The 71,833-nt window shown below is 46.0% G+C and overlaps 2 protein-coding genes across 2 annotated transcripts; both read left to right on the top strand.

Annotated features, from left to right (window-relative positions):
* The first annotated feature begins 3,712 nt into the window (after nt 1-3,712).
* LOC146356139 (uncharacterized) lies at nt 3,713-7,006 on the top strand. Its single transcript, XM_084831802.1, has 2 exons — nt 3,713-4,419; nt 5,072-7,006. The coding sequence occupies exon 2, from the start codon at nt 5,338-5,340 to the stop codon at nt 6,400-6,402; it is 1,065 nt and encodes a 354-aa protein (XP_084687928.1). The 5' UTR covers nt 3,713-4,419; nt 5,072-5,337; the 3' UTR covers nt 6,403-7,006.
* A 28,269-nt stretch (nt 7,007-35,275) lies between these two features.
* LOC146356138 (uncharacterized) lies at nt 35,276-70,856 on the top strand. The gene is made up of 3 exons (XM_084831291.1): nt 35,276-36,625; nt 55,500-56,414; nt 69,837-70,856. The coding sequence occupies exons 1-3, from the start codon at nt 35,291-35,293 to the stop codon at nt 70,854-70,856; spliced, it is 3,270 nt and encodes a 1,089-aa protein (XP_084687417.1). The 5' UTR covers nt 35,276-35,290.
* The last annotated feature ends 977 nt before the right edge of the window (nt 70,857-71,833 follow it).

The following is a 71,833-nucleotide window of genomic DNA, read 5'->3' as shown; positions in this document are numbered from 1 at the left end:
TCCACAAAGCTAGGAAATTGGAAGCCAAGGCTGATGCATTAACAAGTGTGTCCCATAATGCTGCTGTGCAATGTCACAAATTGTGCTTGCTTAAAACACATATACTTTCCCTGATCTTTCAGATCCAAATCCAGATGGGAAGGATGGTGTGTCTGGGACCAGCAATGATGCCCTCTGTTGTCCTGATCCTGTAATGCTTTATGAAGCATCTGAAACTTATTATATTACTTATTATATTATATTAGTGGAAAACTCCTGTAAGGGCTTTTCTACATGAGGCTTTTAACCTGCACTTTTACTGGGGCTTCGGCTTTCAGATTCTTTGCAGGATTAAGCTCAGTTGCTTTACATCAGTTCTTTTCTGGGGTTTTTCTTTCCCTGCCTTTCTATTGGCTTCATTACACAACCACTAGATGGCACTGTGGTGTAGCAGAATTGTGCAAATACGCAGGAGTCTTGTTCCACCATTTCTAAGTCATACCACACTTTCCTCAATCTAAAAAAAGCCAGGGAAATGGTCGCAAAGAGCAGGAGAGGCCCAGGAGGAGGTTGATGTCATGTAAAGGAACCACAAACTATCATGAGTGAGCAGTCACAAGTGCACAGTAAAAGCCTTGTGTAGAAAGACTCTACGTTGAACCATGTCTGTTTGTCACTTGTAAGTTGTCACCCAGTGATTTTCAGGGTTTAGTGGACATGTGAGCCTGGGTGAAGCATACAAGAAAGGACTCAAAAGCAAGCCCACTCAATTCAGTGTTGCCTACTTCACAACAAATTTACTTAGAAGTCAGTAATCACATGCCGGCAGCGTCAACTCACATTTCTTATGCTTTCGGGCATATATGTAAATGCTTTCAAAGTGGATGTCTCAATGGATAGAAAATCCTCAACTATTCAGATCAGGTTTCCTCCTGACCCAAAGTTCCTTCTTGCTGTGAACTACAATTCCCAGCAGCCCTTGCAAATGAAAGAGAAATTGCCAACAGCTGGCCTCTCTGAATGAGCAAACACAGGTAGGAGGGAGAGGTGAGGACTGGGAGGAAGAATGAAAGTGATAAATCCTTTCTAGAATGGAACTTGTACCCAGAAAGAACTCAAGGAATCACAGAATCTGAATGCCCACAGGAAAGCTCCAAATTTGGGTCCTCTCACGCCCTGCTTTGTTGCCCCTGAAACTCACTAACTGCTCTTTCGTGTGCACAATCCCCCACCTGGAAGACCTGCTGATTTGCTCTTCGTCGTTGCTCTGTCCTTGGGGCTGGGGCATGGAGCTTCCTTGGCTTTGGGCGTGATCTGGTTGAGGTCATGGAAGGAAAGAGAAGCAGAGACAGGGAACACTCTGGCCAGAAGGGAGCGAGGAATATGGCCTCAAAGGTTAGCAGGGCGCAGAACTGAAATGATCAAGGGGGCTGGAGCAATTCCCCAAGAGGGGAAAGGTTACAACAGCCGGGATTGCTTAGCTTGGAAAAAAGGCGGGTGAGGGGAGACATGATGGAGATGTACAAAATTATGCATGATGTGGAGAAAGTGGAGAGGGAGACATTTTTCTCTTTCATAATACTACAGCCCAGGGCCATCCCATGAAACTAATTGGTGGGAGATTCAGGACAGATAAAAGGAAGGACGTCTTCACACAGCGCAGAGTTCAGCTATGGAATTCACTACCACAAGACATAGTGATGGCCACCAACTTGGATGGCTTTAGAAGGGGGTTAGACAAAGAGGAGAAGGCCATCAATGGCTACAAGTCCTGATGGCTCTATGCTGCCTCCAGTACCAGAGTCAGTGAACCTATGTACACCAGGTGCTGGGGAGCATGGGTGGGAAGGTGCTGCTGCACTCCTGTAATGCTTGTGGCCTTGTGAACAAAACATTTATATCCATGATGGGACTGAAAGGAGCATCCACAGGGCTCTCAGGTGTTCTCCCATCCAGGTACTGCCGAGATCAGGGATGGGGAACAGATGTTGTTGAAACTGCAACTCCCATCCTCCTGCCCCATTGGCTATGCTGGCCGGGGCTGACGGGGATTGCAGTCATACCACCTAGATGGCCACATGTTCCCCTCCGCTGGTGTAGATGGAGACCTTTGGCTTTTCTCTTAAGTCTGTCTCCCCCCAGTGCACCTTAGCAGATTGAAGACGGAGCGTGCATGAAATTACTCAGACGTAAGCTTCAGCAAATTCAACAGGATTAGCATCCAGAGATGAAGAGCTTTATTTTGCAAGGAACATGATTTTGGGCATAGCTTACCTGTGCTTTGCATGTATTCCACAGCTGACAGCTTCGTGCTTTTCACTCCTCTTATTTTTACTTCCATCTCTCCCCCACCGTTGGCTCTACATACTTATCTAGGTCCTTTTTGCTCCTTTTGTAGTGCAGTGCAAATGTTGTGAGGCAACTGATGGAGGACCAAAATCGCACAGGCCTGAGCTCAGGGGGTGCGTCAGAAGGGAGCGGGGAAGCTTCTCGTGACCCCCAGGTGAGGCTCTCCATAACGATGTTGTCCCCGCGGGGCCCAGGGGGCTTGGACAGGGTTTTGATTCCTGTCCATCCGTTGGCCAAGAAGGGGACCTGCGGCTTCTGGTGGGCTGTATAAGGTGATTACTCCCATGTTGTGATTCTGGGCTTCATTGAGTGGGTCTGTAAATCAGGGCTGGGGAAACTCCAGCCTGTGGGGGTCTTGTCACGTTCCTCCGTCCTCCCCCTTCGCAATCAACACTCTCCAAGATACCAAGCTTCAGGCTGCTACTTTATTAGTTAATGACCAGATCCGTTACAAATGCAAATTCTAGGAACTCTCAGGCTACAAAGGAAACAGCTACTCAACTCCACACAATTAGGAATACCGATAGAGGGGCCGAAATGGAAGTTAGAGAAGTTGCGGGCAGTTTGAACGAGAACGTCCAGGCCAGACTAGCTTAGGGGGGATGCCCCTCCCTTACAGGGGCTCCCTCCTACGTAGGCTTTCACACATAGCCAACCAGGTGGAGCGTCTGAGCTCCGCCTCTGACTTTCCCTGCTTCGCTCTGCGACGGACCCTGGCATCCCTCAAGTCACACTCCCCACTCTCCTCCTCCCCCAAGACCTGGGCAATCACGGAGGAGGAAAAGGGGGGCCCTCCAGGCCGAGCCATCTGTGCGCCAAGGTCTTGAGAAGAAGGCCTTGCCATATCTGAGCTCACTAGGGAGGGAGCCTCTCCCCGTTCTGGCTGTCCCCATTCTGAGTCTGAGCTGCTAACCATCTCCACATGCTCCGATTTATTCCTGACAGGTCTCTCCTCCCAGGCTGTGCTCCTTCACCTCAGCCCCACCCCTCATTTTTTTTTGGGGGGGGGGTTAAGGAAGGATATGCTTTTCTAAATGTATCCCTGAGGTCGGAAATGCTCTGAAGCTCTTTCCTGGGCTATGTAAAAGGGCTCCTTTCGCCCTTTCACGACAGGCTTCCCCCTCGCTGCTCAGCCGATCATCAGGAAGCAGCTGAGCGGTGGGGAAGAGGAGGCGTGGCTGCAGACTCCCACTGCCAATGGGAGAGGAGCTCACTCCCTTCCTCCGCCGGCTGCTTATTGTGTTTCCATGCTGGGCACTGAGAAAGGGCAGCCCCTTTTTCAGCAGAGAGGAAGGAAGCGTGACACTGATAGGTGGATGCGTGTGATTGGGCTGCTTATACATCTGTGTGAGTTGGCCCCGCCCACTTACCTCTTTGGCCCCACCCACTGGTGGCACACGTTCACCAGGAGGGTAACCACACAAGGAAATGCGTCCTTCGGGCTGGAGAAGCTTCCCCACCTCTTCTGTTGGTCATTTCTTCATGGTCTGGAGAGCTTGGTAAAGCCATCTTCTTCGTTTTGAGCCAATGTAATATTGAAGGCAGGCCTGACAATGCTAAAGCATCAAGCGGAGGCCATAGCTCGGTGGCAGAGCCCTTGCTTTCCATGCGGAAGGTCCCAGGTTCGATCCCCGGCTTCTCCAGGAAGGGCAGGGAAAGAATCCAGCCTGAAACCCCAAAGAGCCACTGCCAGTCAATATTTTCAGTACTGGGTAGGTGGGCCCATGGTCTGACTCAATACAAGGCAGCCTCCGATGTTCTTAAGGCCCAAGTAGTTGTCTAGAGGATAGTGACGTGGAATGTGGCACCCTGGAGAGCCAGTGCTATTCAGGTTTGACAATTTTGTGCAAGATGGACCAACCGTCTAACTCAGTACAGGGAGCTTCCAGTGTTCCTACGTTCCACCCCCCCGCCCGACTGTCACTCTGCCCTCAAAGAGTTCCCGTCTGCTGCTGCAGGTGGATTTGGAGGCAGCGGCTGTGAATTCCTGCGAGACAGAACAGGCTACGTCTGACATCGAGCGGAGGCTCAGACAGCTGTCCACAGATGATGAGCTGGAGCATGATGATCATGGGGAAGGAAGCCTCTTGGGTAAGACAGACATGCCTGTTTATATCTGAGTTCGGGGTGCTCTCAGGGGCCTTTCTGGGCTGTGGCTCTGTTTTTCTCCCTTCAGGAAGCCCTGCAGCGCATCAGGATCTTTAGAGTACACATTCCATAAGAAAATAGGGAGTAGGGGAGAACTGCTGGAATGATCATAGTCATTTTCTAGCTAATTCTCTCTGTAGTGGGTAGGAGGAAATAATTTAGAAGAAAACAACACCAACACACACCTCATTTTCGGATGAGTGATTTGGGACTTTGAGTTCCTTCACATGGCGCTTTTATCCTGCAATTGAGATTGCTCGCTCACGGACATTTGCGGGTCCTTTTCATGATGTCGTTAACCTCCAGGGCACATCCAGAGGTATTTCCTGGTTATTCCGTCTCAAATAGATCCAGAACTAATGAACCATTTTTTAAAAATTCGGAACATTACACGATTAAAACAGCCATTAGATGGTGCTGTTTCATTGAGTTCTATGGAACCTTGAAAATTAAAAGCTTCCCCTCGCAGCACTCACGTGGTTGCTGTCTGGGAGCCCACGACCAATGCGGAAAGGCTCCAGAACGGGAGGACTGCGGGGGTTTTCTTTAGTGCAAAGGCACTTTATTTCACCTTTGGATTCTCTCCTTATTCCAGCAGGTGATGGGCAGGAGAGTGGGAATGCAGGCAGACGGTCAGAAGGAGCAGTGCAAGGAGAAGGGAAAGGGAATTTGAGGAATCGAGAGGGATCAAGGAGGCGAGAGGGAATCCACACAAGGAAGAAACCAGTTAAGAACTCAGTGCGTGGAAAGAGCTTCAGCTGTACAGGCCGTATACCGGAGACAAACCCTACACTTCAGAGAGGGAGAACCTTTTCTGTCCCACTGTCCACACTTGCACCTGTGAGCTATTTCAGGGGCCCCATGCCAGTAGCAGGTTGGGACGCAGCTCCAAATGGGTGGGACGTCCTCATTCCCTCGGTCACATCCAGCCCATTCCTCCAGCCCATTCATTTGCACACACAGCCCATCCACACACAACGTTCCTTCCCATTTAGAACCCATTCATACACCCCGTCCATTCACACCAACTCCCCATTGATGCAGATGACTCATTCATCCATGCCTTTCATTCCCTCAACCACTCCGTTCATACACCCTACTCACACGCTCCCTCCATTCATTCCTACATACCACCCTTTTGTGCGCCCCATTCATACACATGGCCAGATCACTCCACTTTCCCTCACCGCAGAGCGAGTGGGGCTGCCCCCTTCTCTGGCCCCAGAGATGCATGCAAGCCATCTGGCCATAGAGGAAGAGACTGGGTCTTTGGGCCAGAGCAGAGCACCCTTCTCTATGGGGCCGAGCTTTGCGGGAGGTGGAGGGGCCTCCATCGAGAACTCGGCAGGCTGGATGGGGAGACTACACAGGCTGTGTCCAGCCAGCGGCATGGTGGTTCCCCAGCCCTGCTACATCTGCTCGGTGTGTGGAAAGAAGTTCAGCCAGAGCTCAGACCTTACTGCACATCAAAGCATTCACAATGAGGTGACACCTTATCAGTGCTCTGTGTGTCAAAAGATCTTCCGTGACAATTCAACACTAGAAAAACACCAGAGAGTTCACACTGGTGAGCAACCATATGAACCCTATGAATGCTTATTGTGTGGACAGATTCTCAGTTCTAAATCCAACCTTATTTCACATCTAAGAATTCACACTGGAGAAAAACCATATAAATGCTTAGTGTGTGAAAAGAGCTTCAGGCAGAAGTCACACCTTTCTGAACATCAAGTGACGCACACAGGGGAGAAAGCATATAAATGCTCCGAGTGTGGAAAGGGCTTCACACGCAAAATAAACCTTATAAGACATCAAGGAACCCATGCAGGGGACAGAGTACACAAATGCTTAGAGTGTGGCAGTAGTTTTGAAGATCTATCAAGCCTTTTTGATCATGAGACGATTCACACTCGGAAGACACCATGATAGAGCTGCTTGGAACATGGTAAGGACTTCAGAAGAGCACACAGGTTATCTCACATTAAAAACAACAATGGGGCGGGGGGGAAAATCCCATCTGCTTCTCCCACTACAGTTAGGAGAGCAACTGCAGCCCACCTTCAATGGTTCCTTCTTTGTGAGCCTTGGAATGTTCTAGAAGCAGGGACTTTTTAGTGGCTGCCCTGTCTGGAACTCTGTGTTTTAGGTTTTGCAGATTCAGTGCTGGTTTTAATTGCTTTTATCACTTGAATAGTTTAAATGGGTTGAATGATTAACTTTTATCATTTTTATGAAAAGCTGAAGAAAATCCAGATAAATATTTTCCCCAATGCCAGAGCAAATGTTGCTACCCTCCTTTTTTTAAGGTCAGGGCATTCCTACAGCAGAGAAGCTGTGTGTTCAAACGATAGTGCTGGCTTTTATTCTAATCTGGGACAACTATATGCCACGGAAATTGAACTGATGCCACAGGAAGAGATCTTCTAAGGATGTAAACTCTGACAGTAACTGTTGCTGTTTTAGGGATGGATGTTACATTTGCTAATGGATTGTCCTGTTTACTAATAAAGTTGTATGTATATTTTTTTTCCCTCTGTGTAAAGTTTTTAATTATTTGCCATACAAATGTTCACACTGTAGCAAGAGTTTTGGTGATAAATCGATCTTTGCTGAACACATAAATATGCACAACAGAGAAACCACAATTTCTTCAAGCACAGAAAGTGCTTCACTCATAGCATATCTCATATCAAAGATCCAGACAAGGGCAAACATCCCATCTGAACATCCTAATGTATTTAGGTAATCAGATGGGGGCCTCTTTCAAATGACTTAATGCCTGAGCCTTGGAGGGTAATTGCAGGAAGCAGGGCCTTTTTAGTGGCTGCCCTATGTGGAACTCCCTACCCCAGTTTCTGTGGCCTTAACTGCGTGGTTTAGTCAGATGGTTTTAATGGTTGGAATCAATTATTTCTACTGTATCATCGTTATATAAAAATTGCCTTCAGGAAAAGCAGGATAAATGAGACTGTTTCTGCTGAGAGAGTAATTAGAGCCATTAAACACACACACACACACACACACACACACACACACACACTTTGGGGGCATTCTCATAGCATGGTAGGTGTATAGATGCTCAGATTGTAATGAGTGATTTTCTGATAATCAGACTGGATTATATATTGCAGATACAGTACTGGTGACTGTACAGGGTCTTGAATACCATACTGGTGACTGTACCGTACAGGTCCTTGAAATACACAGAGAAGACAGACTGAGAGAAACCTTTGAACAGTTTCTGTGACTTTTACATCTTTTCAGTGAAACTGGATCAGCAACTGTCGCTGCTTTTCAGTGACAGGTTTTATTTGGTAAGGTATTGCTAATAAAATATTATCTCCATTTTTAATAATCTCTTATATTTGACCCCAGCAACAATCGACACAGCTTATTTATTATGTTTTAGCCCACCTCTAAGGGTGGAACTCTCTGAAGGCAGGAATCCTTCAAGTTAACAAGCACAGACAACGGATGCAACCAAAATCAGTAAGAACATATCCAATAAAAATCCAAGATGATGTGGTGGTCAGAGTGCTGGACTGGGGAGACCTGGGTTCAAGTTCCCACTCAGCCATGAGGCTCATTTGAGTGACATTGGGCCACTAACTGACTCTCGACCTAACCTACCTCACAGGGTTGTTGTGAGGATCAACTGGAGAGGAGGAGGATTATGCGGGCCACCTTGGTTTCCTCGCAAGAGGGGGGAAAAGGGTGGGAAAGAAATGTAATAATAAATTCAATGGCTGAAAAAAGGGCAAATGCTCTTTTGGGCTACATTAATAGAAGTATAGCTTCCAAATCATGTGAAGTACTAGTTCCCCTCTGCTCAGCACTGGTTAGGTCTCATCTGGAGTACTATGTCCAGTTCTGGGCACCACACTTTAAGAAGGATGCATTGCAGACAAGCTGGAGACAGTTCAGAGGAGGGCAACGAAGATGATCAGGGGACTGGAAACAAAGCCCTGTGAAGAGAGACTGAAAGAACTGGGCATGTTTAGCCTTGAGAAGGGAAGACTGAGGGGAGATATGATAGCACTCTTCAAGTACTTGAAAAGCTGTCACAGAGAGGAAGGCCAGGATCTCTCCTCGATCATTCCAGAGTGCAGGATGCGGAATAATGGGCTCAAGTGACAGGAAGCCAGATTCCAGCTGAACATCAGGAAAAACGTCCTGTTAGAGCAATACGACAATGGAGCCAATGACCCAGGGAGGTGACGGGCTCTCCCACACTGGAGGCGTTCAAGACGAGGCTGGACAGCTATCTGTCAGGGATGCTCTGACCTGGATTCCTGCATTGAGCAGGGGGTTGGACCCGATGGCCTTGTAGGCCCCTTCCAACCCTAATATTCTATGATTCTATTAAATACATAAGTAAAAACAAAGATTAGTGATAAAAAACAAAAACAGCTTACACATGGAGGCTGAAATTTGAAACACACTGTCTAGCTAGGAAGCCCCAATCGTGGGTTTGTTTGTTGTATATGAGTTACCTTGTAACAGGGGTCCTCTGGGTGGTATACAACTTTTGCTACTGTGTCCCAGTTCGGGATATACAGATTGTGTAAAATCCATCTGTGTTTCACTGATTGTCAGGCACCTTTCTTTCCATCGTCTGTCCATCCATGGAATCAGATTTTGTTGTTTCCAAATTTGTGCAAATGTGCATTCCCCCAAATGTGCATTTTCACACTTTAGCCTATTGGGGAAATGCGCAGTTCTGGCTGGGCTTTTTAATTTTGCATATTTTTCCATGACAAAATTTGCGCAAAATTCAGGAAAGTTAGAAAACCAGTCTGCAAGTCCGCAGAATTTGCCCGACAGGGGAAAAGCCGGTCCGCCAAAAAAATTCACAAGTCAGAGTCATGAAAATCCAAACTCATTTGGTTCCATTGCAGATTTCTCCAACATCCCTAATCCCAGTGTTTATTTGTGTCACGTTCCTCCGTCCTCTTTGCAATCAAGACACTCCAGGAAACAGAGTTCCAGGCTAATACTGCTTTATTGGTTAACGACTAGCTTCATTACAAATGCAAATTCTAGGAAACTCTTGGACTGCAATGAACCAGCTAATTTACACATCTACAAATATCAATAGAGGAGACGAAGTGGAAGTTAGAGAAGTTGCCAGCAGTCTGGGCAAGAACTTCATGGCCAGCCTAGCTTCACAGGGATGCCCCTCCCTTAGGGTGGCTCCCTCCCATGTTGGCTTCCACGAGTGGCCAACCTGGCGGAGCATCTGAGCCCTGCCCCTAACGTTTCCCGCTTCGCTTTGCGATGGACCCTAGTGTCCCTGAAGTCATGCCCCTTGCCCTCCTCTTCCTCTCCCTCTGAAACTTGAGTTCTAACGGTGGAGGAATTGGGGAGCCATTCAGGCTGGGCCATCGGTGTGTCAAGGTCTTGGGAAGAAAGTCTCGCTGTATTTGGGCTCACTAGGGAGGGTGCCTCCCTCTGTTCTGGCTGTTCCCCATTCTGATTCTGAATCTGAGCTGCCAGACATCTCCATATGCTCAGATTCATTCCTGACAATTTGTACAACTGGGTAAAGAAGCTTACTTTATTGTAGGGATGGCAGAGAATTCTGCCACGGACCCCAATGAGGCTGGATTCCAAAGAATCCGGCTTCCAGAGTCCATGCTGGAACGGGGCACTCAACTCCTCCTCCCTCTGGAATCCATCCAGGCTGGTTCCTCCATGCAGTGATCTGGTGAAGCTGGGTGCCGGGTCCGCATCGCTGGCGATACAGCCGGCCGCCATTGCCGTGCCATATCGCTGGACTAACTCCGGACGCAAATGGCATCCACTACGCCATTTGTGGCCGTAAAGCTGTTAGGTTAACCTAAATGCAGCCAAATTATATTTACGTAGATATTTGTGTAGCCTATCGCCTGAAAAAACAGGTATGCAAATGGCGTAGTGGATGTCATTTGCGGCCGTAAAGCTGTTAGATTAACCTAAATGCAGCCATTTACGGCTGCATTTAGGTTAATCTAACAGCTTTACGGCCGCAAATAGCATAGTGGATGCCATTTGCGTCTGGAGTTAGCCCAGCGATACGGCATGGCAATGGCGGCCGGCCATATCGCCAATTCTGTTGGTCCAGCAGCCGGCTCTGCAGGATTGCTGCGGAGTGGAGTCAGCCTAGATGGATTCCGGGGGGAGGGACGGATCGCCTCCCTCCAAGGGCAGATTCCCACCCGGACCAGCAGGTAGGGAATCCGCCCATCCCTACTTCATTGTGTTTTTGTCATTAATTCTATTCATCTTGCATTCCCAGGGGGCCCTTTTTCCTGGGACCGTAGCAGCAACAAGATGTTGTTGTTTATTCAGTCAGTCGCTTCTGACTCTTCGAGACTTCATGGACCAGCCCAAGCCAGAGCTTCCTGTCAGCTGTTGCCACTCCCAGCTCCCCCAAGGTCGAGTCCGTCACCTCCAGAATATCATCCATCCACCTTGCCCTTAGTCAGCCCCTCTTCCTTTTGCCTTCCACTTTCCCTAGCATCAGCATCTTCTCCAGGGTATCCTGTCTTCTCATTATGTGGCCAAAGTACTTCAGTTTTGCCTTTAATATCCTTCCCTCAAGTGAGCAGTCTGGCTTGATTTCCTGGAGTATGGAGTGGTTTGATCTTCTTGCAGTCCAAGGCACTCTCAGAATTTTCCTCCAGCACCACACTTCAAAAGCATCTATCTTCCTCCGCTCAGCCTTCCTTATGGTCCAGCTCTCGCAGCCGTAGGTTACTATGGGGAATACCATTGCTTGAACTATGCGGACCTTTGTTGTCAGTGTGATGTCTCTGCTCTTCACTATTTTATCAAGATTTGTCATTGCTGTCCTCCCGAGAAGTAAACGTCTTCTGATTTCCTGGCTGCAGTCAGCATCTGCAGTAATTTTTGTGCCTAGAAAGACAAAGTCTGTCACTGCCTCCACGTTTTCTCTCTCTATTTGCCAGTTATCAATCAAGCTGGTTGCCATAATCTTGGTTTTTTTGAGGTTTAACTGCAACCCAGCTTTTGCACTTTCTTCTTTCACCTTCGTCATAAGGTTCCTCAGCTCCTCCTCGCTTTCAGCCATCAAAGTGGTTTCATCTGCATATCTGAGAATGTTTCTTCCAGTGATTTTAACTCCAGCCTTGGCTTCATCAAGCCCAGCACATCCCACAATGTGTTCTGCGTACAGGTTGAATAGGTAGGGTGAGAGTATACAACCCTGCCGTACTCCTTTCCCAATCTTAAACCAGTCCGTTGTTCCGTGGTCTGTTCTTACGGTTGCTACTTGGTCGTTATACAGATTCCTCAGGAGGCAGACAAGATGACTTGGTATCCCCATACCACCAAGAACTTGCCACAAGATAGAAGGGAGCATTTATCCCTTTCCCTACCCATTCCTTCTCTGCCCCGCATTTCCACCCTCCAGAATTGCCTTCTCCACTAAAAAAATGAATATTTGGCTATTGTTCAAAACACTGGTGTCTGTGTCTTCTGCTTCCGCTGCAGTCCGTGCAAACCTGTCCTCATTACACTGTAACTTCCATGTTCTGATTATGTTTAGTAGTTTTCTCTGAGTGGGTTATTGTAACTTGCCAATATTTTGAGGATTTCCTTCTGTGCTTAATAAATTCCCCCTGCTTTTGAAGATCCCTCTTGCTCTTTCTCTTTCTATCATTCAGTTCCTCCTGCCAAGGGTAAAACATCCCTTAATGGATGCATCTCCAGAACATGCACAGGTTTGTCTAGAGAAGCACCTTTGGAAGCAGAAAGTTTTGCTGTCCCCTGACAAATGTTATAACCTCCCACCACCATGGAAAGATGTTTTGAGGTGAGCGACACCTCATGCATGGCGTGGGGAAAGTGGGTAGGGAGATGTTTGTCTCCCTCTCTCATAGTACTAGAATCCAAAGGGGTCACCCCATGAAGCTGACTGGGGGGAGACTCGGGACTGATAACAGGAAGGACTTCTTCACACCATGCATTGTCAAACTATGGAATTTGCTTCTGCAAGTTGTGGTGATGGCAATCAAACTGGATGGATTTAAAATGGGATTGGACAAATTCACAGGCTATGGCTACTAGTCCTCATGGCCATATGTTACCTCCGGTATCAGAGGCAGGATGCCTATGTACACCAGTTGCTGGGGCACATGGGCAGGAGGGGACTGTTGCGCTCCTGTCCCGCTTGTGGGTTTCCTGTGGGCAGCTGGTTGGCCACTGTGTCATACCTCCTGCTAGGGTTGTCTGTTGCAGGGAAATCTGACCCTTTGGGGGCTGATGGATCCCTGCGATAGACCTGGCTCGGCTTGTGTGAACCGAACCCCGGTAGAGTTCCTGACACCCGAGAACTTTACTGAGATTTTTTTGGCTGCAAATGGCGGCAGGTGGCGGCGGCAGGAGTCCCGCGGCTACCACCCGCTGCCATTGGCGCCACCTCCTCTGTGCACAAAATCACGCTCTCCTTGCCAAGGAGAATGCGATGGGTTTGCGCATGGTGGCAGCAGGAGTCCCTGCTGCTGGCACTGCTGCCTCCGTGCCAACCTGCCCGGTCACTGAGGTCATCAGAGGGCATGTCCCTGGTGTTTCCATATGGACCTGTGGCCTGGCTGGAGTCCACCAGGAAAAGAGCCTTTAGCATGGTGGCCCCCTTCCTGTGGAACTCCCTGTCTCTGGAGGTCAGGCAGGCGTCAACGTTGTGTTGCTTTCAGCACCTCCTGAAGACATTATTATTTCGAGAGGCCTTCCCCGAGTGACCAGCCGCGGTTTATTAAGTTCAGAACCCGTTCTTTTAAAATGTTTTAATTGTGTTAATTACGGGGTTTTATTCTTTTATCTTTGTTGTTTGCCACTCCGAAATCTTTGATGTGGCGCATTCTAGAAATACTGTAAATAAATAAGTAAGTAAGTAAAAAATGCAGAAGGGGGGAGAAGAAGCTATTTGTGCATATTAGCACAAATAGCATATTAGCACAAATAGCATATTAGCATATTAGCACAAATAGCATATTAGCACCCTGTTTTTTGCAAATGGCACTTTCTCTTACGGCCATTTGTGCAAAATGGGGCCACTAACATGGGGACTCCTGCTGCCACCACCAGTGAATTCGGCCCCCTGGAATCCGTGGCGGAACGCAACAACCCGCCCCAAGGGATGTACGAAAGTCACTTACTGTTTTGCTGATCTGCTTCGCGGGGGGGGGGGGGAGAGGCGCTCCAGCCCTCCACCCGGAATCCTTGATGGGGGGGAGGCGTTCCATCCCTGCCCCCGGAGTCCTGCCCGGCCGGCTCCGCTCCGCGGGGATTCCGCAGAGCTGCCAGCTGGCTCCGCCTGCAGCCGGACATCTGGCCGCTGGGCAGCAGGGATGCAAATGGCGGCTGCTGTAGCCACCTCTGTTTGCATCCCTGTATTTAACCGTGATAGGCTACGTAAATATTTACGTAGCCTATCATGACAAAGTAAAAAAAAAAAAAAGCGTACGCAAATGGCGGCTGCTACGGCGGCCGCCATTTGTGTTCCTGATTTTTTGCTGTTTTAGTCTACGTAAATATTTACGTAGACTATTATGGCGAAAAAAAAGGGGAACGCAAATAGCGTAGTGGGCGCTATTTGCGTTCTTTTTTGATTCACCGTTTTAGCCCACGTAAATATTTACGTGGGCTAAAACAGCGAATGAAAAAGGAACGCAAATAGCGCTCACTATGCTATTTGTGTTCCCCTTTTTTTCGCCGTAATAGTCTACGTAAATATTTATGTAGACTAAAATGGCGAAAAATAAGGAACGCAAATGGTGGCGGCCATAGCCGCCGTCATTTGCGTACGCTTTTTTTTTTTTTTAAGCCAGACGTGATAGGCTACGTAAGTATTTAGGTAGCCTAGCACGTCTGGGTTAAAAAAAAGAAGACCAGACTTCAAATGGCGGCTACAGCAGCCGGTCAGAAGACCAGCCGCCACCACCACTGAAGCCGCCGCCATCCGGAACATCCGCCCCAGGTAAGTTTCGTCCCGGGAGGGATCCGCAGGGGGGCGGGGGGGTGGCAGGCCGTTCCGCCACGGATTTCGGGGTGCCGAATGCCAGTGCATTCAGCCTCACTGAAATCCGTGGCGGAATTCTCCGCCATCCCTACCCACCCCATCACCCCACGAAAGCCCTGCGAAACGGAGCCTACCTGGTGGTGGCTCTGGTGGCAGCAGCGGCAGCTCCAGCCACTGCCGGGCTGCGGCCGCTACGCTGGCCGACATTTGCATCCCTGGCAAGCCGTGATAGGCTACGTAAGTCTCTACGTAGCCTATCATGGCTCAGGGCAGGGACGCAAATGGCGTAGCTGCTGCCATTTGCGTCCATGTCTTTAGCCATGATAAGCTACGTATATATTTATGTAGCCTATCACAGCAAAAGACAGGGGCGCAAATGGCGTAGCGGCCACCATTTGTGCCCGTCTTTTGCCGTGATAGGCTACATAAATATATACATAGCCTACCACGGCAATAGGTTTTTTTTGTGAACCGCCCAGAGAGCTTCAGCTATTGGGCAGTATAGAAATGAAATAAATAAATAAATAAATAAATAAATAGATAGGAAGGAAGGAAGGAAGGAAGGACGGAAGGAACGCAAATGGCGGCCACCGTAGCTGCCATCATTTGTGTCCGCGTCTTTAGCTGTGATAGGCTACATATATATTTACGTAGCCTATCACGGCTAAAGACACGGATGCAAATGGTGGCGGCTACAGCGGCTGCCATTTGCGTGCCTGTGCAGCCCAGCGGCCGGATGTCCGGCTGCGGGCGGCCCTGGTCGGCGGCTCTGCGGAGTTGCGGCGGAGAGGAGCCGGCTGGGGAGGATTCCGGGGGGGAGGGACGGAGCGCCTCCCCCCCGCGGACTGCCCAGCGCGGAGCCAGGTATGAGTTTCGTACATCCCTAGTGTACGAAGCTGAGGAGGCCACACAGGCCGCCAGAGAGATGATTGTACAATGAAAAACAGGACACTGGTGCTCAGTCCTCGGCCACCTCCTAAGTAAGGGAAGCCCAAGAAACCCAAACCCAGCCCTTGAGAATTTCTCCAAAATATCTTCAGTATTGAATTTATTTTCGAAAGCAGTTTCTCTTCTGTCAAATTGAATGAGAATGGTTGAAAAACATGTGGGAGAGATTTTTGGCGCTGTGCTGCACGCAAACACTCTCCTCCTTTCTCCTCATTCCAAACACCTGAAAAGCCCCTCTTTTAGGATCCCGCGAAAAGCCTCCTTTTCTGGGTCATGACTGTGCCCTTTCTCTTTGCCCCCCTCTCTCTTGCACAGTCGTCCCCCATCCTTTCAAACATGCAGTCATGTGATCCCCCTCCCATTGCTCCCATCAGGCTCCCTTGGCCCCCCTGGCTTCCTGCTGCTCTCTCGAGCCCCCTTCCTACTGGCTTCCTGCTGGATTCTCTGCCCCACCTTACCTGCCCCACCTGCGCTCCTCAGCTCCCTATTGCTCCTGGGACATGAAGATGGCAGGAGCGGAAGGCCCTTGCTTTGGGCAGTAGCCAATATCAATCTTAGGTAGAGTAGACCCATTGACATGAATGGGGCAAACAAGTCCCACTCATTTCAGTGAGAAATGACCAACACCTGGCCCCATTTAACCGAGCAAAGGCATTAAGGAGAGATGTGAGGACTGGAAGAAACAAGGACAATTATAAATCCCTCTTTTATCCAGCAAAAGAGCTCGAGCAACAGCACAGTCTGAGTATCCAGAAGGGAGCTTCAAGTTTGGGCTTTCCCCCCCTAGTTTGTTCCCCCTGGAATTTAACTCCCTGGCCACTCTTTTGCAGGTGTCCTCCCTCCCTCACCTGGGCTGGTTGCTGCTTTGATCCTGGTTGTGGCTCCTTCTTTGGGTCTGGGCTGCAGACCTTCCTTGGCTTTGGGGGAGATCTTGGTAAGTTCAGAGAAGCTTGCACCTCTCCAAGGGAAAAAGAAGCGGAGACAGGGAACTCCCTGGCTGGAAGATCACTAGCAAGGAAGGCTCCTAGAGCATGAGCCTCCATTCCCATGGCAGAGCGAGAGGTGAAAGGAGCTTATTTCTTTCTGTGCTTGAAGGCATAGGTGTGTGACTCGCAGCAGCTTCTAAAGGAAGGGAAAACTAACTGTTCTTCTAAATGGCTTACTTACCTCTGTGTAAGCACGCAAGGTCCTGATTTGGCTCGATACCATGGTTACTCAGGAGGGGGGATTTCAGTTTTTCTCCATGTATTTTTGTGTCAGAATCCCACAACCCCCAATTGGGGTGGGGGTGGGGGGGCTTGTTAAAAAAAATAAAGGACCCTTCTCCAATTGAATTAGGGCCGTGCATGCTTCCACAGAGGTAAGTCACTGTAAAGAACATCTAGCCTGGCCCGAAGGCAGAGCTTTACCTTGTAACTTGAAAAGGGAAAGGAAAAGCCAAGCTTGATTTTGTACTAGGGGATGCCATCTTTAACTGATAAATCACTAAGACTATTTAAAAACCTTTTGAACAGTGGCTCAGCTAGGGCTGAGACCCAGGGCTCTGAAGACCAAGGGGTCCCTGAGTGACCACCCAGAGAGAAGCAGGTGATCAGGGCAGGGGCAAATAGGCCCGGAGACAGCAGCTGGGTCAGCATGGGCAAGCCAGGGCCCACTGGGGCAGACACTGGCCACTGCACCATTCTTCATTCTTACTTTAAACAACATTTGGGGCTCTTTCTCTCCTTTGAGGAAGCTGTGGGACTTCTCAGAACCTCCACAGTGTGACAAAACCATGAATACGGAAGTTTTGGAGAAATACCCATGAGCTAATCCTATAATTAATTTTTGTCTTGGACTTTGGATCTTCTTGTTTGTTTAAAAGGTTGTTCCCAACAAGTATATTTTTCTGTTCGATGTTGGTCAAAGATAGGATTCTCAGGAATCTTGTGTAGATATTTGGCCTCTCTCAATTCTCCCAGTTGACTGGCAGAAGCAGTTTTTTCCACAGAACTCCACCCTCATATGGTCTTTGAGGAGAAAATATCCTTCTTGAGTTGTTTCCCTTCTCTGTTTTTCATCTTCCATATTTCTTCACTCCAGGGAATAAGTTCCTTGGGATTCTCTTGTTTCTCCAGCAGACCAAGAGTAGATGAACAGAGAGGATGGGGAGGAATATAAGGCAGACGAACAGGAACTGCTGGGACCACATGAGTCTTCAGTGTTGGATGCACAAGAGAACTGTTCCCCATATAGCAGGCAGGAAACTGCCTCAGCAAGTTTGGAAAGAGCAGAATGTCAGCAAGAAACCCACCCAACAAAGGAAGTGGAGGACTCCGTTCTTTGTGGGGAAGTACGCAAGGCCCCCAGTGATCCCCCAGTCAGACCTATACACTGGAGGAAGAAGATTTTATCCCACATGGGGCTGCAACATCATTTTCTGAGGATTAATCCCCAAGAGATTTTAGGTAAAGCTACCCAATGTGACTTCTATTGACTTTTAAAAATACATAATACAGCATCTAAAATTGACTCCAGCTCCCATTATAATATATAATATAATATACCATAATACAATATAATTAATATAATATAATATAATATAATATAATATAGACTACCAAGTTGATCTCTGCTGCTGCAGTTCTCTTACTTCTCCAGCAGACCAAGAGTGGATGATCGGTGAAGACGGGGAGAGATATATGGCAGAAGAACAAGAACCGGCAGGAGCACAGGAGGCTTCAGTGTTCGAAACACAAGAGAACCTTTCCCCATATAGCAGGCAGGAACCTGCCTCAGCAAGTCTGGAAAGAGCAGGATGTCAGCAGGAAACCCACCCGACAGAGGAAGCGGAAGACCCTTTTCTTTGTGGGGAAGTTCACAAGGCCTCCGGTGAACCCCCAGTCAGACCCATACACTGGAAGAAGAGGATATTATACCACCCGACATTGGAAGATCATTCTCTGAGGCGCCAACCCCAACAGTTACAAGGTAAAGCTTTCCAACGTTTCTTCTATTGTCTTTTAAAAAATATATATTACAGCATCTAAACTTGTGCTTAGCTATTACTATTATTATGATTTTAGTTGTACCCAGCCTTTCTACCAAAAAACAAAATGGCACTCAAGTGGCTTCCAATCAGAAATAAAACTGGGTTAAAACAATAATAAAACAAATGCATTAAAACACCATTAAGAACGCAACAACGACAGAATAAAAACACCATCCATCCCAGCAGACCTGCTTACATGCCAAAGGTCTGCTTGAATGAAAAGGCCTTTGCCTGCTGGAGGAAGGAGAGCAGAGAGGGAGCGAAACTCACCTCCATTGGCGGGGAGTTCCACAGCCTGGGAGCGGCCACCAAGAAGGCCCTCTCTCATGTGGCCAACAAATGCACCTTTGAAGGAGAGATGGGAGGGCAACCACTTTTGGTCCAGATAAGGGGGTGGGCCCCCACTCTGAAGTTCCTCCTTCTCCCATGATCTCATTGAATCCCACCCACTTTTTCCTTCTCTGTGCAGAGAGAGGCACTTAGCTTGATGTCTCTCTCTCCATGGAGAAATGGTCTCTGCCAGCCCTTCTAGGAGCCTGTTGTTACAAGTCCCAACTGAGCTGGGAGCTACCTTCCCATGTCACTCATGTCCCAACTGGGACACGAGCACTGCAGGAAGGGTCTATGCCCAGGCTTTCAGGACGTGGTTGTAGAAGAACTGGCTGAGTCCTGGCGAGAGGAATCTCTATATTATCTCTGACTGGGAGGGTGAGCGGCAGGCAGGGAACCCCTTTCTAATCTCTGGCTGGAAAGTGGGATGACGCAAGGCTTCCTCCCCCAAGCCACCAGCCCATGGATTGGGAGGGGGCAGCTCATGTGGAGGGTGACTGACTCCCTTCTATAAAGAGTGGCTGGTTAATCTCTATTGCTGGGATTTTCTCATTTCCCCAGGAGACGAAGAATGGGTTATCAGAGGTGATGGGGAGAAAAATGGGCCAGAAGAACCAGAAACAGTGGGACCACATAAATCGTCAGCATCAATGGAGAACCTTTCCCCATATAGAGGGCAGGAAACTGCGTCAGCAAGTTTGGAAAAGGCAAAGCATCAGAAGGAGGAAACAGATGCCCATGTTCCTTGTTGGGAAAGTCCCAAGGCACCCAGTGAACCCCCAATCAGAACTCTGCATTGGAAGAAGAAGCTTTTATCCCGCATGGAGCTGCAACATCATTCTCTGAAGTTTAATCCCCAAGAGCTGTTAGGTAAAGGTACCCAATTTGACCTCGATAGACTTAAAAAAAAAAAATACATAGTACAGCATCTGAAATGGTCTCTTCTGCAGTTGGTCCCCAGTTCAATTTTCAACATCCAGGTAGTGCTGGAAAAAAATCCGTGCCTGAAACCCTGGAGCTGCTGCCAGCAGTATTGACAGTACTGGGCTAGATGGACAGATGGCTGATCAAAAGCCTCCATTAAGCCCTGTGGGTTTTGGACAATCGGAGAGGATGTAATTTGTACTCTCTAGAGAAGTTCCAGGGAGTACGGCTGCCTTAATTGCACCAGGAATTTCTAGTTAATTTGCTGTGACATTGGGGCCAAACAACTGCATATAGAGAAAGAGACAATTATTATTGAAATGTGGAACCACAGATAAGAAAGGAAGGTGAGTCAGAGTGCACCACTCATTCCCTAGGAGTTCTTGTTCAGGGAAGAGGTGTGGCCAGGAACACACTGTGAGGAGAAAACCAGTTTAGATGAAGGCAGTGGTTTTGAGAACAACACACACCATTGGGGAGTGAATGGCGTGAAGCTTTGTTTCATCACCTGGGTCTTATCTGGTGTGATGTATTCTGGCATCCCCTTAATATGACCTTGATTTTGCTCTTGTGAAGCCAAATTTAAGTGGCGTCTAAGTTCCCCCACTGTCCCACTGGGACTAAACCCACTCTTAAATAGCCGAGGAAAACACTACCTACAGACTTAAGAGAGCAGTAGAACTCTACAGTAACTTTGGGGGACAGAGATCTGATTGGGGTGCTGAGTGAGCCACCGCTCTGCTAGCTCCCAATTCTCTGCCAACTCAATCCGTTAGAGGATAAACATATACCTTTGAGGTACGTTTGTTTGACAAGCGCAATGCAATAACATGGGGTGAGATATAATAATTAGGAATCAGCCAAGATCGCATCACAACAGATTACTTTAACCAGCAAGGTAGGTTTCTTCATCAGAATACACTGAAAAACAATTGCAGTAAATTACATAAACAAATCGAGTGACCTAGTTTGCACATAATGCTAAGCCATAGTATGGGGTTGTTGAATTCTAGGTTGTTGTGATATGTGAATTCAGCTGCACTAACAAACAAACCCATAGTTCATTCTTGGGCTGTGAATTCTCGGTTGTTTAGAGCATGGTTTGTCATTATGTGTGAATCCAGAACTGTGGGTTCTTCATGGGTTGTTTTGCCAGGCTACAAAGGCAGTGGGTAAGTCTGGTAAAAACAACCCAACAGTTCTACATACCACTACTATAGAACCACAAGGGCATTTGGGATCCAGGGAGGAAGTGGGAAAAGGGAAACAAACAACCCAGGAATTGAGAAAAGAAACCATGGTCTGTTCAATTGTCTGCTAGACAAAGATAGGTAGTGCAACAAACCATGGTTAAATAAACCATGAGTTAGTGATATGTGCAAACCAGGCAAATGTTGTATCTAAATTCTAAGGTTAATTTTCTCTTAACTTGTTGATTTTCTGTGATGTGGTATAGAAGATTCACTGAATCAGGAATTCATGTTGCTTTATTGTCCTGGCACATGGAGAGGAAAAGATTTCAGGGAGTATAGTTGGCTAGCTCCAGCTGGAAATTTGAGATGGAGTCTGGAAAAATGCATGCTTAAAATACAAGGTTTTCTGCTTATAGGGTCTTTCCTGTGAAATTGAAAAAATTACTTCAGGATTTTAGGTAGGTAGTTTTAAAACAAAGGTCAGCTGTGAATGCAACATGTTGCCCCCTCAGGAAAGCAGGCAGGCAGGCAGGCAGGCAAGATTAAATTTACAAACGGATAGCATTTTCCTACAATTTATCCTCCAACTTCTCAACTCAAGGGCTGGGCTCGCACAACACAATAACAAGGTTAAGCATGGGTTGAGTGTGGGTTGTCGTTGAACTGTGGATTGTTGTTGTTGAAACGTTGTTGTGTTTTCTGAACCCGGCTGTGCTAACAAACCATAGTCTATTGGGGGTTGGACTCGATGGCTGGGGGTTGGACTCAATGGCCTTGTAGGCACCTTCCAACCCTACTATTCTATGATTGATTCTATTAACCACAAAAAAACATGAAGAGGACACATGGTTGCTGTTGGGATGTGATCTGTGGGTTGTTTGTGTTTAAAGAACGATGGTTTGTTAGCACAGCCAGGTTCAGAAAGCAAAACAGTCCATGGTTCAACACAACAACCCTCGAGCAGAGACAGCTGTCAACAGGAAATCAGTGGGAAGGTGACAATACGGAGTGAAGCCTGTTGGGTAATAGGAAAACCAAGGCGAATGCAACATATTGACCCCTCAGGAAGGCAGGCAGGCAGGCAGGATCAAACTTACAAATTGATATGCATTTTCCCTCAATTTATTCTCTAACTTCTCAACTCACTGTTACTTCTCTTTTGTCGTTTTCATAGCATCAGATGATGTACAGATGACCGAATATGAGGGGAAACAACATAGGACATCACCAAGAAGTGCAAGTGATGAAGAGGAATTCTCCAGTTGGCATGGAATAAGCAGGCAGGTGGGAAACTGTACACAGGAGAGGAAGGATGAATCCATTCCATCTTGGTGCGAGGTCTTCCTTGAGCAAGAACAACGGACAGGAAAGAGACACAGAAGGTGCCTTGATGCTTATTTGGGAATCTACACAGTGGAGGAACCCAGTCAAAGCTCAGAGTCTGTGAAAAATGACTATTTGAGCAAACTCCCTATTAAATGTCCAGTGCTCGACACAAAGGTGAAGATGCATACATGACTGAAGCTCATTCCACCCTCTAATCAGAGGTCACTCCTTACAAGACGTGAACGAATTCACTCTGGGGAGAAATGCTATAAATGCAAATAATGTGGAATGAGGTTCAATCCGAACTTCCAGCTTACAAGTTACAACACATCAATGAATTTCCTCAGGGGATTACACTCTATAAGTATAAAGAGCTTCAGTCCGAGCTCATCCTTTACCAGACATGAAATAATTCACACAGGGAACAAACCCTATAAGTGTAAAGAATGCGGAAATAACTTCAATCAAAGATCAAACCTTATGAAGCATGAAAGAATTCATACAGGAGAGAAACCATATAAATGCTCTGTGTGCAGAAAACAATTCAGTCAGAGTTCACATCTTATTAGACATCAGACAATTCATACACGGGAGACTCTCGAAATGCTTAGCGAGTGAGAAAAGTTCACTTGCATAGCAAACCTTACACTACATAACAGTGATGTCCATAAACAGGGAGACCTTGCAGAATGCAGATGCACTCACTGTACTGTTAATTTTGATGATGAATCCAGCCTTCATGAACATGAAAATACATACCGTAGAGAAACCCCATAACTGCCTGCAATGTGGCAAAAATTTCAGTATCTGTACACTACATTAAAGGATCCAAATGCTTTCCCACTCGATTCTCACAATATTAGTAGGATATCAACTAGGGCCCTGATTAAGGTGGGCTTTTGCATCTTGGAAGGTAATTTCACAAAGCAGGGCCTCACTGGCTGTATTTGTATGTTTTAGCGGGATGGTTTTAACACCTTAATTGTACTTGATCGTTTTAAGAAAATTGTGTAAAAAGATATGCCGTATGAATGTGTAGAGATAAGTTCAGAACTTAGTAGAGATCAAAGAATACACGTAGAGGAGACTCCCTATAAACACGTATTATGTGGAAAAGTATTTACTTGTCTAGCAAACCTTATGGTACATCAAAAGGTCCATACATGGGAAAGTTCATACAAATACTCACACTGTAGCGATGGTTTTGATGATGAATCAACCGTCCATGAACTTGAGAATGCACACCGGAAGGAAATCCCATATGTGGACTGTGGTAAGATTCAGTCTCTGCACACATGTTATTTCTCATCAAAGGATCCGCATAGAGGCCATATTCCTCCAAATATAAAGAGGTGATCAGCTGGGATGATCATGGGTCTTATTTTTAATCTTGGAAAGTATTTGGATAAAGCAGGGGATATGTGGAATTCTCTGCCTCAGGCCCAATAGGTCATTGGTTGTATTAGATATTTTAGTGGGATTTTATTTTAATGGTTTAAGAGTGCAATCCTATGTATGCCATTCATTGATACTAATGGTATGTTTTACGTGGATGATTTTAATAGTTTAATTGTACTTTAGCGATTTATGAAAATTGTCTTTGGGAGAAACTGGAGAAATAGAACTCTTCCAGTCTGCCAGAGAAAAGACAAGCATCCTGTTTTTGACACGGAGGCATTTCCACAGCAGTAGCCATGCAAGAAATGATCAGATTGTAGTGAGGGGTCTTCTGAGAATCTGGCCAGGTTATAAAGATAATGTCGGGGAACTTGAACCCACCTGGAGGGGAGATGATGAAGCAAAAGGTTTGAAAGAAGGGACATGTTTCTCCATTATGGCGTTGAAATGGAAAACTGGTGCAGTGGCGGTTACAGCTTTTTAGATGGCTGATGTAACTTTCAATGTGTTTGATTACTAATAAAATTGTGTGTATTTTCTTTTTTATAGTCCTTTCTTATTTGCTCCGTTAAACAAGAATGGTCACAGGCTGGAAATTTAGGCTGCATTTTCCCACAGAGTTAGTAGGCCCTTAGCTGCACTGAATACTGTGGGACATTCTGGGGAAAGATCAATAGGGCTGCATTGTAATCGCATTAAAGTGGAGTGTCATTTAGAAGCACCTTCCCAGCTTGGAATGAGTGATGTCATGGACCTGCAATGCCCTGTTCTGTGAGTGGAAGGGGAAACAGGCAAAATAATGTCCCCGCACTCCTTTTAGCTCTTTTCTTCCTGTGGCCTTTTCTGCTGCCACCACCAGGTGGATGGCTTTTCTTTTATTTATTTGACATTTATATACCACTCCACATCTAGACAGATTCCAGAGCAGTAAATAATAAAAGATACAAAGATAAGATAAAATAATATTCCATGTTAATTTTTTAAAAAACAATTTGATACATTGAGCAGGGGGTTGGACTCGATGGTCATCTGGGCCCCTTCCAACCCCACTATTCTATGATTCTATGAAAAAGCACAGCTGCCCAATCAAGGAAGGCTTCCTGAAATAAAGATATTTTCAGGAGGCACCGGAAACAACACAGTGCTGGCGCCCACCTGACCTCCAGGGGCAGGGAGTTCCATAGAAAGGGGGCCACCACACTGAAGGCTCTTCTCTGGGTGGACTCCAATCAGGCCAGAGGTCCATGCAGAACACCAGGAGCATGCTCTCTGATGACCTCAGTGACTGGGCAGGTTGGTAAGGGAGAAGGCACTCTGTCTGGTATCCTGGTCCCAAGTTGTTTAGGGCTTTGTATGCTAGTTCTAAAACCTTCAACCTGGCCCGGTAGCGAGTGGGCAGCCAGTGCAGTTCCTTCAGCAAAGGAGTCACATGCTGGAAAGGGGCAGCTCCTGACAACAGCTGAGCTGCTGCGTTCTGCACTAGCTCCAGCTCCCGGAGCAGCCTCAAGGGCAGCCCCACAGAGAGCACAGTGCAGTAATCCAGTCTTGAGGTTACTAATGCCTGTACCATCGTGGTCAAGCTATCCCTGTCCAGGAGAAGCCGTAGCTGGCGAACCAGCCGAAGCTGGTAAAAGGCACTCCGAGCTGCCGTGGTCACTTGGGCCTCCAGCAGCTAGGAGTACCTCCAGACTAGGAACCTGATTGTTCAAGGGGAGTGCAACTCCATCCAGAACAGACAATGAGCCCATCTCCCGGACTCGGGAACCCCTCACCCACAGGGCTTCCGCCTTGCCAGGATTCAGCTTCAGTTTATCGGCCCTCATCCAGCCTGTCACTGAGTTTGGGCACTGATCCAGGACTTGCACAGCCTCCCCTGATTCAGATGTCACAGGGAGAGAGAGCTGTGTGTGTGAGTGGCATACTGATAGCTCCTGCTTCCAAATCCCCTATTGACCCCCCCCCCCGCAGCTTCATATAGATGTTGAACAACATTGGGGACCATGCGGAACCCCATAGCTCAATTGCCAAGGGGCCAAGGAATGGTCACTCAATGTAACTCTCTGAAATTGGCCCCGCAGGTAAGACTGGAACCACTCAAAAACACGAACCACGATGGCTTAGCGTGGCATCTGTATTCTGTACAGGCCCCACGTGAAGTGAACTGACACCTCTAGTCACCTCACAGAATACCACAGCATATCCCTCTTCCCTAAAAAGAGCATTTTGGAGCTTGAGTGAACATGGAAAACCCTTTATACAAAATGTGAAACCGAAGAGGGCTTTGTTAATGGAACCTACTGAATTTGGCCAGTGCACACAGGCGCAAATTTTGTTTGATTCACTTTGCGTAAGACTTATCAAAGGTCACACCTTTCTTCATAAAGGGGATGGAGAGAATGTAAGCTTAAAGGTGCAATCCTATGCATGTTTAGACAAAAAAAAGGACTACAGCTCCTAGCATGCCCCACCCATAGGATTGTACCCAACAAGAATTTGAATGTGGGATAAACTGAAGGTGACAGATAGTTCATCTCTAGCTCTGAATGAGAATGTATTTCTCAGGGCCCTGGATTTATTCCACAGAGCCCTAAGTGTCTGTGGTGTCAAGGTAAATGTTTTTTTTCCCCCCTCAGCTCAGTTGCCATGCAGGGGGAAAGAGTTTTATTCAGAATTCAGAGCTTACTAGACACAAAAGTATTCATAGACTATAAGAGTAATTCATTCCTTTAAGTGTAATGAATATTAAAAGAGTTTCAGCACCAAATCAAACTTTAAAGTACATCAAAGGGTGCATACAGGGGCCATGCCCTATGTGCCAAGATTCCCTTAGCCCCCACTTCACTTCAATGCCCAAACACAGACGAGAGGCTTCGGCTACAGCTTTTAATCCATTACTTCACAGGGTCATACAGATGCAAATTCTCAGAGAAACTCTCCGTCTACAAAGAAATGCCTTCAGGGGATCCAAATGGAATTTACGAGAGTTGCCCGCCTTTTGAAGAGGGAGGTGGTCTTGCTAGCCTAACTTAAGTGTGGGAGGTCCCTCTCTTCTCATGAGGCCTCTAAGCACAGCTTCACCTGCAAGGCCAATCAAGTAGACCGTCTAAGTTCTGTCCCTGCCTTCTCTCTCTTTGCTCAGTGCCTGCTCCTGGCATCTATTAGGTCAACCTACTGTTCGCTGCCTCTCACTGGGCTGTGGGGTGAGGGAGATCCTCAAGCTCAGCCATCTGTAACCTGAGAAGCAGGCCTACTCATATATGAATTAGCCTGGGAAAACACCTCCCCCATGTCTGATGGTTCTTCTTCAGAATCTGAACTGCTATCCCACTCCCTGCACTCAGAAACACCCCTGACACTATGAATGCTCTGTTTTAGGGATAGGTTTCAGCATCTTGGGTAGCTCCTTTAGAGTTCTGGCTGGTTCTGAATGAAACTCAGAATGGATTCAGAGCCCTACTGAAATTGGAGCCACCAGCCTCCACTGTACATACGCATGGGGGCTAAAGGGAAGAAAAATTTAGGCCAAATGGTCACAAAATGCAAAACAGTTAGGCCATGACAAACTCTTTTACATAGAGTTTTACAAACTCTGTGTTTAGCCTTGAGAAAAGAAGACTGAGGGGAGATAGGATAGCGCTCTTCAAATACTTGAAAGGTTGTCACAGAGAGGAAGGCCAGGATCTTCTCTAGATCATCCCAGAGTGCAGGACACAGAATAATGGGCTCAAGTTACAGGAAGCCAGATTCCGGCTGAACATCAGGAAAAATGTCCTGACTGTTAGAGCAATACGACAATGGAACCAATGACCCAGGGAGGTGGTGGGCTCTCCCACACTGGGGACATTCAAGAAGCTGGACAGCCATCCGTCAGGATTGCTTTGACTTGGATTTCTGCCTTGAGCAGGGGGTTGGACTTGATGGTCTTACAGGCCCCTTCCAACCCTACTATTCTATGATTCTATGATTTTGACAGAAAAGTGGCTACACAGAATAGCAGTAATTTTAGATCACCATTGCCCCGTTTTCTTATGTTAATTCTCCCGCGTAATGGTATAGCACACCATTGTCTCTATCTAGGCCTCATTGATAGAATCAAACTTACTGATAAGTTTCAACTGAGTAATGAATTTGTGCAGACTCCATTTGGAAGTATTTCGTTGGAGAATGGCAACTTTCAAATTAGCAGCAAAGTGTCCTGGAGCACTGAAATGTTCTCCTGCTGGTTTCTGAATGTTTCCATTTCTGACGTCAAATTTGTGTCCGTTTCTTCCTTTGCATAGGATCTGTACTGCTTGTTGGAGGTAGAAGGCAGAAGGGCACTGCTGCTCGCGTGCGACAGCATATATCATGTTGGAAGAGGAGCAGGGGAATGGGCCCCTGAGGTTGCAGATGTTGTTGTTTGGTTCTGTAATACTGGGGTTTGTGGTTTGTTGCAGTATCTTCTCCCCGTGTTTGTGTCTCCGTTACATGGCCTGTTTTTGTGTGTGTGTGAGTCCTTGTCTGATGTTTTGGAGCTGTCTGTCAGAAAGGACAGACTTGTTATCCAAGACTTTATTCGAAAATAAAAGTGTGCATTTAGAAAACAGTAAGTCAATTGGCTTATTTTCTTGAACAAGCTACCTTGAGAACTCTTGGTTTGTTGTTGGGTTGTTCAGGGTGGTTAACAAGCCACCCTGTCTGCGTTCAGACAACACGATAACCCACCCTGCAGAAATGGTGTTGTGTTCAGACAACATGCTAACCCATGGTTCAACAAACAACCCACGGTTCAAAACAACCCTTGTTAACCACCCTGAACAACCCAACAACAAATTGTGGGTTCTCAAGGTGGCTTATTCAAGAAAAATAAGCCACACTGCATGGTTAACAAGCCACCCCACGGAAAATGTCCTGGGTTCAGACAACACCCCAACCCATGGTTCAACAAACAACCCACCGTTCAAAAACAACCCACACTCAACCACTGAGTGTGGGTTAGCGTGTTATGTGAACAGCCAACATTCCGAAGATGGTTACACCTCATGACTACATATCGGTCCGTATATCTCTCACCCCGCATCACCACCAGTACACTCTCACGCACTCTCTTACATGCACTTGCACATACACCCACTCACATACTCACAAGCAAGCACCTAATGTAACCATCATCTATGCATGCAAGCACACACACATCCCTTCCTTCTCTTCTCTACAACCACACAAAAAGCCTCGCTCCCTCTCTTCCAGGATCGCTCGGAAAATACTCTGTCTCTGGATCACCCCTAACCCCCCCTCCCTCTCCCTCTCCCACCTTCCCTCCCTGTCACGTATGCATCCCCCATTCATTCAGATGTGCAAGCTCATAACCCTCCAAACTCCCCCTGGTTGCTCCCATCTGGCTCCCTCAGCCCCTCTGGCCTCCTGCTGGATTTTCTACTGACCTACCTCCCCTTTTCAGGATTTGCTGACCCTCCTGCAGGCTCACTGCCCTTCCTGGCTCCCCAGTTCTCATGGGACATGACAACGGCAGCAGCAGGAGAACCTCACTTTGGTTAGTAGCCAATGTTAGCCCTATGTAGAGTAGACCCATTGAAATGAATACGACACAAATTAGTCATGACTCATTGAACTCCCATTCATGTCCATGGGTCTACTCAACACAGGACTAACATTAGATAGTGCCCTTTCTTCTGAAGCACTCTCACCAGCTTGGTAAGAACTTGTGTTCATTAAAAAAAGAAAAGAAAAAAAAGTGGGGTTGGGCCCTGAGGAAGGTGTCTGGGGACACATTGATTGCCCATAACTGCAGGATTTGATGGCTTAAAAAGGGGAATGTGACAAATAAACGGAGCGGGAGAGGTATATCAGGGTCCATTAGCTGTTGTAAGTAAATGGAGCATCCATGGTCAGGCACCACAGACCTCTGAATGCCAGATGCTGCGTTATACGACAGAAGAGGCCTGCATGTCCTACTCGTGGGTTTCCTTTCCAGGGGCGTCTCTACACCAGCCTAAAATCCTGCATTTAAAATGGGGCTTTCTGCTTCTGTTTTAAATGCAGGATCACACAACTCCCTTTTTCACCCGCTTTCTTTTCACCCAGTCCCTTTCCCACTCCTTCTCCACAGATTTGAGTCTTCCATGATCTTGCTCTTCTTCAAGCGGAGCACAATGGAGTAATTTGAGAGCTCATTATCTGCGATCTATTTTAAAATGGAACAGCGGGCATTTAGTGCAGGAGACACCCTGGAGGTTCATGGCACCATGTAAAGAGCCTGCAAACTTCTGTGAAGGAGCAATCTCAATCACAGGATAAAAGCTCAGTGTGAAGGATCCCCAGGACATCTCTGGCTGGTCCCTGTGGGAAGCAGAATCCCAGACTTGATGTACCTTTGCCCTGATCCAGCAAGTCTTCTCACAGTTTTCATTTATTTATTTTATTTATTGCATTTATATCCTGCCTTTTTTCCTCTTGCAAGGAACCCAAGGCAGCTTACATGATCCTCTTCTTCTCCATTTTATCCTCACAACAACAGCCCTGTGAGGTAGGTTGGCCTGAGAGTCTGTGACTGGCCCAAAGTCACCCAGTGAGCTTCTGTGGCCGAGTGGGGACTAGAACCCAGATCTCCCAGCTCCCAGTCCAACACTCTCACCACTACACCACACTGGCTCCCAGTGTGTTTCATGGTTAACCATCATGTGCAGAAAATATGTGAAAACTACAAGGAGGAGGAGGAGGGAAGGAAAGTAATTGATTCTTTCTGTTCTAGAAGGGTGAGCAGAAACAAAACCCTTGGTTCTTCAATCAGGTTTTCCCTCTACCCAAGGTCTGAAATCTCAAATCCCAGCAGCCCTTGAAAATCCAAGCGAAATGACCAACACCTGGCCCCATTTAAATGTGCAAAGACAAAGCTGGTGAGGAGGAGAGATGTGAGGACTGGAAGGAACAAGGACAATTATAAATCTCTGCTTGTATCCAACAAGAACTCAAGCAACAGCACAGTCTGAATAACCAGAAGAGAGCTTCAGATTTGGGCCTTTCCCCCCTAGTTTGTTCCCCCTGGAATTTAACTCCCTGGCCGCTCTTTTGCAGGTGTCCTCCCTCCCTCATCTGGGCTGGTTGCTGCTTTGATCCTGGTTGTGGCTCCTTCCTTGGGTCTGGGCTGCAGACCTTCCTTGGCTTTGGGGGAGATCTTGGTAAGTTCAGAGAAGCTTGCTCCTCTCCAAGGGAAAAAGAAGCGGAGACAGGGAACTCCCTGGCTGGAAGATCACTAGCAAGGAAGGCTCCTAGAGCATGAGCCTCCATTCCCATGCAAGAGTGAGAGGTGAAAGGAGCTTATTTCTTTCTGTGCTTGAAGGCATAGGGGTGTTACTTGCAGCAGCAGCAGCTTCTAAAGAGAAAACTAACTGTTCTTCTAAATGGCTTACTTACCTCTGTGTAAGCATGCATGGCCCTGATTTGGCTCAGCACCATGGTTTTTCAGGAGGAGGAATTAAAACTTTTCCCCGTGTATTTTTGTGCCAAAACTCCACAACCCCCAATTGGTGTGTGTGTGTGTTAAAAACAAAGAAAAAGACCAGCACACAATTCCACTTCAGTTAGGGCTGCATGTACTTACACGAAGGTAAGCAAGTCAGTTTAAAGAACATCTCCTTTGGCCTGAAGGTTGAGCTTTACCTTGTAACTTGGAAAGGGAAAGACTTGCTGGATTTTGTACTAGGGAATGCAACGTTTAATTGATTAATCACTAAGGGTGCAACCCTATGGCCGCCACCCCCTCCCGTGCTGCCTTGTAGGCACTGTGGATTGGCCCCATGCTCAGTGCTCGTAAGAGGGTGAAAATGGGGCATTCCTCAGGGTGGGGCGGGGAGGGTGGAAGTGCTGTTCTGATGCTTCCTATGCATTGTCTGGTGTCTGCCCCCCCCGCCTCCCTGCGGCTAGACAGCTGAAATTCAGAGGCGACTGCCTATCCAATGCAGGGCAGGAGAAGTGCAGAGGGGATGGTTCTCTCTGCTCTCCTCCTGCCCTGCATTTGCGGCTAGACAGCTGAAGCTGTCTAGCCGCAAATGCAGGGCACGAGGACCGCGGAGAGAATGATCCCCTCTGCACTTCTCCTGCCCTGCATTGGATAGGCAGTTGCCTCCGAGTTTGGAGGCGGCCCCCTATCCCCATAGGATTGCGCCCTAAGACTACTTAAAAACCATTTGAACAGTGGTTCAGTTATGGCTGAAATCCAGGGCTCTGCAGACCAAGGGGCCCCTGAGTAACCACCCAGACAGAAGGAAGAGCTCAGCAGAGGGGCAAATAGTCCCGGTGCCAGCATCTGGGCAAGCCAGGCCCAACTAGGGCAAACACTGGTCACTGCAGCATCTTTTCATCTTATATTGAAAAACATTTGGGGCTCTTTCTTTTCCTTCAGGAAGATGTGGGGCCTCTGAGAATCTCCAGAGTATATGTACTTTATGACAAAATAATGAATAAGGAAGTTTTGGAAAAATGACCCATGAGCTTATCCTGTAATTAATTTTATTTTGGAATCTGGGTCTTCTTGTTTTTGTTTTTGTAAAGTTTGTTGGCGATAAGTGATATTTTTCAATTCTGTTTGAAGATTATGATGTTTCCTTTCAGAGCAGTTACTGAAGTTGCACAAAGTTCTCCTTTTACTGTGAAGGCTCTAAGTGTGCACCAATTTCCCCTCCAATTTCTTTCCTGCCTTTCAGTTTGGCAAATATTTCTGAGATTTAGAAAGAAAAAACAAAAGAACTGCAGTAACTGCAGCAGTAACTGCTGCGAAAAGGAGCCATGAAGTGTGTGTGGGAGCCATATCTCCCTTTTCTTGACGTGCTGGAGACTTGGGGAAGTATTGAACTGGAGAAAAACACTGGCAAGTTTCAGTTTAACACTTAAATGTAAGAGGATTACCTTGCTAATTTGGAGATATTTCTGTTTGCTCTTTGTTGCACGTACTTCTAACTTTTTCTTTTCTTTTCTTTTTTCAGTGCTTCTCAATTGCATTAATAGGTTTGCAATTGCATTACTCTCCCTTGGTATCATCCCCCCTTTCACCCCCCACCCCTGGACCTTAGCAACTGTGTGCAAATTTGACTCACCTTCTCAATTTCCTTGTATGTTACCTACTCCACTTTGATCCCTTTAACAGCTGAAACACACAAGGATATTGACAAGACATTGGGCAGTATAGAAATGTGATTGGATGGATGGATAGATGGATAGATGGATGAGCAATCCTATGTGGAGAGGCAGCTGCCTCTGAACTCTGATGTGACCGCCTATCCAAAGCAGGGTGGGCGGAGCGCAGAGGGTATCTTCTCCGCACCTCAGCTGCCCTGCCCTCTCAGCTAGATGGCTGATTTTTGGAGTGAGTGTGTGTGGGGAGGCTGGATGATGCATAGGAAGTGTTGTACCTGCACTTCGGCACCCCCCCGCCTCCGGGAACATCCCCTTTTGCCCTGCTCGGTGCTGTTCATTGAAGCCCGGAGCCCAGCGATGATCTGTGCTGCCTACAAGGTGTGTGTGTGTGTGGGGGGGGAGGGGGCAAGGAGGCAGTTTTCTGGGAACCAACCTTGTAACTTCCGCTCTGAGGTCAGTTCCCGGAAACTGAACCATGCTATGGCCGTCTAGCCACTGTCTAGCAGCCATAGGAAAGGGAAAGGAAAGGAAAGGCTCCTCCTGTGCAAGCACCAGGTCATTACTGACCCCTAGAGGGATGCCTGCTTATGCTGGTGTTTTCATGGCAAACTATAGTGGGGTGGTTTGCCATTACCTTCGCCAGTCATGAATACCTTTCCCCCAGCAAGCTGGGTCCTCATTTTACCGACCTCGGAAGAATGGAGGGCTGAGTCGACCTGAGCCGGCTACCCGAGACCCGGCTTCCGCTGGGATCGAACTCAGGTCGTGGGAAGAGTTTTGGTTGCAATACTGCCGCCTACCACTCTGCGCCACATGAGGCTCTAGCCATAGGATTGTGCCCTAAATAAATAAATAAATAAATATTGGAAGGGGAATTTAGGCACCTGTGCAGTTATGAAGAAATGGGAAAATTTAAAAAGTATGAACACAATTGCTCAATTTTCAGGAACTGGAAGAAAATAGGACCCCATTTGCGTACACCTGAAGCACTGGAAAAAAAAATCTTTAAAAGGTGGAAAACAAAAAGGGGTGGTGATTGGAGAGGGAAAGGGGCCGGGATGCGGAGGCAAGATGGATTATGCCATGAAGGACACTGGGATACGTGCTGGAGCTGGCTGGCGGACTGCGGGGGAAGTAGGGCAAAAAACAAGCCACAGTCACCCCACTCATCTGTCAGGCATATGCTGGGTTATTATGCGATCAAGCCACATTGCATAGCTTATTCACAGGGTGGCTTGGTGTGACATGTGAACCCTGTTAGTGGCCTGGTATGCATGTAACACTAACTCATGGTATGGGTTGCTAAATTCTGGATTATTGTGATATTTGAACTCATCTTCACTAGCAAACCATAGCTTGTTAACCATGAACAACCCAGAAACAGAACCCATGGTTCATTTTTAGGTTGTAAACTCTAAACCATGGTTTGTCAGCACATGTGAACCCAGAATTGTGGGTTCTTCATGGGTTGCTTCGCAGGCTACAAAGGTGGTGGGCAAGAGTGGTAACAACAACCCAACCACTCTACATGCCAGTACTACAGCACTGCGAGGGCATTTGGAATACAAGGGGGGGAGTGGGCAAAGGAAGAGGGAAACAAAAAAAGCCAGGGATTGAGGAAACAAGACATGGCTTATTCAGTCATCTGGCAGACAAGACCTGGGTGGGGCAACAAGCCATGGGTTAAATAAACCATGGGTTAGTGTTATGTGTGAACCAGGCCAATGTTGTATTTAAATCCTAAGGAATTTTCCCTTGGCTTATCTGTTCTCTCATTCATGCTATAGAAGATCCATTGAATCAGGAATCAAAGATGTTGCTTTATCCACCTGGCAGAGGGATAGCCACAGGCTTCAGGGAACATGGTTGGCTAACTCCAAATGGAAGCTCGAGATGGAGTTGGGAAATAACTTGTTCAAAATACTAGGTTTTCTACTTATAGGAACGTTCCAGTGAAATTGACAAAATGACTTCAGGATTTTAGGCAGGCAGGGTTGGAACAAAGGTCAACTGTGCATGCAACATGTTGCCCCCTCAGGAAGGAAGGAAGGCAAGATCAAATTTACAAATTAATATCGTAAAAATTTACACATTGATATGCATTTTCCTACCATTTATCCACCTCCTCAACTCTGTTTTCACTTCTTCATTACATCAGATGCCATACATGTGAGTGAGGCCAAGAGGAAGCAACATTGGGCATTACTAGAGAGAGCAAGGGATGAAGAAGTCTTCTGCAATCAGCACAGAACAAAGAGGCAGGAGTGAAACCGTACACAGGAGAGGAAGGATAAATCCACTCTCTCTCTGAATGGGTTCTTGCTGGAACAAGACCGACGCGACAAACAGCAAAGAGACATAGAAAGCACCTTGATGTTGATTTGAGAACATACGCAGGTGGAACCCAATCAAAGCTCAGAGTCTGGGAAGAGTGACCATCTGAGCAAAAACCCTGTTAAAAGTGCAATACTTGACACAAAGGGGAAAATACATAAATGCTTGAAGTGCGGAATGAGCTTCAATCAGAGCTCACACCTTACAAGACACCAACAAACTCACTCAGGGGAGGAACCCTATAAGTGTAAGGCATGTGGAAAGAGCTTCAAACACAGCTCATCCCTTGTAAGACATGAAAGAATTCACACAGGGGAGAAACCCTATGAGTGTAAAGAATGTGGAAATACCTTCAACCAAAGATCAGACCTTACAGAACATCAAAGGTGTCATTTAGGGGAGAAACACTATAGATGTGAAGAATGTGGAAGGAGCTTTAAGCGCAAATCAAGACTTATGCTACATCAAAGGTGCCATACAGGGGAGAAACCCTATAAATGCGAAGAATGTGGGAAAAGGTTCAGCCAGAGCACAAATCTTACAAGACATCAACAAATTCACTCAAAGGAGAAACCCTATAAGTGTAAGGAATGTGGAAGGAGCTTCAATCAAAAATCAAACCTTGCACTACATCAAAGGTGCCATACAGGGGAGAAACCCTATAAATGCAAAGAATGTGGGAAAAGTTTCAGCCAGAGCACAAATCTTACAAGACATCAACAAATTCACTCAAGGGAGAAACCCTATAAGTGTAAGGAATGTGGAAGGAGCTTCAATCAAACATCAAACCTTGCACTACATCAAAGGTGCCATACAGGGGAGAAACCCTATAAATGTGAAGAATGTGGAAGGAGCTTCAACCACAAATCAAGCCTTATACGACATCAAGTTTGCCATACAGGGGAGAAACCCTATAAATGCGAAGAATGTGGGAAAAGCTTCAGGCAGAGCTCATACTTTACAATACATCAACAAATTCACTCAGGGGAGAAACCCTATAAATGTGAAGAATGTGAAAGGAGCTTCAAACGCAAATCAAGGCTTAAACTACATCAAATGTGCCATACAGGGGAGAAACCCTATAAATGTGAAGAATGTGGGAAAAGTTTCAGTCAGCGCTCACACCTTACAAGACATCAACAAATTCACTCAGGGGAGAAACCCTACAAGTGTAAGGAATGTGGAACTAGCTTCAGTCAAATAACAAACCTTAGAATACATGAAAGGTGCCATACAGGGGAGAAGCCCTATCAATGTCAGGAATGTGGAAGTAGCTTCAACCGCAAATCAATCCTTATACATCATCAAATGTGCCATACAGGAGAGAAACCCTATAAATGCAAGGAATGTGGAAAAGGCTTCAGTCAGAGCACAGGTCTTACTAGACATGAAAGAACTCACACAGGGGAGAAATCCCATGTGTGTAAAGAATGTGGAAAGAGCTTCAGTCAGAGCTCATCCCTTGCCAGACATGAACTAATTCACACAGGGGAGAAACCCTATAAATGCGAAGCATGTGGAAAGAGCTTTAATCACAGCTCAAACCTTACTAAACATGAAAGAAGTCACACACAAGAGAGACCTTAGAAATGCTCTGTGTGCAGAAAACCTTCAGTCAGAGCTCACATCTTATTAAACATCAAAGAATTCATACCGGAAAGACTCAGTTTGTGAGAAAAGGTTCACTTGCCTAGCAAACCTTACAATACATAGCATTGTCCATAAGAAGGAAAGACCATTAAATGCAGTCATTCTAGGGCACTTTTTGATGATGAATCCAGTCTTGATGAAGATGAGAATGCACAGAGCAGAGAAACACACTGTCTTCTTGGAGTGTCGTAGAACTTTCAGCCCCTCCACACACCTTGCAGTAAAGGATCCACATGTTTTCCAGTTTGATCCTCACAATATTAGGTTATCTGCTAGGACCATTCTTAAGGTGAGCTTTTGTGTCTTGAAAGATAGTTTCATGAGGGCCTTTTTAGCCGATGTGTTATGTGGAACACCCTATCTCATGTTCTGTGTTTCACTGGCTGTATTAATTGCATGTTTTAGTGGGATGTTTTTAATACCTTAATTGTATTTCATCATTTTTTGAAAATTACATAAAAGGATATGCCTTATGAATGTTCTGTGTGTAAAGATAAGTTCAGAACTAACTTGAGATAAAAGAAATCATACAGGGAGACTCTGCATAAATATTTCTTATGTTGAAAAATATTCACTTCTACAGCAAACCCTTAAGATATTTCTAAGTGTCCATACAGGGGAGAGATTATACAAACACTGAAACTATAGTGAGAGTGTTCATGATGAATCAAGCCTCCATGAACTTGAGAATGCACACCGGAGGGAAATCCCATAATTGTTTGGACTGTGGTAAGATTCAGTCTCTGCACATACATTATATCTCATCAAAGGATCCACAAAGAGGCCATATTCCCCCTACAACCTCCAAATATAAAGAGATGATCAGCTAGGACCATGATTCGGGTGTTATTATTTTTAATCTTGGAAGGTAATTGCATGAAGCAGGACTTTTTTAGTGGATGTGATATGTGGACTTCCTGCCTCAGCTTCTATAGGTCATTGCATGTTTTAGTGAGATGGTTTTAATACATTACTGGTCCAATCCTATGTATGTGGTTCACTGAAGTTATTAACTGTATGTTGTATCTGGATGGTTTTAATAATTGTACTTTACCATTTTCTGAAAATTCCCTTTGGGAGACACTGGAAAAACAGAACTTTCCCCCTCTGCCAGAGAAATGACAGCAATCTTCTTTTTTCTTCTTGGCGGGGGCAATGCCATGGCAGCAGTCATATCAATAAATGCTCAGATTGTAGTGAGGGGGTCTTCAGAAAATTAGGCCAGGTTATAGAGGATATAAAGGTAAATGTGGGGCATCTTGAACCCACCCAGAGGGGAGATGAAGAAGAGAAATGTTTGAAAGGCTTCTGTGGTTTCTCTGTTATGGAGTTGGAATGGAAAACTGGTACCGTAGCTGTTACAGCTTTTTAGATGGCTTATGAAACATTCAATAAGTTTGATTACTAATAAAACTGTGTGTATTTTCTCTGTTTTATAGTCTTTATTCTATTTGCTCCTTTAAACAAGAATAGTCACAGGCTGGACATTTAGGCTGCAGTTTCCCACAGAGTTAGCAGGTGCTTAGGGCTTCTCCACATGGGGCTTTTATCCTGTGACTGAGATTGGTTACTCACAGAAGTTTGCAGGTCCTTTCCTTCTGCAGCTTAATTTGAAATGGAAATAATGAGCTAACAAAAAGATCTACTTTCAATTAGCCTGAATTTGCACATGAAAAGAGGATGTGGCACTATATGACAACAGTGCCATCTAGTGGCTGTATAATGCAACATATAGATCTTGCAGATAAACGGGGGGGCGGGGAGCAGGGGGCGGGAAGCTCATGTACAGGGACAAGCCTAATCCCACGAAGAATCTGGAAGGAGATGCGCTGGTAAAATCATGGGACAAAAAGCCTCGGTGAGAAGACCCTAGCCACATGGAACATGGTTGAACAAGGCTGGGAAAAGATCAATAGGGCTGCCTTGTAATTTCATTAAAGTGAAGTGTCATTTAGAAGCACCTTCCCTACTCGGAATGAGTGATGTCATGGATGAGCAATTCCCTGTTCTCTGAGTGGAAAGGGAAACATTTCAAAATAATCTCTCCAAACTCCTTGTGGCTCTTTTCTTCCCGTGGCCTTTTCTGCTGCCACCAGTCTTCTCTCTCTGACTGGCTCCACCAAAGCCTCTTTAAAACTTTTTCAGTCCCAGGTATCTCCTTTAGGCCATGTGGGGGTAGGCCATTAGAAAGGGATTGGCTCTACACACACATCCCTATGAGCAATAGGGTAACACATAGACCTGTGCACACAGTTTCATCCATGTTTTGGGGGGCTTTGTGCTGCCACTGCAAGTGGCAACCACATCAGCTGTGTTGGAACTTTGTCCCCACTTTGCATCCTCCACAGTACCCATCCTACCTTCATTCCTGATCATGGGTTAGGGTGGGTTGCCAGGGCGGGGGGAGGGAATGCAGCTACCATGATAAAAGAATGGTGAAGAAAATTGGGGAAAATTCTGTGAAGTAGCCTTTTATTTATCGTGAGGTACAAAAAGAGCAATCTCAGGACTTTTCTGAGAAAAATATCTTCTGAGAAACTTTGACTCATCTAGTTGTGATTCTTCAGGGTTTGCCACCTCTTCCAGGGTCTTCTAAATATTAAATTCCTGAGGGGGATTGTGGATCCATCTTGTCTGTAATGCAGATGATAATACCATTCCTTCCCTGAAAGACCTATAGAGGGCTGACATTTCTTCTGCTTTGAATTCCTTTTCAAAAACAATTTCTTTTCTGTCAAATTGAATGAGAATGGTTGAAAAATCTGTGGGGAAAATTTTCGACAGTGCACTAATAATAAACCAACCAGGGATACATGCATCCAGCTATCTTGTTGTTGTTCAGTCGTGTCCGACTCTTCGTGACCCGACGGACCATAGCACGCTAAGCCTTCCTGTCCTGCGCTCTCTCCCGGAGTGTGCTCAAGTTCATATTCATTGCATCGGTGATGCTATCTAGCCATCTCATCCTCTGCCGTCCCCTTCTCCTTTTGCCTTCAGTCTTTCCCAGCATCAGGGTCTTTTCCAGAGAGTTTTCGCTTCGCATTAGGTGGCCAAAATATTTCAGCTTCAGTCTCTGTCCTTCCAATGAGTACTCAGGGTTGATTTCCTTTAGGATGGACTGACTCGACCTCCTTGCAGTCCAGGGGACTCGTAAGAGTCTTCTCCAGCACCACAGTTCGAAAGCATCAGTTCTTCGGCGCTCAGCCTTCCTTAGAGTCCAGCTCTCACAGTCATACATTGCTACTGGGAAAACCATAGCTTTGATTAGACGGACCTTTGTCGGCAAGGTGATGTCTCTGCTTCTTACTACGCTGTGTAGGTTGGCCATAGCTTTCTTCCCAAGGAGCAATTAGACTTTATCTGTATTTTATCTAGGTAGCGTCACTGGTCCATCTCTGCCAGTCAGTTCTCCAGTTCTTCTTTTTAACTTCTCTCTTTCTCACTCTCTCATTCTCTCCATCTTCCTGCTCTTTCTCTCTCTCTGGATTTTTTCTTTTAACATTATTTTTCTTTCTTTCCCCAACTCCAACAAATCAGTTTCTTGCTCATTTCTGCCAACAAACTTTCTGTTTCCTGAGCTAAAACCATTTTTTTGTAGTTGTTGTTTTGCCTTCTCTCACTTTTTTTCTGAACATTATAACATCCTGCTTCCTGAGGTAAACTACCTGCCTTCTATTTTCTGACTAAATGTTTGACCTCTGAACAATTAAACTTTTGGCTGAATCTAACACACACACACACACACACACACACACACAATCCCATAATATACTATGACTGGACTGAATGCCACAAATGGAGGACAGTTTGTTCCTCCAGAAGTAAGATTAAGAAAATAGATAACAGTTCATTCCTTCATTGTATTTGTGTCTTTCCCCGTTTGATTCAGTTGATACTGTGTTCACCCCTCTGCCATTTTTGTGGGCAACAGGCTTGTTGGGAGACATTGATTTGAAGTGGAGTGACTGCAAGAAAGAGTGCAAGAATTTTTTTCTGTATCCAATCTTCTGACTTAATCTAACTGCTCCAACCTGCAGTTGGGCTGGACATCAAATTGGGGCAGGGTGGCTAGGGATGGTTTTTCTCCTGTAATCTTTATCTCTCTGGTTGCCTCAACCAAACCAGTGTTGAAAGAAAAAGAAAACCTCTGGGTCTCCTGTAACCACCTATAGAAAATACCAGGCAGTGGGGGGAGGAACTTTAGATGTGGTGTGGGTAACCCCATAACAAAAGGCACTACAAACAACAAAACTGAAATGTTTTCTAGAAAAGCATTGTTAATAAGAGAAGGTTTTTACATCAGAACAGATTCAACACATGCACACACTCCAAAACCATAGGACCAGTAGGGAAAATATAACAACCAGAGTTAAATGCATCCAGCTAGTCTAAATACACCATGTCTCTATTCTATACAAGTTCCTTCCCAGCACTATCTTCCTTCAAGGAGCCCAAGGGAGCATATATGAATCTCTTTCTCCATTTTATCCTCACAACAACCCTGTGAGGTTGGTTAGGCAGAGAGTCAATGACTAGGCTAAAGTCACCCAGTGAGCTTCCTGGCCGAATGGGGATTTGGGCCAGGATCTTTTCAGTCCCAGTCGTACACTCTGACCATTACACCACCAGGCTTGATAAGTAATGGAACCTCCATGTTCAGGGATTGTATACCAAGATGAGAAACTGGGAGCAAGCAATGGTGGTGGTAGTGGGGAGGACATCATGTTTTCCTACTGGGCTTTGGAGAAGTATGGGAAATGGGATGCTGTGCAATCTTTCTTTCTTTCTTTCTTTCTTTCTTTCTTTCTATACTGATTATCTGGAGCAACAACCTTTGAAACCATAACAATTAAAAAACTTCAAAAGATGTGTGTCATGAACACAGAGAGAATGGGGGAACCAGTCAAAAGGGAGGGCATTCCTGAGTTTGGGAGTGACACAGGCAAAAGCCCTTATGCTAGATGGACCTTGGTCTGATCCAGCTTAATGTTCTTAATCTTCTTTCAAAAATCCAGGTATGTACAAAATAGATGAAAGCTGAGCAACCAAATGAATAAGAATGGAATGGAAATAAAAATCTCAGCTGTTTTAAATCAGGCTTCCTCCCCAAACGAGGGTGTTTTTGTATCTTTGTGTTTTTGTTTGCTGTGATCTACAGTTCCCAGTATCCCTTGCAAGTCTCACACAAATGTCCCACAGCTGGCCCCCTTTAACTATGTCAGATACACAGCTGGGAGGGAGAGGAGCATTGGGAAGAAGAAAGGAAGGAATAAATCCTTGCAAGACCTTGCTCAAGGAGCAACAGAAGTCTGAATTTCCAGAAAAGGGCCCCAGACAGCCCTGTTCCCCTCCCTGGGAAATTAATTCAGTGGCTGCTCTGAATGTAGTTCCTTCCTAGAGTGGCTGTAACTGATTGCAGAAGTGCTTTGGCTTGGAAATTGCTGCCTGGTATGTCCCAGGCAGAAGTTAAAGTTTATCTATGGTATATTTGAGGGGTTCCAGACTGATTGGTGTGTTAAGTCTGTCATAGTAAAAAGAACATAGATGTGCCAGTGTAAAGATTTAGAATTGATCTGTGTTTGTGCGTGTGTTTTAGAGCATGTCAGTCTGTTCCCACCATGCTATGTGAGTCTGTTTCAGCAGATGCATGAAGCAGATCCCTATCTGGAAGCTTTTCATATGCATGGGTTGAAAGAAAGGGGAGGCTAAATGGCCATGAAATCCAAAAGGACAGGCTGGGACAATTTCATGTAGAGCATATGTTAATTAAGGGAACATTGTTCTCAAAACTTACTGCTACTGTCTATCAGGACACCATTATCTCTCTTTAGGCCTTACTGATAAAATCAAATTTACTGATTAGCAATTTCATGCTAGGGTTTCTCTTTGACATTCTTTGTTGAAGTACAGCTTTCTGGTCAGTGGCAGGCTGTTCTGAAAACCTGAAACGATCTCCCTCTGGGTCTGGAACGTCACCATTTCTGATGTCAAATTTGGGTCTATGTCTTCATTTGCACTGAGACTGAACTGCTTGTGCTCTGTTGACGGGCACTGCTGGCATATGACAGCATATAGCATATTAGAAGACGAGCAGGTGAATGTAACTGATGATGTTTGGTCCTGGAGCAGTGCTGCCAGAGTGGATGTAGGAACAAAGTTGGTTTCTGGATTTGTTGCAGAATCTCATCTCTCTGTTTGTGTCTCTGTTGTGCCTTCCGCCCTTTGGGGTGAAAAGTTTTTTGAGATTAAAGAGCTGCCTGTAAGCAAGGACAGACCACTATCCAAGACCTTATCAGAATATGACAGTGTGTATTAACAAAACAAAAGTGATACTGTAAAAAATAAAATGGAGAGAAGGTTCAAATAAGCTCCTTTAGGTTGCTTGCAAGAGGAAAAGAGATGGGATATAAATGCAATGATAATCTTCATCATAATAGATCCCGTTTTTCAGATCCAGTCACATCAGGATATTTTATTGTATTTGACTAATAGCCATTAGAAACAACATAACAACATCATGCAATAACAGAATGTAAACAGAAATGAAATGAACGAATCACCTTCACAACTAACTGCAATAGCATTCACAGTGATTGCACGAATATGTTTTGCGCCCTTAGCAAACAAAGCTGTTTTGCGTGTAACATAAGGGTCACAAACTGACAGTAACCACCAAATATTCACATAGATACCTTTACCCTGTAAGGATGCCAAAAATCTGTCCCAGGAATCTCTCCCTGGGATTTTGATATAGATGACAGTACAGTAAATAATGTGAGATATCCTGTACCTCTCCCATACCACAGATACTGAACCATCGGTTTCTTGGAACATGCCTATATCCATCCGAGAATGCCGTGGGCGTGGTTTGGAAGTGTAGTTCTGTAGATGAGGTTCTCCAAGAAGCAAAAGTAAGTGTTTGTAGGCATTGGGCTCTTTCATTATCTGTTTTAAACAAATAGTACCATTGAGAAAACTTTGAAGATTTAATTAGAATGAAGTCCTGACTATTATCTTGTCCATATATCCAACCTCTCAATTTGTTTTTGGTTCCCAGTATGGTAAAATCATCTGGTAGAAGTTTTTTTTGGAGGTTAGCAACTCTTTCCATGTCTTAGCCCAGCCACCCTTCTTCATTTGTTCTCTCAAGCAAAGCTTGGGGAGGCGGTCTTTGGGCATGCCCAGGACCCTTTTATAACACAGAAGGGCTGCCTTCTGAGCCCTAGCTTCTACTGATACCATGCCTGTCTCTGCCCCGAGGAAGGGAGCTGGGGTCCCCTGGGGTTACTGCCAGTAAATACCTCAGAAACATGTTTTGGCAGTCCTCCAACTCCTTCGAGTGGTTATGCCTGACCCCCAAAACCTTAATCCTACTTTGGATTTGAACAACTGCTTTTCCAAGAAATGCTTTCAGTGCTGGAGGCACCAGCCTGCCTCCCCTGGAGCAGAAAAATTTCAAGACAGCTTGAGTTGTCTTCTGTGCCATTATTTTAATGTTCTGGAGCTGAATCTTCCAAGAACTTGTCTTATCAAAGTATACACCCAGGTATTCGAAGGAGGAAACCTGCTCTGTCTTATTTCCATCTAGCCTCCAGTTGTACCTGGGGGGACGTTTGCCAAAGACCAGCAACTTGGATTTAGCGTCGTAAATTGTGAGCTGTTCCATTTGGCAGAAATCATAAAGTTTGTTCAGGCTTGTCTTCAGCCCGATTTATTCATGGATAGCAGTACCAAGTCATCTGCTTTAATATTGAAACTTTACGATTGCTTATTGGGGGCGGTGGAAGTACTCTGGACAGTTTAACTCATTTACAATATTATTAATGTAAAGATTGAACAAAAAGGGTGCCAACAAACAACCTTGTTTGACTCCCTTGGTTGTCCAGATGTCTTTCGACAATCTCTCATCTGTCCTAAGCCTTGCCCTCATAGTTGTATTTCTATAAAATTCCTGAATCAGGAACAGCAGTCCTAAATCCCAATTTACATGTTCAAATGTTTTCCTTCCTTCCTTCCTTCCTTCCTTCCTTCCTTCCTTCCTTCCTTCCTTCCTTCCAGGCAGTTGTTTGGTGTTAAGTACCTCGGAGGGTGATCATTTGTTAGTGTTCCTATTTCCATCTCTTTTTCTCTAGGCAGTAGGTGAGCACAGCAATCTGGATGGCTGATCTTTCTTCTAGTTCTTATAGTCCAACACTATTTTTGTGAGCTGACCCATGGAGCACCAAAACTCCACAGGCCCAAGATCAGAGAAGGGATCAGAAGGGACAGGAGAAGAACCCCATATCCCTCAGGCAAGAATGATTTCAGTAATGGGGCAACTGTTGAGATTTGTCCATCTTATCACCGAGAGGTAGAACCAAAGGCTAGTTATTTGTAATGTGGAATGATGGTGACCGGTGTGGCTGGCTATAACCACAATATAGAATCTGTGATTATGCCAGGTGGGCTGTGGGTGATTGGGAGGATGAATGGAGTGTGAGTTTCTGAATGGTTGAGGGTAAGTTTGAGTTGTGAGTGGGTGCTGAGAGTGTGTGGGAAGTTCTGGTGTGGTAAGGATGTGCTTGGGAAACTCTGACACAGTGACCCATGGAAGTGGAACCTTCCAGTGACTTGGGGCAGATGGAGATATGGCAGGAGGAGGGGGTTTGGACATCAGAGTAGAATGGGTCACAGATGTTCATACACTGTTCCCCTTCTACCCCCCGCCTCTAGCTTTCATGTACCTGGTAGCTCTTCCACTGAGCCCTCCTGTCTCAAGGTGCTGCTATTTAGTGCCTGGTCAGTCTGCAATGAGACCGCACTCTTTCACAATCGAATCATGGATGAGAAGGCCGACCTGTTGTGTATTACTGAGCCTTGGGTGGGTAAGCTGGGTGGGGTTGCCCTGTCTCAGCCCTGCCCACCTTGGTATTTGGGGCAGCACCAGCATAGGCTGGAGCAGGGGGGAGTCACCATGGCTTACAGAACTTCCATCTCTCGCACCAGGAGACCACTCCACCATGGCGCGGGCTTTGAGGGGTTGCACCTGGTGTTGGGCCATAGCGATACTGCTGGTGGGGATGCTGCTGGTGTACTGCCCACCCTGCAACCAAGTTGGCGGAGGTGGTCTCAAGTGTGGCGCTGGAGGAACCCGGGACGGTGGTTTTGGGTGGCCTTAATTTCCATGCTGAGGCTGACCCTGGAGTTCTGGCTTGGGACTTCATGGCCCAAGTCCCTGGAGTTCTGGCTTGGGACTTCATGGCCTCCATGAAGTCACACTGAAGTGTGAGCAGTGTAGATCTGCAGAAAATTTGGAAGTTCAACATAATAACCAAGCTTCAGTAACCAAGCAGCATGTTTCTGCACCCTGGTCAGGAGCCTGAGGTAGTCAGGGAGTTCAGCTCTGAAGTCGCTCTGCGCTGTGTAGGTGCGCACAGAGAAAAACACAAAGGCAGGGACAGAGGGAGGGCCTTTGGCTTTGCAAGTCAAGCCCGCTCTTGGAGCGGCCATCTTGGCAGCAGGGATGGCAGTGGAGGTGGCAGTGGAGGAGGAAAAGAAGCGCCCCTGGGAAAGCTGGGTTTTAAAACACTGGGGAAGAGGGAAGGAGGTGGGCTTGAGGTCTGAAGGGAAGAAGCAAATGTCGTTCAGCAGAAAGGGGTGTGAGGAAGCGAGGGACAATAGTCCTTTGCTGCACTGAAGGAAAGCAACCTCCATACAGCTTCTGCAGGACTGACATAGCAGGAGCCAAGGAACAGTATGTTTCACTCTCAGACTACTAGTGCTCATGGCAACCTGGGCTTTACACTAGTATACATAGATATAAATTAGCACATGCAGATTTGTGTCCAATGGGCCTTGGTCCCACATCTTAACAGTGCCTAGCAACATCCCTGCATCAAAGGCTTCAGTGTTTGTTGAGGTAACTCAGTCCTGATTTTTCCCTTGTACAAGGGACTGTGACGTACACAGTAAAGGACAGGATTAGGCCTTATATCATCAGGCACTATCACTCTAACCTGAAGGGGCTCTTGTCTCTGGTTTCAGGGAGAATTTGTACATGTGGCTGAGAGTTCCTCCACGTCAGGCCAGATTGTGTCTGATATTCAGCAAAGGCCGCAGTCCACAGAAACGGAGCAGGAACGTGAAGATGCTGAGGCCAGACCACCGGGTAAGGGGGGATGTGCCTTTTTATGCCTCGATTCTGGGTTGCCCTGAAGCTCCTTTCTGAGCTGGCTTTAGCTTGGGGTAGTTAGGGGTCACGAAGAGTCGGACACAACTGAATGACTGAACAACAACAAGTTAGCTTCAGAGTATTTCTTTCCCAACCTTTGGTCTCCAGGTGTCATTGGACCACAGCTCTCATAATCCCTGACCATTGGCCATGGTGGCTAGGGATGATGGCAGTTGTAGTCCAGAACCATCTTGTTGTTGTTGTTCAGTCGTTCAGTCGTGTCTGACTCTTCGTGACCCCATGGACCATAGCATGCCAGGCCTTCCTGTCCTGCGCTCTCTCCCGGAGTGTGCTCAAGTTCATATTCATTGCATCGGTGATGCTATCTAGCCATCTCATCCTCTGCCGTCCCCTTCTCCTTTTGCCTTCAGTCTTTCCCAGCATCAGGGTCTTTTCCAGGGAGTTTTCTCTTCGCATTAGGTGGCCAAAATATTTGAGCTTCAGCTTCAGTATCTGTCCTTCCAATGAGCACTCAGGGTTGATTTCCTTTAGTATGGACTGATTTGACCTCCTTGCAGTCCAGGGGACTCATAGGGATGGCGGAGAATTTCTCCCCGAAACTTCGGGGGGCTGAGCGCCAACGTGTTCGGCCCCCTGAACAAGTTTTGGGGAGAAATCCTCTGCCCCCCCGCCCCCCCCCGGGACGGGACTTACCTTCGCCGAATGTCCCTCCCGGCGGCGGGTCTGGCCGGCGGTTCGGCGGGTGTTCGTGCGGGGTGGGAGCGGCAGCCAGTCTTTTGACCGGCTGCCGCTACCGCCATTGCAATAAAAGAAAAAAAAAAACAACGCCCCCGGGATAGGCTACGTGACGATTAACGTAGCCTATCACGGCTGACTTTGCAGATCTAGCCGTGATAGGCTACGTTAATCGTCACGTAGCCTATCACGGGGGCGTTTTTTTTTTTTTAAACTTTGGAGTTCGCGGCCGGGCGAGGCGGGAAGCCTCCCCCCGGCCTGAATTTCGGCCAGGGTGAGGCGGGAAGCCTCCCCCCCCCGGCCTGAACTTTGCAGGGGGAGCAGCAAAGCGCCTTGCAGGGGGAGCAGCAAAGCGCCTATGGGGCTGGAGAAGACTAAGAGTCTTCTCCAGCCCCATAGTTCGAAAGCATCAATTCTTCGGCGCTCAGCCTTCCTTATAGTCCAGCTCTCACAGCCATACATTACTACTGGGAAAACCATAGCTTTGATTAGATGGACCTTTGTCGGCAAGGTGATGTCTCTGCTTCTTACTATGCTGTCTAGGTTGGCCATAGCTTTCCTCCCAAGGAGCAAGCGTCTTTTAATTTCATGGCTACAGTCACCGTCTGCGGTGATCTTGGAGCCCAAGAAAGTAAAATCTGTCACTGCTTCAATTTCTTCCCCTTCTATATGCCAGGAAGTGATGGGGCCAGATGCCATGATCTTCGTTTTTTTAATGTTGAGTTTCAAACCAGCTTTTGCACTCTCCTCTTTCACCCTCAACAAGAGGCTCTTGAGATCCTCTTCGCTTTCTGCCATTAGGGTGGTATCGTCTGCATATCGGAGGTTGTTGATAATTCTCCCAGCAATCTTAATTCCGACCTGTGATTCATCCAACCCGGCATTTCTCATGATGTACTCTGCATATAAGTTAAATAAGCAGGGTGACAATATGCAGCCGTGTCGTACTCCTTTCCCAATTTTGAACCACTCGGTTGTTTAATGTCTGGTTCTTACTGTTGCTTCTTGACCCTCGTACAGGTTTGTCAGGAGACAGGTAAGGTGGTCTGGTACTCCCATCACTTTAAGAATTTGCCACAGTTTGTTGTGATCCACACAATCAAAGGCTTTAGCGTAGTCAATGAAGCAGATATAGACGTTTTTCTGGAATTCTCTTGCTTTCTCCATGATGCAGCGAATGTTGGCGATTTGATCTCTAGTTCTTCTGCCTCTTCGAAATCCAGCTTGTACTTCCGGTAGTTCTCGGTTTGCATACTGCTGAAGCCTAGCTTGTAGGATTATGAGCATAACATTGCTGGCATGTGAAATGAGCGCAATTGTGCAGTAGTTTGAACACTCTTTGGCGTTGCCCTTCTTTGGAATTGGAATGTAAACTGACCTTTTCCAGTCTTGTGGCCACTGTTGAGTGTTCCAAATTTGTTGGCATATTGAATGCAGCACTTTAACAGCATCATCTTTTAGGATTTTAAATAGCTCAGCTGGAATACTGTCATCTCCGCTAGCTTTGTTGTTAGTAATGCTTCCTAAGGCCCACTTGACTTCACTCTCGAGGATGTCCAGCTCATGTTCAGTGACCGCACTATCATGGCTATCAGGGACATTAAGATCTTTCCTGTATAGTTCTTCTGTGTATTCTTTCCACCTCTTCTTAATCTCATCTACTTCTGTTAGGTCCCTGCCTTCTTTGTCCTTTATCATGCCCATCTTTGCACAAAACGTTCCCTTGAGATCTCTGATTTTCTTGAAGAGATCTCTAGTCTTTCCCATTCTGTTGTTTTTCTCGATTTCTTTGCATTGTTCATTTAAGAAGGCCTTCTTGTCTCTCCTTGCTGTTCTCTGGAACTCTGCATTCAGTTGGATATATCTTCCCCTTTCTCCCTTGCTTTTCGCTTCCCTTCTTTCCTCAGCTACTTGTAAAGCCTCATCAGACAGCCACTTGGCTTTCTTGCATTTCTTTTTCTTTGGGATGGATTGAGTTGCTGCCTCCTGAACAATGTTACGGACCTCCGTCCATAGTTCCTCAGGCACTCTGTCTATCAGGTCTAATCCCTTAAATCTATTCCTCACCTCCACTGTGTATTCATAAGGGATATGATTTAGGTCATACCTGAATGGTTTAGTGGTTTTCTCTACGTTCTTCAATTTAAGCCGAAATTTTGCAACAAGAAGCTCATGATCTGAGCCACAGTCAGCTCCAGGTCTTGTTTTGACTGACTGTATAGAGCTTCTCCATCTTTGGCTGCAAAGGACATAACCAATCTGATTTCGATATTGACCATCTGGTGATGTCCATGTGTAGAGTCGTCTCTTGTGCTGTTGGAAAAGAGTGTTTGCTATGATCAGCGTGTTCTCTTGGCAAAACTCTATTAGCCTTTGTCCTACTTCATTTTGTACACCAAGGCCATGCTTGCCTGTTATCCCGGTGATTTCTTGACTTCCTACTTTAGCATTCCAATCCCCTATGATGAAGAGGACATCTTTTGTTGGTGTTAGTTCTAGAAGGTGTTGTAGGTCTTCATAGAACCGATCAACCTCAGCTTCTTTGGCCTCAGTGGTTGGGGCATAGACTTGAATTACTGTGACGTTGAATGGTTTGTCTTGGATTCGTACTGAGATCATTCTATCATTTTTAAGATTGTACCCCAGTACTGCTTTTCCCACCCTTTTGTTGACTATGAGTGCTACTCCATTTCTTCTAAGGGATTCTTGCCCACAATAGTAGATATGATGGTCACCTGAATTAAATTCGCCCATGCCTGGCCATTTGAGTTCGCTGATTCCCAAGATGTCGATGTTCAGTCTTGCCATCTCATGTTTGACCACCTCCAGCTTACCTTGATTCATTGATCTGACATTCCAGGTTCCTAAACAATATTGTTCTTTACAGCATTGGATTTTCTTTTCACCACCAGACACATCCACAGCTGAGTGTCCTTTCGGCTTTGGACCAGCTGCTTCACTCTTTCTGGCGCTACTTGGAAATACCCTCTGCTCTTCCCCAGTAGTATATTGGACACCTTCCGACCTGAGGGGCTCATCTTCCGGTGTCATCTCTTTTAGCCTTGTGATACGTTCCATGGGGTTTTCTTGGCAAGAATACTGGAGTGGGTTGCCATTTCCTTCTCCAGTGGACCACATTTTGTCAGAACTCTCTGCCATGACCTGTCCGTCTTGGGTGGCCCTGCACGGCATAGCTTATGGCTTCACTGAGTTACACAAGCCCCTTCGCCACAACAAGGCAGTGATCCATGAAGGGGCCAGAACCATCTGGAAGACACCAATTTGATTACCTCTACTGTAGCACATAGATTTTTTTAAAGGAAATCTCATCTAGGAGAGGTTTATTGAAATTCTTAGGGGTGGGTGAACTCTTAGGGCTGCCTGCTCCCTCACTGAGCTGCCCTTTTGCGTAAAAATGGCAGCTTGGCCTTTTTCGTAAATAACCATTTGTGCAAATGGTAGCCATAAAGGGGCCATTTACACAAAATTACCCACGTAAATGGTCCATCTATGTCTGTAATTTCGGACAAATGGCCCTTTTACAGCGGTCATTTGTGCAAATGGTTACGAAAAAAAACAAACCACCACTTTTACATAAAATGGAGACTTGGCAAGGGAGCGGGCGGCCATGTGCTTGCCATCTTGGCATGCGCGAGGATCCAGGACTGGCATCAGGGGGGCCGACCCAGTGAGAAATCGCTGAGCTTCCACCCCCAACTGGACACCCGTGCCATCCCTAGAAATACTCCCTGTGGCCCTGTAGCTAATCCCCCACTTAATTTAGTCTCTTCCCATGTGTACCTGCATGGACCCCGAGATTGGCTTCAGCACTCCATCGCTAAGAGCCCCTGCCAAAGGAAGTGGAATGCGGCACATCTTTCAGACTCTGCATAATTAATTTCACATTAATTTATTTGATTTGACTTTTACAGCCCCCCCCCCAATGTCATTCAAGGCAGCTTACAGAAACAATTAAAACCATGCCCTCAAAGTCAGGATGGATGCGATGGATTTCATCTGCAAAGTGTCACGCATATTGGTCATAGCAGGCTATCGAGTGGTCGACCATTTCTTCTTGCAGGCCAGAGAATAACAGGCCTCTGACCACTCGAAAAAGCTCTGCTGCACTCCTCTCGTGTGCAGAGAGGGGCGCAGAGCTTCTTGCCTCGCCCTCTCTGTAAATGAAGGAAAGGTCTCCACCGCCACCTGCAGGAGCCTGTTCTTACGAGCCCTGGCCATGTTGGAACCCTCCTTCCTATGCCACTCATGGATAGGGATGTCCAGTGCTAGGAAATCCGGCCGTCTTGGGGTTCAGCAGATTTCCCAGGAGGCCCCAGCTTGGCTTGCATTTGTGAGCTTAGCCACGGGCTCCCTTGCCAGACTCTCCTGTCATGTATGCAAGTCTCCGCACAATGACAGGTGTTGGGCAGCGGCAGGTGCTGGACTTGCCTGCTGCCTGCCGTTGCCCCCCCCCCTGCCCCGTTGCTAGCTGCCTCACACAACTCTCTCGCTCAAGAGTGGGCGACGAAGTGGGAGCCAGGAGAGAAGTGCCATGGCGCCCCCCTCTCAGCTCCTGTCCTGCTGCCGCCGAGTGCAACCTGAGTTGAGGGGAGCCTGCGGACAAGTGAGCCGGGAGTCTGGGGGGCTGAGCTGCCCAAAGTTTTGCAGGCCCAAACTCTCTGATGGATTCCTTGGACATCCCTACTCAGGGCCCAATTGGGGCATGAGTGGTGCAGGAAGGGACTAGGCCAGAGCTTACAGGACCCGGTTGTGCAAGTTCTGGCTGAATCCTGGGGAGGGGAACCTCGATAGACAAAGAACAGATGACCAGAGGTGATGGGGAGAGATATGAGCCAGGATAAATGGGAACTGTGGGACAACATGAGCCATTTGCATTGATCGAGAACCTGTCCCACACAGAGGGCAGGAAACAACCTGAGCAAGTATGGAAACAGCAGAAGGTCAGAAAGAGACCCACCCAAGAGAGGAAGTGGAAGACCCCGCTCCTGGTGGGGAAGTACACAAGGCATCCAGCGAACTCGGTCAGACCTATACACTGGAGGAAGAAGATGTTATCCTGCATTGAGATACAGCATCATTTTTGGAAGGTTGGTCCCCAAGAGCTATCAGGTAAAGCTACCCAATTTGACTTCTATTGACTTTTTCTTAATATAGAATTCAGCATCTAAAATTGTCTCTAACTTTCTTAATGTAAAGACTGGCAAAGTGATCTCTGCTGCTGGTTTCTTTTTACTTCTCCAGCAGAAAAGAATTGGATGATTAGAGATGGTGAGGATAAATATAGGGCAGAAGAAGGAAGAGTGGTGGGTAGGGATAACAGAGAAATCTGCAATGTAACCAAATGAGTTCAGACTTTGATGAATCCAACCTGTGGATTCCACAGGGGACTGGCTTTCCCCCTGTCAGGTGGATTCCACGGACCTATGGATTGTGTTTCCTGAATTTTGTGCAAATTTCATCGTAGAAAAATAAGCAAAATTTAAAAACCCAGGCCCAAAATGCACATTTCCCACATAGGCTAAAGCATGAAAATGCGCATTTTGTGGGAATTGGCACATTTCTGCACATGTGAATTTGCACAAACATGTAAGCAAAAATAATAATAATCTGATTCTGTTGATGGGTGGACAGTGGAACGAAAGGTGCCTGCCAATCTGTGGAAGACAGACGGAACGGATTTCACGCCATCCATACACCCCTACTGGTGGGACCACACAAGTCATTAGTGAGGGAGCTAGAAGAGAGGAAGAAGTGGATTGTCCAATTCATTGTGGGGAAGGCAATGGGGTCACCAGTAGGGATGGCAGAGAATTCCGCCACGGATCTCGGTAAGGCCGAATGCCAGTGCACTCGGCCCCCCGAAATCTGTGGCGGAACGGCCTGCCACCCCCCCCCCCCGTGGATCACCCCCGGGACGAGACTTACCTGGGGCGGATCTTCCGGGCGGTGGCGGCTCTGGTGGTGGCGGCGGTGGCTGCGGCGGCTGGTCTTCTGAATGGCTGCCGCCGCCGCCATTTGCAGTTCCCCCCCCCCCCAGAGATGTGATAGGCTACGTAAGTTTTTACGTAGCCTAAAACATCTGGGTTAAAAAAAAAAAAGGCGTACGCAAATGGCGGCAGCTACGGCCGCCGCCATTTGTGTTCCTTATTTTGGGCCATCTTAGTCTACGTAAATAATTACGTAGACGGTGAAGATAAGGGGAACGCAAATAGCGTCCGCTACGCTATTTGTGTTCCCCTTATTTTTGCCGTCTTAGTCTACGTAAATATTTACATAGATTAAGACAGCAAAAATAAGGAACGCAAATGGTGGCTGCTGTAGCTGACGCCAGTTGCGTACGTGGTTCCCCCTCCCCAGAGCCCTCCGCGGCCAGAAATCCGGCTGCAGATGGCTCTGGCTGGCTGCTCTGCGGAGCTGCCGTGGAGCACAGCCGGCCGCGGAGGATTCCGGGGGGGAGGAACGGATCGCCTCCCCCCCCATCCAGGATTCCAGGGGGAGGGATGGAATGCCTCCCCCCCACCATCAACATAATCCGCGAAAGGTAAGTGACTTTTGTACATCCCTAGTCACCAGTAAACCCCATATTCCAGGTAGTTACTGATCCTAATAAGAAATGAGAGATCTACATTGTGTATGAAAAGAGCTTGAAGCTGAGCTCCACCATGCATTGATTCATTGATTCCATTTATATCCTGCCTTTTTTCCTCCTCAAGGAACCCAAGGCAGCGTACATAATCCTCCCCCTCTCCATTTTAGCCTCTCAACTACAACCCTGTGAGGTAGGTTGGGCTGAGAGCCTGTGACTGGCCCAAAGTCACCCAATGAGCTTCATGGCTGAGTGGGGACTAGAACTTGGATCTCCCAACTCCCAGTCCAACACTCTTGCCGCTACACCACCAAATTCATGAGAGAACAAGCAGGAAATGTACCCAGTGGACAAAGCACATGAACCTGTTCCTTGCAGGGAAGTCAGCCAAGGCCCCAGTGGAACCACAGTCTGAGCAGTTACACATGCTGGTAATAAACGAGACCCCTCCTTTGTGTCTATATCCCAAGGCTTCTAAATTTTCCTCTTGTCTATTTTCTCTTATGTGCCATAGAAGTTCCTTTGAATCAGGAATCAAAGATTTTGCTTTATCCACCTGGCAGGGGGACAGACTCGGGGAGCATGGTTGGGTAGCTCCATTTGTAAACTTGAGATGGAGAATGGAAAAATACCTGCTCAAAGCACTAGGTTGTCTGTTTATAGGATCTTCCCTGTGAAATTGACAAAACGACTTCAGGATTTTAGGGAGGCAGGGTTGAAACAAAGGTCAACTGTGCATGCAACGTGTTTCCCCCTCAGGAAGGAAAGGAGGCAAGATCAAATTTACAAATTGCTATGCATTTTCCTACAATTTATCCCCTAACTTTTCTACTCAAGGTTACCACTGTTTTCTCTTATTTATTCCACCAGAGGCCGTGCGGGAGAGTGAGGAAGCGGGAAAACAACATAGGACATCACTAGGAAGAGCGAGGGATGAAGAGGTGGAAGGGGTCTTGTGCAATCCTGATGGATCAAGAAGGCAGGAGGAAAACAAAACACAGGAGAGGAAGGATGAATCCGTTCTGTCTCAGAGTGGGGTCTTCCTTGAACAAGAACAAGGAACAGGAAAGAGACATGGGAAGCCCCTTGATGGTCATTTGAGAATCTACACAGAGGAGGAACCCAGCCAAAGCTCACAGTCTGTGAAAAGTGATCATCTGAACAAAACAACTGTTAAAAGTCCAATGCTCAGCACAGAGGGAAAAAGTCATAAATGCCTGGAGTGTGGAAAGAGCTTCAATCAGATCCCACACCTTGCCAGACATCAACAAATTCACTCAGGGGAGAAACCCTATAAATGTAAGGAATGTGGAAAGAGTTTCAAACGAAAAACACAGCTCATAGTACATGGAAGATGCCATACGAGGGAGAAACCCCTTAAATGCTCAAGGTGTGGAATATGCTTCAGTGATACCTTGGGCCTTGCCAGACATGAAAGAATTCACATAGGGAGGAAACCCTATAAATGTAATGAATGTGGAAAGAGCTTCAGTCAGAACACACACCTTATGGTACATCAACGAATTCACTCAGGAGAGAAACCATATAAATGTGAAGACTGTGGAATGAGCTTTACTGGGAGTTCATCCCTTACTAGGCATAAAAGAATTCACACAGGAGAGAAACCATATAAATGTGAAGAATGTGGAACAAGCTATAGTCACAGCTCATCCCTTACCAAGCATCGAAGAATTCACACAGGAGAGAAACCTTTTAAAGAATGCGAGAAGAGCTTCAGAGATGGCTCTAGCCTTATGGCACATCAACGAATTCACTCAGGAGAGAAACCATATAAATGTGAAGACTGTGGAATGAGCTTTACTGGGAATTCATCCCTTACTAGGCATAAAAGAATTCACACAGGAGAGAAACCATATAAATGTGAAGAATGCGAGAAGAGCTTCAGTGATGGCTCCAACCTTAAGGCACATCAACGAATTCACTCAGGAGAGAAACTGTATAAATGTGAGGAATGTGGAAAGAACTTCAGGCGAAGAACAATTCTCATCAAACATCAACGGTGCCATACAGGGGAGAACCCCTATAAATGCAAAGAATGTGAAAAGAGTTATACTCAGAACTCAAGCCTTACTAAGCATGAAAGAATTCACACCAGAGAGAAACCTCATCAACATCCTGTGTGCAGTGATGCATTCCGTCAGAACACACATCTTATTAGCCATCAAAGCATTCATACACCAGAGACTGCCTATCAATGTTCAGTGTGCGAGAAAATGTTCATTTGCCTAGCAAACCTTGCAATACATTACAATGATGTCCATAAACTGGAGAGACCGTATAAATGCACTCATTGTATGGCATGTTTTGATGATGAATCCAGCCTTCATGAACATGAGAACGCACACAGTAGAGAAACCCCATAACTGCCATAACTGCCTGGAATGTGGTAGCCCTTTCAGTCTCTGCCCACACTTTACATTAAAGGATCCACCGGTTCTCCCATTTGATTTTCAATATAAGTAGGTTTTCATCTGTGGCCATGCTTAAGAGGGGCTTTTGCATCTAGGATGGCAATTTCGTGAAGCAGGGCCTTTTGAGTGGATGTAATATATGAGCTTCAAGGAGCTACCTCAGCTCCTGTGGTTCATTGGCTGTTTTCATGGGATGGTTTAGTAGCTTAAGGGTGCAATTCTATGCATGTTTGGACAGAAAAAAGTCCTACAACTCCCCGCATGCCCCATGCTGGGAGTTGTAGGACTTTTTTCTGTCTAAACATGCATAGGATTGTGCCCTAATTGTATTTTACCATTTTATGAAAACTGATAAAAATATATGTCGTATGTCAAGATAATTTCAGGGTTCAGAACTTACTAGAGAGAAGAATGCACATACGGGAGATTCGCTCTATGTAATTTTGTCGTGAAAATATATTCACTTGTATCGCAAACCTTATGATATATCGAAGTGTCCATTCAGGGGAAAGATAAATGCCCACACTGTAGCAATTCTTTTGGTGACGAATCAAGCCTTCTTGAATTTGAGAGTGCACACAGGAGGGAAATTGCTTAACTGTTTAGCATGTGGAAAGATTACATTTCTGCACGCATATTATTTGTCATCACGGGATCTACATTTCAGTGGATGTGGTATGTGGAATTCTCTGCCTCATGTTCTGTGGGTCATTGGCTGTATTAGTTGTTTTAGTGGGATGGTTTTAATACCATAAAAGTGTAATTGTATGCACGTGGGTCATTGATGGTATTAATTGCATGTTTTATCTGAATGGTTTTAATAGCTTAACTGTACTGTACCATTTTATGAAAATTGCCTTTGGGAGAAACTGGAGAAATAGAACTTTTTCCCTCTGCCAGAGACATGACAGCCATCTTTTTTTTTTTTTTTTTTTTGACACGGGGGCGTTCCCAAGGTAGCAGCCATACCAAGAACTGCTCAGGTTGTACTGAGGGTTCTTCCGATAATTAGACCAAGTTATAAAGGTTAGAAAGGTCAATCTGGAGCATCTTGAATCCACCCAGAGCCAGAGGAGATTTTAAGGTGTGAAACATTTCAAAGTCTTTTGCGGTTTCTCCGTCATGGAGCTGCCTTGAAATGGAAATCTGGTACAGCAGCTGATGCTGCTTTTTAGACATCTTATGTAACTGTCAATGTGTTTGATTACTAATAAATCTCTGTGTGTATTTTCTCTGTTTCATAGTCTTTATTCTATTTGCTCCATTAAACAAGAATGATCCCAGGATGGAAATTTAGGCTGTAGTTTTCTACAGAGTTACTAGGCCCTTAACCACATGGAACATGGTGGGACTTCATTTTGGGGGAAAATGCATTGTAAATACACGAAAGTCAAGTGTCATTAAGAAGCACCTTCCCAACTCAGAATGAGTGATGGCATGGACTGGCAATGCCTTGTTCTTTGAATGGAAGGGGAAACAGCAAAATAATGTCCCAGTAATCCTTTTGTAATCCCTCACATGTGGCCTTTTTTTGCTTCCACCTGTTGGAAGTCTTTGGGCTTTTCTACCAGAAGCTTTTAACCTTTTAACCTTTACTGAGGCTTCTGCTTCTGGATTCTTTGAGGGATTAAGATTAGCTCTTTTACATGTTTTTTTTTGGGGGGGGGGTGTCTTTCTCTGCCTTTCCATATGTTCCACTAGGATGTTCTGGCCAACAGTCTAGCTGCTGCATTTTGCACTAGCTGCAACTTCTGAGTCGCCTTCAAGGGCAGCCCCACAGAAAGTGCATTGCAGTAGTCTAATCGGGAAGTTACCAGCGCATGTACCGCTGTGGCTAGGTTATCCCTGTCCAGGAAAGGCTGAAGCTGCTCCCAAGTACTCCAGGCTATGGAGTTCACCTGGGGCTCCAGTGATAGGAGTGGATCTAGGAGTACTCCCAAGCTATGCACCTGCTCCTTCAGGTGGAGTGCAAGCCCCATCCAGGACAGGTTGCTTACCCAATTCCTGGACTGAGGGACCACCAATCTGCAGAGCTTCTGTCTTGTCAGGATTTAGCTTTAGTATATTGGCCCTCACCCAGCCCGTTATAGCCTCCAGGCACTGGTCCAGCACCTTCACCACCCCAGCTGACTCCGACTGGGGACACCCCACCCCCAAACTCCTAACGGCCTCACCCAGTGGCTTCATAACAATGTTGAATAGCATGGGGGATAGAATAGAACCCTGTGGCACCCCACAGCTTAATAGCCCTGGGGTAGAACAGGAATCCCCCAATGCCACTCTCTGGAATTGGCCCTGCAGGTAGGAGTGGAACCACTCTAACAAATCCCACCTTGCAGAGCCCATCTAGTAAGACACCATGATCAATGGTGTCAAAAGCTGCTGAGAGATCCAGGGAGATCAACAGGGTAGCACTCCCCCTGTCTTTCACCCCGAGTAGGTCATCAGTCAGAGCAAGCAAGGCTATTTCAGGGCTGTGCCCTGGCCTGAAACCAGACTGAAATGTAAAGGACCTCAAACTACCGTGCGTGAACAGTCACAAGTGCACAATAAAGGACTCATGTAGAAAGGCTCCTTTTCTCTGTCTCTGACTGCCTCCACCACAGCATCGTTAAAACTCTCTGGCTCTCAGGGATCTAACGTAGGCAATGTGGGGGCTGGCTATTAGAAGAGGGCTAGCTCTTCTACACGCACATGTCAATGGAGCAGTGATTCTGCTCTGGGTTTCTGTCAGAACCAGTCAGAACTCTACAGGAGCTATCCAGAGTGCTGAACCTTATCCCTAAAATTGGGTCAGCAGCTTGGACAGCTCGTTTAGAGTACGGACTGTTTCTGGCTGAAACCCAGAGCAGATTTACCACCCCATTGACATAGGAGTCACCAGCCTCCACTGCCGCCAATTAACTTTGTTTCCTGAGTTAAAGCTTTCTTGTTTCCTCTGACATTTTGCTGAATGTTATAACCTTCTGCTTCCTCACATGAACTTCCTACCTTTAATTTTCTGACAAAATGTTTGACTTCTAAGCTATTAATATTTTGGCTGAAACTCTCTCTCTCTCTCTCTCTCTCTCTCGCACGCGCACACACACACACACACACTCACACACTACAACTGAACTGAATGTCAAAAATGGAGGAGAGTTTTGTTCCTTCACAAGTCAGAAAAGGAAAATAGATACCAGTTCATTCCTTCATTGTTTTCCTCCTTTTGATATAGTTTCAACCTGAAACTTTATGTTGCATGCAAGATGTGTTATGTTTGCCCCTGAGCTGTTTTCCTGGTCAGAAAGCCCTGCTGGGAGAAAGCAATTAGAAGTGGAGTGACTGCAAGAAAGAGGGACTATTTAAGCTTTTCTCTATCCGCTCCTCTGACTGCATCCATCTGCTCCTACCTGCAGTTGAACTGGACATCCAATTGGCGCCGGATGGCCAGGGACTGCTTTTCTCCAGAAATCATTATTTCTCTGGCTGCCTCCATGAATCCAGTATTATTATTTTTTAAAAAACCTCTGGGTCTCCTGCAACCATTTTTAGATAGTGTGGGGGGTTGGCTTATAGATGTAGAGTGGGTATCCCCACATGAAACAGAGCTACGGAGGTTCAAACGAAAAAACTGAAAAGTTTACTTGACAAGTATCCTTAATGGGAAAAGGGTTTTACATCTGAACAGATTCAACACACACACACACCACACCTCAAAACTGTAAGAGCAGTAGGGTAAAAATAACAACCAGATTAAATGCATACAACTAGCCTAAATATTTTTATTTATTTGCAATATTTTTATATCACTCCATTTCTAAAACAGATTTTGGAGCGATGAACACAAAAGATAAAGCAGTAAAAGGATAAAAGATTAAAACAGCATATTAAAATTATGCTTTTTAAAAAACAGAATGCCAATAGAAACTGTGGCTGGTCAATTAATGTTTTCAGGAGGTGCTGGGAACAACACAGTGTTGGCGCCTGCCTGACCTCCAGGGGCAGGGAGTTCCATAGAAACGGGGCCACCACACTGACTGAAGGCTCTTCTCCTGGTGGACTCTGTCAGGCCAGAGGTCCCTGTGGAGCCACCAGGAACATGCCCTCTGATGACCTAAATGACTAGACAGGGTAGAAAGGGAGAAGGCACTCTCTCAGGTATCCTGGCCCAAAGTTGATTAGAGCTTTGTACACTAGTACTAGTACGAAAGGACACTCAGCTGTGGATGTGTCTGGTGGTGAAAAGAAAATCCGATGCTGTAAAGAACAATATTGTTTAGGAACCTGGAATGTCAGATCAATGAATCAAGGTAAGCTGGAGGTGGTCAAACATGAGATGGCAAGATTGAACATCGACATCTTGGGAATCAGTGAACTAAAATGGACAGGCATGGGCGAATTTAATTCAGGTGACCATCATATCTACTATTGTGGGCAAGAATCCCTTAGAAGAAATGGAGTAGCACTCATAGTCAACAAAAGGGTGGGAAAAGCAGTACTGGGGTACAATCTTAAAAATGACAGAATGATCTCAGTACGAATCCAAGACAAACCATTCAACGTCACAGTAATTCAACTCTATGCCCCAAACACTGATGCCGAAGAAGCTGAGGTTGATCGGTTCTATGAAGACCTACAACACCTTCTAGAACTAACACCAAAAAAAGATGTCCTCTTCATCATAGGGGATTGGAATGCTAAAGTAGGAAGTCAAGAAATCACTGGGATAACAGGCAGGCATGGCCTTGGTGTACAAAATGAAGCAGGACAAAAGCTAATAGAGTTTTGCCAAGAGAACACGCTGATCATAGCAAACACTCTTTTCCAACAGCACAAGAGACGACTCTACACATGGACATCACCAGATGGTCAATATCGAAATCAGATTGGTTATGTCCTTTGCAGCCAAAGATGGAGAAGCTCTATACAGTCAGTCAAAACAAGACCTGGAGCTGACTGTGGCTCAGATCATGAGCTTCTTGTTGCAAAATTTTGGCTTAAATTGAAGAACGTAGAGAAAACCACTAAACCATTCAGGTATGACCAAAATCATATCCCCTATGAATATACAGTGGAGGTGAGGAATAGATTTAAGGGATTAGACCTGATAGACAGAGTGCCTGAGGAACTATGGACGGAGGTCTGTAACATTGTTCAGGAGGCAGCAACTCAATCCATCCCAAAGAAAAAGAAATGCAAGAAAGCCAAGTGACTGTCTGATGAGGCTTTACAAGTAGCTGAGGAAAGAAGGGAAGCGAAAAGCAAGGGAGAAAGGGGAAGATATATCCAACTGAATGCAGAGTTCCAGAGAATAGCAAGGAGAGACAAGAAGGCCTTCTTAAATGAACAATGCAAAGAAATCGAGGAAAACAACAGAATGGGAAAGACTAGAGATCTCTTCAAGAAAATCGGAGATCTCAAGGGAACGTTTTGTGCAAAGATGGTCATGATAAAGGACAAAGAAGGCAGGGACCTAACAGATGCAGATGAGATTAAGAAGAGGTGGAAAGAATACACAGAAGAACTATACAGGAAAGATCTGAATGTCCCTGATAGCCATGATAGTGCGGTCACTGAACATGAGCTGGACATCCTCGAGAGTGAAGTCAAGTGGGCCTTAGGAAGCATTACTAACAACAAAGCTAGTGGAGATGACAGTATTCCAGCTGAGCTATTTAAATTCCTAAAAGATGATGCTGTTAAAGTACTGCATTCAATATGCAAACAAATTTGGAACACTCAACAATGGCCGCAAGACTGGAAAAGGTCAGTTTACATTCCAATTCCAAAGAAGGGCAACGCCAAAGAGTGTTCAAACTACTGCACAATTGCACTCATTTCACATGCCAGCAAGGTGATGCTTAAAATCCTACAAGCTAGGCTTCAGCAGTATGTGAACCGAGAACTACCGGAAGTACAAGCTGGGTTTCGAAGAGGCAGAAGAACTAGAGATCAAATCGCCAACATTCGCTGCATCATGGAGAAAGCAAGAGAATTCCAGAAAAATGTCTATTTCTGCTTCATTGACTATGCTAAAGCCTTTGATTGTGTGGATCACAACAAACTGTGGCAAATTCTTAAAGTGACGGGAGTACCAGACCACCTTACCTGTCTCCTGAGAAACTTGTACGAGGGTCAAGAAGCAACAGTAAGAACCAGACATGGAACAACCGAGTGGTTCAAAACTGGGAAAGGAGTATGACAAGGCTGCATATTGTCACCCTGCTTATTTAACTTATATGCAGAGTACATCATGAGAAATGCCGGGTTGGATGAATCACAGGTCGGAATTAAGATTGCTGGGAGAATTATCAACAACCTCCGATATGCAGATGATACCACCCTAATGGCAGAAAGCGAAGAGGATCTCAAGAGCCTCTTGTTGAGGGTGAAAGAGGAGAGTGCAAAAGCTGGTTTGAAACTCAACATTACAAAAACGAAGGTCATGGCATCTGGCCCCATCACTTCCTAGCATATAGAAGGGGAAGAAATGGAAGCAGTGACAGATTTTACTTTCTTGGGCTCCAAGATCACCGCAGACGGTGACTGTAGCCATGAAATTAAAAGACGCTTGCTCCTTGGGAGGAAAGCTATGGCAAACCTAGACAGGCATAGTAAGAAGCAGAGACATCACCTTGCCGACAAAGGTCCGCCTAATCAAAGCTATGGTTTTCCCAGTAGTAATGTATGGCTGTGAGAGCTGGACTATAAGGAAGGCTGAGCGCCGAAGAATTGATGCTTTCAAACTGTGGTGCTGGAGAAGACTCTTACGAGTCCCCTGGACTGCATGAGGTCAAATCAGTCAATCCTAAAGGAAATCAACCCTGACTGCTCATTGGAAGGACAGATACTGAAGCTGAAGCTCAAATATTTTGGCCACCTAATGCGAAGAGAAAACTCTCTGGAAATGACCCTGATGCTGGGAAAGACTGAAGGCAAAAGGAGAAGTGGATGGCAGAGGATGAGATGGCTAGATAGCAACACCGATGCAATGAATATGAACTTGAGCACACTCTGGGAGAGAGTGCAGGACAGGAAGGCCTGGCGTGCTATGGTCCATGGGGTCATGAAGAGTCAGACACGACTGAACGACTGAACAACAACAACAACAACAACACTAGTACTAAATCCACAGTGTCCCTATTATGTCCAGGTTCCTTCCCAGTGATATCTTTTTCCAAGGAGCCCAAGGAATCATATATGATCCTCCTCCATTTTATGCTCACAACAACCCTGTGAGGTAGGTTAGGATGAGAGTCAGTGACTAGGCCAAAGTCACCCAGCGAGCTTCATGGCTGAGTGGGCACTTGAACCCAGATCTCCTTAGTGTTAGTAGAGCACTCTAACTATTACACCACAGTGGTTCTCCAGGGGTGATAGCAAATGGAACCTCCATGTTCAGGGGTCATATACCTCTGAATGTGAGAAACTGGGAGCAACCAGTGGTGGTGGCGGTGGTGGCAGCAGGGAGGACTTCATGCTTTCTGTTTGGGCTTTGGGGAGGCATATGGTCAGCCACTGTGGGAAATGGGATGCTATGCTATTTCTTCATCTCTGTATCTGTTGCATTTCTGTACCACCTTTCTGAAGCAACAACAGTGTGAAACAACCACCTTTAAAACTATAGCAGATTAGAAAGCCACGTTACATAGGTGTGTGTCATGACCTCCTCCCTGCAGAGAGGGTGGGGGGCCAGTCCAGTCTAAAGGGAGTGTGTTCCAGAAATTGGGATTGACACAGGAGAAAGCCCTTGTGCTAGATGGACCATATTAATGTTCTTAATATTTTTAAAAAGTCCTTATAGGAAGAGAATTGGTGAAACCTGGTAACAAAATGAACAGAACTAAAAAAGAATGGCAATAAAATCCTCAGGTGTTTCAGATCACACTTCTTCCCCCGCTGCAGCTTTTTCTTGCACACCTTTGGTTGCCAGTAGCCCTTGCAAGTCCCATACAAATGCCCCACAGCTGGCCCCATTTAACTAAGCCAAATGCACAGCTGGAAGAGGGCAGAGCACTGGAAAGCGGAAGGGAAGGAATAAATCGCCATCCTGCAGGGTTGGACTTGGAATTTGCAAGAGCTCAAGGAGAAACAGAAGTCTGAATTTCAGGAAACGAGCCCCAAAGATGGGCCTGTCTCTCTGTTCTGTTCCCCTCCCTGGGAAAGTAACTCAGCGGCTGCTGTTTTGACTGTGTTTCCTTCCTGGAGTGGCTGGCTGCTATTTGGCAATTGACTGCAGAAGTTCTTTGGCTTTGCAGAAGGATCTCGGTTAAAGGAAGAGTTTGGTGCCCCAACGAGAGAAGGAGAAGTGAAAACAGAGAGATTTCTGAATACAATTAAGGAATATCCTCTCGAAAGTGAAGGCACCTAGGGAGAAACACCACCCAATGGTAGGGCTGGGAAGCAGTGAGGGGAGCCTGCTGTTCTCTGCATTCGGAGTCCTGGGGGTGGTGGGTTCTTCATGTTCTAAGGTCAGGGATGACTCCAGGTTTTTGAGGACCCTTGTAGAGGAACCTGCAAGGAACCCCCTCCTTCTGTGAGTCTACATTCTTACTGCCATTGTCACCAGCTGCTCTTCTCTTCCTTCTCTTTCCATTCATTCCTGCTGCTTGCTTCACAGGCAGAGAACCAGGGAGCAAGTAGGCCATGGCCTCTACTACTCCTACTCTTCATCACCACCATTTTCTGGGCCAAATGAGAGGCAGGTGAATGAGCAGGTTGCCACGGTGAAGAGGACAAGCTGGTCCAGGGGGCTTTTGTCATTGGGCCCCTGCTGGGGGTGGGCCCCTGGCAGGTGCCTGACCATGCCTAGCCTTGTCACCTGCCCTAAGGTAGAGCTCTGAGGAAACTGCTGCTTGGAGTGTCCCAAGCAGAAAGGAAAGTGTGTCCATGGTGTGTGTTGGGCCTTCCAGAATGATTGGTGTCTTAAGTCTGTCATAGCAAAAAGAACAAAAGGCATGCCAACATAAAGGTTTAACATTAATTCTTGATTTTGTGTGTTTCTCTCTAATCAGATGTCTGTCAATTTGTTCCCACCATGCTGTTTGAACCCATTTCAGCAGATGCATGAAGTGTTATCCCCATTTGGCAGCTTTTCATATGCACGGGTCTAAAGAAAGGGGAAAATGAGGCTAAATGTCCATGAAATCCAAATGGACAGTATGTGACAATTTCAAGTAGAGCACATGTTTGTTTGTTTGTTTATTTATTTATTGCATTTATACCCCGCCTTTCTCCCTCTTGCAAGGAACTCAAGGCGGCTTACATTATCCTCCTCCTCACCGTTGTATCCTCACAACAACAACCCTGTGAGGTAGGTTGGGCTGAGAGTCTGTGACTGGCCCAAAGTCACCCAGTGAGCTTCCATGGCCAAGTGGGGACTAGAACCCGGATCTCCCGGCTCCCAGTCCGTCACTCTCACCACTACACTACACTGGCTCCCTACACTACACTGGCTCCTTACACTACACTGGCTAACACTACAATGTTAAAGGGACATTGACAGTAGCACTATGTTTTGAGAACAATCACGACACCATTATCTCGCTTTAGGCCTTATTGTTAAAATCAAACTTACTGATTAACAATTTGATGCTAGGGTTTCTCTTTGACATTCTTTTGTTGAAGTATAGCTTTCTGGTCAATGGCAAACTGTCCTGAAAATTTGGAATGATCTCCTCCTGGTTCCTAAATATTGCCATTTCTGATGTAATATTTGGGTCCCTGATGTAATATTTGTAGCAAGGCATTGCTGGTGTTTGACAGCATAGACTATGGAAGATGAGCAGGTGAATGTAGCTGATGATGTTTGGTCCTGCAATAGTGTTGCCAGAGTGGATTTAGAGATAATGTTGGCTTCTAGTTTTGTTGCAGGATCTTATCTCTATGTTTATGTCTCTCTTATGTGGCTTGCTTTTTGAGCGTGAGCATTTATATGAGATTTAAGAGATGCTGTAAGCATGCACAGACCTACTGTTGAAGACCTTATCAGAACACAAAAATACGTACTAACAAAACAAAAGTAATGCTGGAAAAAATAAAATGGAGACGAGGAGGACGACTTTGTAAGCTGCATTGGATTTCTTGAAAGAGGAACAAAGGAGGAATATAAATGGAATAATGCTGATAATGCCAATAACGCATGTTTGTTTTGCTTCCAGGTAAGGTTCTTTCCTATTCGTGTTCATTCCTATTTCCATCTCGTTTTCTCTAGCCAATAGATGAGCACACCAATCTAAATGACTGATCTTCTTGACGTCTATAGCGCAAGACTATTTTTGTGAGGTGACCCATGCAGCACCAAAACTCCACAGGCCCAAGATCAGAGGAGGGATCGAAGGGACAGGGGAAGAACCCCATAGCCCCCAGGTAAGAATGATGTCTGATCACCAGGAAGTAGAGGCAAATACTGTAGTTGTTTTTTCTGATGTGGAATGACAGCGTCAGTCGCATAGATTCCATGTGTAGTGAACCGACACCTCTGGGTCTGCGGTGCACCACTCTGCCACTGACAGACATCCAGCTCCAAGGTAGTGTTGAAGCTGGAACTAGTTACTACCCATGATACCTTACCATATCCTTCTTCCTTAACCCCGCCCCCCCCAATCTGCTATGGACATGGCCCTTAACTGCTGTAATTTCCCAGCATTTTGGAGCTTGAGTGAACATGGAAAACCCTTTATACAACATGTTACATTGAAAGGGGTTTTGTTAATGGAACCTACTTAAACTGGGTCAGTGCAAGTGGGTGCAAATGTCATTTGGTTCACTTTTCATAACTTTCCAAAATTTGCACTTTTTTCATACATGGGATGGGGAGAATGTGAGACTGAAAGAATCTGAATGTGGCAAAACTCCCAAACTGACAGATGCATCCATCTCTACCTGTGAGTGAGTGAAAAGTTGATGCTTGTATTGGATTTCTGGCTTTTCCTCAGATACTGCGTGGTTCGATGGTTGCCATCCTGTGTGGGGAATCTGTCAACACTTTTCAGTTTACAAGAATGTAATGGTGACAACACTGAACTGTCCAAATCTGCCTGGTCAGAGAATTTGGCCTTTATTTATTTATTGTTTCATTTCTATACTACCAAATAGCCGAAGCACTCTGGACGGTTCATAACCTTAGATTCCTTCTAACCAACTGGCCCTGGAGGAAACTGGTATGAATTTGGCCTCCAAAATCTTCCACCCAATTCCTGGGTCAGCTGCACAAAAGCCTGACTGAATTGGTTTCATTTCTCTAGCCCCTAAAGGAACTCATCAAAGCAGGGGCATTGCTGGGCATGGGTTCATGGCCTGGAAGGTATTTCACATGGCCCCAGACTTATTTCACAGCGCCCTGAGTGTCCATTGGCATCAATGAAAGGGCTTTCCCCCCTAAGCTTAACTGCCATGCAGGACACATTTTGGGGGGGGGGGGGATTGGAGGTGGGGAGGTAAATGGGTACTCTCATCTTCCCACATGCTGCCATAACCCGTACAGTTTTTGGTCCTCTGCATGGCAATTAAGCATAGAGAGAGGGGGGGGGGGAACCTTTTCAGTGAGTTTGGGATGATCTGGAACAGGGTGCAAATTAACTGGAGAATTTATTTCTGCTTGAGATGATTAGGATGAGAAATTAATTGGCTGGCTTTGCCGGCTGTGAATTTTAAGCAAATGGTAGTAATTATTTCTAAATTTGCCTATATTTAAAGTAAAAATAAAGTGTATTTTTGTCCCATGGGCCCTGGCACCAAATCTTTTAAGCACCTGGCAACACCAACTGAATCAAAGTCTTCAGCATTTGTTGAGGTAACTCACTCTTGATTTTTCTCTTATACAAGGGACTGCAAGGTACACAGTAGAGGACATAATTAGGCCCTTATATCGTCAGGCACTATCAAAGGGCTCTTCTCTCTGGTTTCAGGGGGAATTTGCAGAGGTGCCTGAGAGTTCTTCCGTGGCAGGAAAATCAGTGCCTGATGTTGAGCAGAGGCAGCAATGCACAGAAACGGAGGACGAGGATAATGATGGTGAGGCCAGCCCACTGGATGGGGGTGGGGGATAAGCCTTTTTCTGCCTGGGTCTTGGGATGCCCTGAAGTTCCCTTCTGGGCTGTATTCAGTTGCCGCCCTTTCTCTCCCTCCAGGAAGCTGAGGGGTGATTTGCTTCAAAATGTATCTTCCACTTTTTCCCAGCCTTGGGTCCTGATGTCATTGGACCACAAGTTTCATAATCCCCAACCATTGGCCATTCTGGCTGGGGCTCATGGACATTGTGGTTGAAATCCATCTGGAGGGCACCATTTTGACAACCCGCGATGTAGATCAAGGATTTGTGAAGGAAATCTAGATTGGAGAGAATTGTTGACATACTCCGTGTAGCCCTGTAAGGTGTTTGAGTTTTATTTTTTTTAATTTTACTTTCTAAGCTGGCATGGCTGTTGTAGGAGGAAATAAAGTGGGATGTCAGAAAGTCATAACAGATGGGCCAGTGAATCAGGAATCAAAGATGTTGCTTTATCCCCCTGCAGATGAACAGGCACAAACATCAGGGAACAAGGTTGGCATGCTTGAACTGAACATTTGAGATGGAGGCTGGAAAAATACATGTGAAACGTAATAGTTCTCCTAGTTATAGGAACTTTCCCATGAAATTGTCAAAATGACTTCAGAATTTTATGCTGGCCTGGTTGAAACAAAGGTCAACTGTGAATGGAACATGTTGCCTCCTCAGGAAGGAAGGCAGGAAGAAAGGCACAGTCAAATTACAAATTGATATGGATTTTTCTGCAATTGATTCTCCAACATCTCGACTCACTGTTCCTTCTGTTTTCTCTTCTTCATTCCATCAGATGATGTACAAGTGAGTGAGGACAAGGGAAAACAGTGTAGGATATCACCAGAAAGAGCAAGGGATGAAGAGGTTTTCTGCAGTCGGAATAGAGACAGGAGAGAAAACATACACAGGAGAAGGATAAATCCATTCCCTCTGTGAGTGGGGTCTTGCTTGAACAAGAACAACGAATAGGGAAAAGACACAGAAAGCGCATTCATGCTGATTTGGAAATAAACACAGGAGTGGAGCCCAGTCAAAGCTCAGAGTCTGTAAAACGTGACCCTCTGAGCAAAACCCCCGTTAAACATCCAATGCTCCACACAAAGGGAAAAATGCATAAATGCTTAGCATGTGGAAAGAGATTCAGCCAGAGCTCATCCCTTACCAGGCATGCAATAATTCACACAGGGAAGAAACCCTATAAGTGTAAAGAATGTGGAAAAAGCTTCAGTCAGAGCTCAACTCTTACCAGACATGAAAGAACTCACACAGGGGAGAAACCCCATGTGTGTGAAGTATGTGGAAAGAGCTTCAGTCAGAGCTCATCCCTTGTCAGACATGAACTAATTCATACAGGGGAGAAACCCTATAAATGTGAAGCATGTGGGAAGAGCTTCAGTCAGAGCTCATCCCTTGCCAGACATGAACTAATTCACACAGGGGACAAACGCTATAAATGTGAAGTATGTGGGAAGAGCTTCAGTCAGAGCTCATCCCTTGCCAGACATGAACTAATTCACACAGGGGACAAACGCTATAAATGTGAAGCATGTGGGAAGAGCTTCAGTCAGAGCTCATCCCTTGCCAGACATGAACTAATTCACACAGGGGACAAACGCTATAAATGTGAAGTATGTGGGAAGAGCTTCAGTCAGAGCTCATCCCTTGCCAGACATGAACTAATTCACACAGGGGACAAATGCTATAAATGTGAAGCATGTGGGAAGAGCTTTAATCACAGCTCAAACCTCATTAAACATGAAAGAATTCACACAGGGGACAAACCCTATAAATGTGAAGCATGTGGGAAGAGCTTTAATCACAGCTCAAACCTCATTAAACATGAAAGAATTCACACAGGGGACAAACCCTATAAATGTGAAGCATGTGGGAAGAGCTTTAATCACAGCTCAAACCTCATTAAACATGAAAGAACTCACACAGGGGAGAAACCCCATGTGTGTAAAGAATGTGGAAAGAGCTTCAGTCAGAGCTCATCCCTTGCCAGGCATGAACTAATTCACACAGGGGACAAACGCTATAAATGCGAAGCATTTGGGAAGAGCTTTAATCACAGCTCAAACCTTACTGCACATGAAAGAATTCATGCAGGAGAGAAACCTTAAAACTTCTTTGTGAGCAGAAAAACATTCAGTCAGTGCTCACATCTTATTAAACATCAAAGAATTCATACACAGGAAACTCTCTAGAAATGCTCAGTGTGTGAGAAAATGTTCATTTGCATAGCAAACCTTACAATACATCACAATGTCCATAATTAGGAGAGATCATTAAATGCACATATTGTAGGATGTGTTTTGATGGTGAATCCAACCTTCATGAACATGAGAATGCACACAGTATGGCAACCCATATTTGCTTAGAATGTGTAAAACCTTCAATTTCCACATACAATTTACATTAAAGGATCCATATGTTTTCCCATTTGATCTTCACAATATTTGTTGTTTATCAGCAGAGGCCATGCTTAAGGGGGGCTTTTGCATCTTGGAAGGTAATTTCATGAAGTAGGGCCTTTTGAGTGGAACACCCTACCTCATGTCCTGTGATTCATTGGCTTTATTAATTGTATGTTTAGTGGGATGTGTTTAATAGCTTAATTGTATTTCATCATGTTATGAAAATTACATAAAAGGATATGCCTTACGAATGCTATACACAGAGCTACATTCGGAGTTCAGGACTTACTAGAGATCAACAAATGCATGCAGGGGAGACTCTGTATAAGTACTTACTATACGGGAAAATATTCATTTGTATAACAAACCTCATGATACATCTAAGTGTCCATACAGGGGAGAGATTATACAAACACTGAAACTATAGTGAGAGTGTTCATGATGAATCAAGCCTCCATGAAGTTGAGAATGCACACAGGAGGGAAATCCCAGAATGTCTTGGACTGTGGTAAGATTCAGTCCCTGCACACACATTATTTCTCATCGAGTGATCAACACAGAGGCCATATCCCCCTTAGAACTTCCAAATATAAAGAGGTGATCAGCTGGGGCCATGTTTTGGGTGTAATTGTCTTAATCTTGGAAGGTATTTGGATGAAGCAGGGCCTTCTTAGTGGATGTGT

The sequence above is a fragment of the Heloderma suspectum genome, chromosome 2 (genome assembly GCF_057233095.1).
Source record: "Heloderma suspectum isolate Gila_16-S chromosome 2, 16-S_ref, whole genome shotgun sequence".
Taxonomy (NCBI): domain Eukaryota; kingdom Metazoa; phylum Chordata; class Lepidosauria; order Squamata; family Helodermatidae; genus Heloderma; species Heloderma suspectum.
The sequence above is the reverse complement of the archived record's forward strand: the minus strand, read 5'-3'. Positions and strand labels throughout refer to the sequence as shown.

What these genes read in the sequence shown, in the direction of transcription:
- LOC146356138 (XM_084831291.1), top strand. Translation starts at nt 35,291, where the DNA reads ATGAGCTTCAATCAGAGCTCACACCTTACAAGACACCAACAAACTCAC. An exon ending in AGAAACCCTATAAATGCGAA is followed by an intron (nt 36,626 to 55,499) that starts GCATGTGGAAAG and finishes AAATGCCTGGAG; the next exon opens with TGTGGAAAGAGCTTCAATCA. An exon ending in AGAAACCTCATCAACATCCT is followed by an intron (nt 56,415 to 69,836) that starts GTGTGCAGTGAT and finishes CTCCACACAAAG; the next exon opens with GGAAAAATGCATAAATGCTT.
- LOC146356139 (XM_084831802.1), top strand. Translation starts at nt 5,338, where the DNA reads ATGCCAGTAGCAGGTTGGGACGCAGCTCCAAATGGGTGGGACGTCCTC.